This window comes from Eschrichtius robustus, chromosome 18, assembly GCF_028021215.1.
Source record: "Eschrichtius robustus isolate mEscRob2 chromosome 18, mEscRob2.pri, whole genome shotgun sequence".
Lineage (NCBI taxonomy): Eukaryota > Metazoa > Chordata > Mammalia > Artiodactyla > Eschrichtiidae > Eschrichtius > Eschrichtius robustus.
In genome coordinates, this window is record NC_090841.1 from 29,890,345 (window position 1) to 29,962,433 (window position 72,089).

Genomic DNA, 72,089 nt, shown 5'->3' on the forward strand with positions numbered 1-72,089 from the left:
TAGAACCAAGAGAGCTGATGTCCGAGGCAGGAGAAGATGGATGTCCTAGTTCAAGCATAAGGCAAATTTGACCTTCGTCTGCCATTTTGTTTTACCCATGCCTTCAACTGATTGGATGATGCCCACCTGCATTGGTAAGGATGATTTTTACTCAGTCTACCAATTCAAATGCTAATCTCTTCTGGAAACATTCTCATAACAATGTTTTACCAGCTGCATGGGTACCCTTTAGCCCAGTCAAGTTGGCACATATAATTAACCATCAACAGTCTGTGTACTTGTTAAACTTTGTTGTTAGTAAGTAAATGAGCTTATGATCATCTCTCTTGAGATGTCATTTTCATCCCCTCTTAAGCAGCAGTTCAGAATCTCTCCGATCCTCCTGCTTTTTATTACATTATAGTCACTTCTGTGGAAACCACCTGTGTAGAGTTTACAACCTCTCCTCAGACCTATACCATCGGCTTCTCACCTCCTCCCTCAACATTTCTTGGCCAACACTGTGGTCTGGGGCACTACAGGAGTTTCCCTGCCCATCCATATACAACTGATAAGTGATAAGAAACACCTGAGATTTTTTTTAAATCCTCAAATTCTTGAGTAGCCCACTACTCATAACACTGGCCAACTTATCCTTTCATTAGTTCTCCCTTTTTCCCTCCTTTGCACTCTTGTGTCCTATACTGTTGCTCTTGGGCATCATATTCCCCCAATAAAATCCTCACACCTAGATCCTTTCTTTGGTCCCACTCTCTAGGAAACCAGGGCTAAAACAGTTATGTTTCATACCTAACCTATTCAGGTTTATTACACTAACCTAGTTCTAAGGAAATTCATTCTAGTATGATATTCATTCCATATTCTATTCATTCTATATTCTAATTGATTAAAAAACATGGTTACTTCCTGAGATTTTTTCACATTACTTTTATATAGATGCAATTTTCAAAAAATGTTTTCTCATTTTTCTTCAGATTGATTGAGGTATAATTCCCATATAACATTATATATATTAGTTTCAGGTGTACAACATAAGGATTCAGTGCTTGAATCATATTGCAAAATGACCAAGTGGCACTTATTTTAATATGTCCCCTGACATGAGAAATAGGCATTCGAATGTAACATTCTACCAATGACAAAAATAGAGTAGCAGTGTTTTTTAGTAACTTTGTAATGTCTATACAAGTATGTTATTCCTGTTTACATCCTGTCAGAGAATTTTTGTAAATTTTAATTATGGGTAAGCAAGAAATTGTTCTATTTTCGGGAAAGCTATTTTTATAAAATTATTAGTCAGGAAAAGGTCACATATCTACAGTTTATTTATTTATGTATTTATATGTTTATTTAGTCATCAAATATTTATGATGTGCCTTCTATTTGCCAGAAACAGTTATCAAATATTATCAAATTTTGATGTGCAAATGTAGAATAATTATTTTCTTTAATATTATCATCTGAATAGAAAATACACTCTAAAATGAATTACTGTGTGAATAAATATAACTAATGCCTCCCCTCCCACACCTTTTTGACCACTGATTGACCAAAACATCTACACCAATATCCAATAGATGAATCCATGAATATGTGAATGGCACTTGCTCAACTGAGCAATCCCAGATTTACAAATCCCTGAAATTTGAAGGAATTTTTAAGCTTTTTAAACAAGATTGGTTCAAGAAATTCTGTAGTAATTACATACTTTGTTTAGTATTTATGTTGCCAGCAGTGAGTACTTTGGTATAACATGTGTCTAACCATTTGAATGATTATATTGAGCAACTACTATGGTCTGGTCAGTTTAAACACCAATGATTTTTTCAGTAATTTTTTTTAACATCTTTATTGGATTATAATTGCTTTACAATGGTGTGTTACTTTCTGCTTTATATCAAAGTGAATCAGTTATACATATACATATGTCCCCATATCTCTTCCCTCTTGAGTTCCCTTCCCTCCCACACTCCCTATCCCACCCCTCTAGGTGGTCACAAAGAACTGAGCTGATCTGCCTGTGCTTTGGGGCTGCTTCTCACTAGCTAGCTATTTTACGTTTGGTAGTGTATATATGTCCATGCCACTCTCTCACTTCGTCCCAGCTTACCCTTCCCCCTTCCTGTATCCTCAAGTCCATTCTCTAGTAAGTCTGTGTCTTTATTCCAGTCTTGCCCCTAGGTTCTTCATGACCTTTTTTTTTTTTTTTTAGATTCCATATATATGTGTTAGCATACTGTATTTGTTTTTCTCTTTCTGACTTACTTCACTCTGTATGACAGACTCTAGGCCCATCCACATCACCACAAATAACTCAATTTTCTTTCTTTTTATGGTTGAGAAATATTCCATTGTATATATGTGCCACATCTTCTTTATCCATTCATCTGTTGATGGACACTTAGGTTGCTTCCATGTCCTGGCTATTGTAAATAGAGCTGCAATGAACATTTTGGTACATGACTCTTTTTGAATTATGGTTTTCTCAGGGTATATGCCCAGTAGTGGGATTGCTGGGTCGTATGGTAGTTCTATTTTTAGTTTTTTAAGGAATCTCCATACTGTTCTCCATAGTGGCTGTATCAATTTATATTCCCACTAACAGTGCAAGAGGTTTCCCTTTTCTCCACACCCTCTCCAGCGTTTATGGTTTGTAGATTTTTTGATGATGGCCATTCTGACTGGTGTGAGATGATATCTCATTGTAGTTTTGATTTGCATTTCTCTAATGACTAATGATGTTGAGCATTCTTTCATGTGTCTGTTGGCAATCTCTATATCTTCTTTGGAGAAATGTCTATTTAGGTCTTCTGCCCATTTTTGGATTGGGTTTTTGATTTTTTGATATTGAGTTGCATGAACTGCTTGTAAATTTCGGAGATTAATCCTTTGTCAGTTGCTTCATTTGCAGATATTTTCTCCCATTCTGAGGGCTGTCTTTTCATCTTGTTTATGGTTTCCTTTGCTGTGCAAAAGTTTTTAAGTTTCATTAAGTCCCATTTGTTTATTTTTGTTTTTATTTCCATTTCCCTAGGAGGTGGATCAAAAAGGATCTTGCTGTGATTTATGTCATAGAGTGTTCTGCCTATGTTTTCCTCTAAGAGTTTTATACTGACTGGCCTTACATTTAGATCTTTAATCCATTTTGAGTTTATTTTTGTGTATGGTGTTAGGGAGTGTTCTAATTTCATTCTTTTACATGTAGCTGTCCGGTTTTCCCAGCACCACTTATTGAAGAGGCTGTCTTTTCTCCACTGTATATTCTTGCCTCTTTTATCAAAGCTAAGGTGACCATAAGTATGTGGGTTTATCTCTGGGCTTTCTATCCTGTTCCATTGATCTATATTTCTGCTTTTGTGCCAGTACCATACTGTCTTGATTATTGTAGCTTTGTAGTATAGTCTGAAGTCAGGGAGCCTGATTCCTCCAGCTCCATTTTTCTTTCTCAAGATTACTTTGGCTGTTCACGGTCTTTTGTGTTTCATACTAATTGTGAAATTTTTTGTTCTAGGTCTGTGAGAAATGCCAGTGGTAGTTTGATAGGCATTGCATTGAATCTGTAGATTGCTTTGTGTAGTATAGTCATTTTCAGTATTTATTTTACACTTTGAAATGGATACCTGAGCAAATTTTAGAATATATGGATTAAATTCAATTGTATGGATTAGTGTTATATGTAAGGTTTACTGATTGAATGATTTAAGTAATGTCCAGTGTAAGGCTTTTTGTTAATAAAATTAGGTTAGATTTATATGTTAAAAACTTAGGGCTCAATTTTGACATTCATAAGTTGATGGAAACTCAGGTTTCTTCCATATCTTAGCTATTGTAAATAATGCTGCTCTAAGCATTGGGGTACATATATCTTTTTGAATTAGTGTTTTCCTTTTCTTTGGATATATACTCAAAAGTAGAATTGCCAATCATATGGTAGTTGTATTTTTAGCTTTATGAGGAATCTCCATACAGTTTTCCATACTGGCTGCACCAATTTACATTCCCACCAACAGTGTACAAGGGTTCTCTTTTCTCCACAACCTCCGCAACATTTATTATTTTTAGACTATTTGATTATACCATTTTACAGGTGTAAGATTATATCCCATTGTGGTTTTAATTTGCATTTCTCTGATGATTAGTGATGTTGAGCATCTTTTCATGTGCCTATTGACCATCTGTATACTTCTTTGGAAAACTCTCTATTAAGGTTTTATATCCATTTTTAGATATTAAGTTGTCTGAGCTGTTTATGTACTTTGGATATTAAACTCTATCCATCATATCATTTGCAAATATTTTCACCCATTCAGTAGTTTGCCTTTTCATTTTGTTGATGGTTTTCTTTTCTGTGCAAGAGCTTTTACCTTTAACTAGGTCCCATTTTCTTCTTTTTTGCTTTTGTTTCCTTTGCCATAGGAGGAGACAGATCCACAAAAATATTGCTACAATTTATGTCAAATAATGTTCTGCCTATGATTTCTTCTAGGAGTTTTATGATTTCTGGTCTTGCATTTAAGTCTTAATCCATTTTGAGTTTAATTGTTTGTATGGTTTGAGAAAATGTTTTAATTTCATTTTTTCTATGTAGCTATCAAATTTTCCCAGCTCAGCTTACTGAAGAGACTGTCTTTTCTGCATTGTATATTCTTGCCTCCTTTGTCATAGATTAATTGACATAAGTGCATGTGTTTATTTCTGGGCTCTCTATCCTGTTCCATTGATCTACTGTAGCTTTATAGTTCATTCTGAAGTCAGGGACATGATATCTCCAGCTTTGTTCTTTTTTCTCAAGATTGCTTTGGCTTATCAGGTTTTGTGTGGTTCCATATAAATTTCAGGATTATTTGTCCTATTCTGTGAAAAATGTCATGGATATTTCGATAAGTATTGCATTAAAAGTGTAGATTGCTTTGGATATTATGGACATTTTAACATTATTAATTCTTCCAACCCATGAATATGGGATACTTTCCATTTCTTTGTATCCTCTTCAACTTCCTTCATCAACGTTTTATAGATTTCAGAGTATAGGTCTTTCACTTTCTTGGTTAAGTTTATTTGTAGGTATTTTACTCTTTTAAATGCAATTTTAAATGGGATTGTTTTCTTGCTTTCTCTTTCTGATAGTTCATTATTAACGTATTGAAATACAAGCAACTTCCTTATATTAACTTTGTATTCTGCAACTTTACTAAATTCATTTATTAGTCCTAATAGTTTTTTGTGGAGACTTTAGGGTTTTTTATACATAGTATCATGTCATCTGCAAATAGTGACTGTTTTACTTCTTCTCTTCCAGTTTGGATGCCTTTTTTTTCTTTTTCTTGTCTGATTGCTGCAGTTAGAAACTTCAATACTATGTTAACTAGAAGTGTTGAGGGGGACATCCTTGTCTTGTTCCTGAATTTAGAGGAAAAACTTTCAGCTTTTCAATATTGAGTATGATGTTAGCTGTGGGTTTGTCATAAATGATCTTTATTGTGTTGAGGTATGTTCCCTCTATACTAACTTTGTTGAGAGCTTTTATCATGAATGTATGTTGAATTTTGTCAAATGCTTTTTTCTGTGTCCAGTGAAATAATCATGTGATTTATTCTTCCTTGTATTAATGTGGTGTATCACAGTGATTGATTTGCAGATATTGAACCATCCTCACAATATTGGAATAAATCCCACGATCATGGCATATAATCCTTTTTATATATTGTTGAAATTGGTTTGTTGAGGATTTTTGCATAGCTATTCATCAGAACTATTGACCTGTAAATTTGTTTTTTTTTTTTTTTTTTTTTTAGTATCATTGTTGGGCTTTGGTATCAGGGTAATTGTGGTCTTGTAGAATGAATTTGAGAATGTTCCCTACTCTTTAATTTTTTGGAATAGTTTGAGAATTATAGTATAGCTTTTCTTTATATGTTTGGTAGAATTATCCTGTGAAGCCAACTAGTCCTAGACTTTTGTTTGGTTGGAGATTTTTGTTATAAATTCAATTTCACTGTTCAAATAGTCTATTTGAACCTGATTTACTCTTGGAAGAATGTATGCTTCTAGAAATTTAGCCATTTCTTCTAGGTTGTCCAATTTGTTGACATTTAACTGTTTGTAGTATTCTCTTACAATTTTGTTTTTTTCTTTTTGTATCTCTGTGGTATCAGTTGTTATGTCTCCTCTCTCATTTTTAATTTGTTTATTGGTGTTCTCTCTTTTTTTCTTAATGAGCCTGGCAAAGCTATCAATTTTGTAGATCTTTTCAAAAACCAGCTCTTCATTTCATTGATCTTTTCTATTTTTTTTTTTTTTTTTTCAGGGCTATATTTCATTTACTTCCTTTTTGATCTTTATTTTTTCCTTCCTTTTACTGACTTGGGCTTTGTTTGTTTTTTTTCTAATTACTCTAGATGGTAGGTTAGGTTGTTTGGTTGAGATTTTTCTCGTTTCTTAAGGTAAGCTTGTATTGTTATAAACTTCCCTCTTAGAACTGCTTTTGCTGTATCTCATAGATTTTGGAAAGTTGTGTTTTTATTTTTTTTTTTTTTTTTTGTCTTGAGGTATTTTCTGTTTTCCTCCTTGATTTCATCATTGACCCATTGTTTTTTTCGTTTGAAACAAATTCTTCTGTTTTCCCATTTTGCTTAACTTTCTCTGTTTTTATGAAACAAGGTGAAACACTTAACCTATTCCAGTCTTGAAGGGTTGTCTTTGTGTGGGAGTATTTTGATACAGTCTGCAAGTGTCCAGTGGCTTTGTTGTGAGAGCTGGCTCTGACATGAAAAGAAGTCATGTCTTCTGCCCGGGGTATGCTGACAGCTATCAACTTGGTAAGATGCGGAGCTGGAGATGGAGTGGCTAGAGCCAGGGTTAGGTATAAGCCAGGATTTCTCCTCTGCTCAGTGGTCTTTAATTGGGAGCAAGGTTGGGTACTAAGTTACTGGAGAAGCACCCTAAGGGTGGGTTCCAAGCTGGTCTGCTACCTTTAAGTGTGTACTCTCCACTCTTCTAACATTGGCACCTTTATTCTAGAAGGGAGCAGTGCTGGAGCACGCGGTGTGGGCCAGGGCACATGGTAGGACAGTCCCAGCACACCAGTTCCTAATTGCTCCAGATCTGCTGCCAACACAAGCACTTGTAATGGCTCCCCTTGCCCCATCTGGTTCCCATTCCAGGTCCAAGCTGGCCTCCGTTCCCCCCACAACTGTGCACTCTCCTCAGCCATGGCAGCCTTTGTTGTAATGTGGAGTTTTGCCACAGAGTAACAGGGGCCCAAGTGGGTGCTTGGCTCAGGCTGTGGCATGTGCTGGGGTGGTCATAGGAAACCAGCCAGAGTCTTGGGCAGTTTAAATCTGCTTCCTTCACCTTGTTTTGGGAGCAAGCATGAATGTGTGTGCTCTTCATGGGCAGAGTCTAAGTTTCTTTCAGCCCCAATCTCAGTCCCACTGGTTTTTCCACCAGCTTAGGGGGTTCCTTCTCTAGGTGTTAGACTCCAGAGCTAGGGCACCCAACATGTGGTCCAACCAGCTACCTCCCCAGAGAGGATTTCTGAGCCTGTGTAATTCCTCTTCACTTTCTAGGGGAACAGGTCCCATCCTGAAACCTTCTCTTCCCTTCCTACCCAAATGTGTGAATCTTTCTTACAGCCTTCACTGTATGAGTCTTTCTGCCAGTCACCGGTTTGTTTTCAGTGAGAATTGCTCCAATTGTAGAAGTATTTTTGATGTGTTCATCTGGGGGAGGTGAGCTCTGCATCCTCCTACTCTTGCCATCTTGATCTCCTGTCTATGTTATATATATTTTACCACAATAAAAAAAAAAAAAAACTTAAGGGTCAGTGTTTATATTAAAATAACATCAGACTAGAAATAATCTAACATCTGAACGTGGAATTAAAAAATAATTTTAATGGGATTTTTTTCATTGAATTTTTTTCTTTCATGAAAAAAATAAAGTTTTAAATATGGACTTTTCCCCCCATTGGAAGTTTTCTTAATGGAAAAGAATACAAATACCTTTTTTATTATTTATTTGTCTAAGAAGGATAAAATTCTAAGCAGATTTAAAAATACTAATTAAAATGATTTTACTTATTGTGATTTGTATTCTAAACTACAATGCTTACCCATTCTTTTTTGTAATCTGGATAAGCAAGACATTTTAGTATATACTAAAATATTATAAGACACTGTGATTAACAAAAATATTTTATCTAGAACACTAAGTGTATTAAACAGGGTGTAAAATTGTGAATCATATTCATATAGCATGAAATCAATTTTTCTTTCTTCAGCTTTCATGTAAGTCAATTTGTATAGCATTTATCCTTAAATAAGACTAAGTAAATGAAAAAAAAATTTTTTTCCTTAGAGTAGTTGTACAATATATTCTGATATTTTTTTTCCTTAAAGCTTCTCCTTTACTTGGATTTATAGAAACAAAGAGTCAGTATGTATTTAAATTATCCCCATTCTTTTTATACTTTTAGAGACTCTCTGATTTTGGAGAGATTTTTGCTTGAAGAATAGGGTACAAGAGTTGAGAACAGGAAATAACAGCTCTAGTTATCTGTGGTGCAGAGGTGTTAACTCATCAATTGGAAGATTGGTACCTTAGAAACATATAAAAGTCAGCAGGGTTCTATACTGATTAACTGGCATGACACTAGTTTGTCATTGTTTCATATTCAGGTTTAATACATGAGTTTACACTCCAGTATATGATTTCATAGATCTAATTTACAATGAGCATATACACTTAAATGTTTTCACTCTAAATTTATATTGTATATTTGATTTAAAAATTTGGTAAATATAAATCTTAGGAATATTGCATCTATTTCCTTAAATAGTGTTGTTTATTGTCCTGCCAGTTGGTAAACTCATTGTACTAGAGAACAAAGTTGTAATTGACACTCATTATCTTGTCTTCATTATTGGAGAACAATTTTTACGTGTTTGTTCAAAAAAGGGATGCAGACTTAGCACAGATCACCCATTTCTATTCAACAGGACCATTTGCTGAAATAAATGCTTCTCTGTTCACTGTTGCTTTCATTGAGACCATCAAGGTTTACTTTTTCTAAAGTTCCGCTGCATAAGTTGATTTTGTTACATAAGTTGTTCTGAAAACACATGTTGAAGAAAAGTTGACATTTAACCAAAAACACTTTCTTTGTAGAGTTTAGCTTCACTACCAAGACTGTTGTACACAAGTCGTGGCTATTTCTGGATCATTTTATAGATTCTGGAATGGTAGGATTGCTGCTCTTGGGAAGTAGTTTTCAAGTAGGGTTTTGCAATCAGATGTACTCCATAATGTTCCTAATATTCAGTCGATAACTGTGCATTTTTTGAATAAGACCTTTATATATTAATAGGAATAGGCAAGTTATTGGAATTGTAGAAAAACAGGTGCAGACATCTATACCAATGTTTAGGAGGAAATGCTTGCAGCATTCTAATAAAACCTCTAGGACTGTTATGAAAGTTAAGCAGTATGCTCTAAAACTGAAAGGCATTCTTAAAAGACCTAGCAAAATAATGACATATAATAAGAATTTTACAGATATTCATTCTTCTGTTTGCCTTTGTAGCAACACTATCTCCCAGAAAGTCATATGAGAAACCTCAGTTATTTTCTACTCCTATTTCTCCTCTTCCCCCTTTCTCTACCATATTCAATAAATTGCTCAATCATTTGTGTCTGTGTAAAATATCCTTGTAGCATCCTCTTCTTTCATTCTATTCTGAACACCACTGTCTTAATACATACCCTTAGCATTTAACACTTGGACCATTTTATCCTCTCCACAGTTTTCTTTGTTTTCAAATTCTTGTCCTCAATCTACTCTTTATCCTTGTAAAATAGTTAATATTATAGAATAAAACATTATCATGATCCTTCCTAGTTGAAAAAAAAAAGTTGTCTCCCTCTAGTCATTACAAAATAAAATACAATGTTCTTAGCATAACCTGAAGCATTGTATATATTTTTTTATATCTTTAGACTTGACTGATAGTTTGGAGGGATATAGAAGTCTTGGTTGGAACTAATTTTCTTTCAGAGTTTTTTTTTTTAATATAAATTTATTTATTTATTTATTTTTGGCTGTGTTGGGTCTTCATTGGTGCACGTGGGCTTTCTCTACTTGCAGCGACCGGGGGCTATTCTTCATTGTAATGCGCGGGCTTCTCATTGTGGTGGCTTCTCTTATTGTGGAGCATGGGTTCTAGGTGTGCGGGCTTCAGTAGTTGTGGCATGTGGGCTCAGTAGTTGTGGTTTGTGGGCTCTAGAGTGCAGGCTCAGTAGTTGTGGTGCACGGGCTTAGTTGCTCTGTGACATGTGGGATCTTCTGGACCAGGGCTCGAACCCGTGTCCTCCGCATTGGCAGGCAGATTCTTAACCACTGCACCATCAAGGGAGTCCCTGAAGCATTATAACTAATGTGACTAAAGACTACTTCTTGACCCACCTCTCATTCCATATCCCACGGGTAACTTAAATTCCAGTCACAACTTTTCTGCTCTTTTAATTTTCTTTCAGCTGGGAATAGCTTTTATCCCAGGGTAGAACTGTGAAATCCTAGTGTGTGGCATTCAGATCAAATTGTCCATCTTTCTAATCTTCAGCCTAGCAGTACAATTTTCCCTTTGTCTAATAGATTGATTCTATTTTTATTTTCTCATAAGATATATAGATATTTGGTTATTTAAAAACCGATGATCTAATTGATTTGCCCAGTACTTCTATAAAATAGAAATACATTTAAATTGTGTTAAATAACTATTGAATAATAGTATTATTATTATTCTAAATCAATAATGAAAACAATTTTATTAATAATAACTAATCTGTGTAATATGTCTTATAGAAGATACTTAAGCATTTTATACATTAGTTTATTCAGTCATTACAACAACACTAGGATAATATTATTGTCCTTGTTTTTCAGATGTGGAAAACTGGAAACAAAGTTTAAATACTTTATTGAAGTCTCAGATTAAGTGCCAGAGTGGTATTTGAACCTGGACATTTACACTCTAGAAACCATAGTCTCAATTACTACTGTTACTACAAGATAGGTATTTTTTTAAATTTCTTGTTCTGCCAACAACGTATATCTATTTATTTTTCATAATCGGGGACTAATACTTTATTTTATTTTTTGCATTTTTTAAGATGAGGTACCACCTTCTTTATTTTAAATTGGCCAGAATTATTGAAGAGCATTTTCTGTTATCATAAATTCTCCTTAGAATACAATTTCTTGGCTTTGTCTATAATTGAAAACTGTTTTATCATGCTACACTAAATTCCCTATTTTTGGGAGTCCTAGCACTCAAATATTTTTAATCTACTCTAGTCAGTTAAGATCTAAAGAAGTGAACACTGACATTTGCTTTGGAATAGATCTTATAACATTCAAACACTGATGAGTTTCAGAAGAGCAACATTGCCAACATTTAAATAAAGAGAATCACTCATTGCCCATATGCTAGGAGCTCAGCTGAACTGGGAGACAGAGCTGAACTGCCAGGCTTCAGAGCAGCCAATTAAAGTAACAAGCCAAAAAAGAAAGAGATAGGCCTTTAATCACTTACCGCTATAGCCTAAGCAAGAGTCTAAAAACTGAGAAAGTGCTGACTCTCCCTCCATTCCATTTTCCTGCGTAGAATGGTGGACAGTGGAGGGTCAGGTGGATCATCACAGATGTGGGAGTCATCTTGTGGTTGAGGGAGACTTAAAAGGATCAGGCAGTTTTATGGACTTTGGGGAAAAAGTGGAGTGTGAGGAGGGGGGAGCTAAGAGTGGAAAAGTACTGGTGCTGAGTAAGAGTAGGAAAATGGTATCCATGGTTTCCCTTTTCTCCCCCAAAAGGAACACTTGGGCAGAGGTGCTTAAAAAAGACCTCTGGGCAGAAAAGAAAAGAAGAAATGAAAAGAAAAAAAAAAGAGAATAAAGGAAAAGAAAAGAAAAAGACCTCTGCACAAAGCCTCAAATAAAGAGACATAGGAATGAAGGCATCAGGGCTGGGAGTGTGGGAAGCATGACCAACTAGGGGGCCCTGAGTCCTTGACTGCAATGCGCGGGTGGTGCAACAAACCTGTTGTGGGGGAGGCTGCTTTCCCCTCGAAGCCTGGCAGGCAAAGCCTTTCTAACTGCCTATAGTTAGACCTGAAAAATCACATGTAGGGTTTTACCAGGAACTGGATTCCTCATGGTAGTAAGGACAGTAATAATAGCATAAACTCATGCATTACTCATTATATTCCAGGTATTGCCTTAAGCATTTCAATTATATTAACTCCTTTAGTCCTTTTTACAACTCTTCAAATGTGTTATTGTTATTAATTCACTATTACTAATGAGGAAACTGAAAAACTATGAAGAAAAGTAACTTGCTCAATCAAGGTCACACAGCTAGCAAATAGAGGCACTTAGGGATCAGACTTGAAACTTCTACATAGTTTCCTCTAAGTGTAACCATTCAACAGAATCTATTGAACTAAGAGTAACCTGAATGGTGAAAGAAATTTTAAAAATAAACCAGTGGGTCTTCAAAGCATTGTATTTCTTTCAATCTAATCAAACTTTACAGCCATAGATACACAAGAAAAGGACACATATAGAAAGATGTATATGGTAAATTTGGGAAAGATGAATGCATAGCTTTTTATTTTTATAAGATTCTTCTAGTTAAGTGATATAATTTTCTGATACAATTCCTGATAAAATTTTCTAAATAATAGCCAAGTGTTTTCCTTGGTGAAATGTATCTCCAACCATGTTTTTGTCATATTGGGGATATTAGTTTTTTAGCTTGATCAGGACTTATTGAATGTGGCAGTATTGGGCATACTATCTGGACCAGAAATCCAGTTAAGCTGAATGGCAGATATCAAAGGCAAAGATAGCAAATATTTTACTCAGAATAGCAGATACTATAAGAAAATGGCACATGTATATGTCAATTGTCAGGCTGAATGAAGTATAAACCAAAGGATAATATAAAAAAGAAATACTATATTTTCAAGTCTGGAGGTCAGGCCAGAATTCTGGAGTAAAACATAGCAAAATGAGTAAGAAAAAGTTTCATCCTCCCCCCTCCCCCCAAGAAACATGTGGATCATAATCTAAAAAAATATACTGTGAAGATCTGGAGCTTGGAGAATATAAGTGAAGGAAACGAATTTCAGAGGCACAGCTTCCAGCCAGCTGGTTTGGAGTGTGGAGATGGCCAGAAAGAATGGCCTTGATATTGTAACAATTTCTTCAAAGATAAGAAAGAGCTTCTTACATATTCCTTATACAGAAACAAAGCTAATGGAGGACTGAGAAAATTTTCTCATAACAAAGTGAAATTACATATAGTATTTTGTAAGGTGACATTCCTTTCCTCACAAATATAACATTGGATTTTCTTCATCAATGTAAAAATATATTTATGTGTTAACTGGATTTTATTGCCTTAAGATACTTAGAGAATTATAATATGCATCTCCCAGATAAGGAAGTCAAATCAGAAAAAATATTATGTATGTGTATACACACACAGAAGCATAAATGTATCTTTCTAATTTTACATAGATTGTTGATAGTAATATCACACTTTAAACACAAGATTCTGAACATTTATTTCCGTATTTTAAGGAATGAGGTAATAATGAAATGGAAGTAACATTTATTAAGCATCTGTTATGAACTGGTCATTCTATAAGTTGCTTGGTGTATGTGTCCTTGTTTAATTCTCCCCCAAAACACAGTAAGACCTGAAACCAGCATTACTCCCTGAACTTGTTACTTCCTAAACTTAAGACCCGGTATTCACTCTAACCATGTGTTACACAATACTGAGATCAAGAAAAATTAACTTAGCTACATGCTTCAAGAAATACTTGTGGCAAATGAGACTGCAAACCAATAAACACACTACTTATGAATATTAATCTCTTTCTCATCAAGACACACTTCAAGTTGCTTGTCATACTATGGCCACCAATCTAAAATTTTTATGTCGTGAATTCTGGCCAACATCCACTACCTCCTCTCCTTGTAAGATCCTTCTTAAAAGTAACAAGTCCAGGTCCCAAAACTCTATAAAGATAATCATCTAATTTCCCAGATTGAGACCGTACTAAATTTTGGTCAAAATGGTGCTTACCCTAACTGAGTAGTGGTAATAATTTAGTTTTGCCTGATCAACATATTTTAATGATGGTGTTTGGGGAGTCCAGTATTACAACCATGAGATGATTTAATTTATTTTAATTAGGGAATCTATGGTTCAAAAAACTTTAGTGTACTTGCTTATGGTCACAGCTATAGTGAGTTGAAAAGCCTGTGTTGAAACTATGGTCTTTTCATTTTCCAATGGCCATCGCTTTTGTATAACTTGAAATTGGCTTTGTGTAGAAACATTTCAACATTTGTTTTTTCCTGATACAAGTTCTATCATTTTTCTAAGATAGAAATGTTTTTAATTTCTGAGAGTTTAACACATTTAAGCTTTGGTAATATAGATTTTTTAATGACCTTTGGATAGGTAGAACTATTAAGCTACGTATTCAGATGTAATATTTGAACAGAAGATATCTGAACCAAACAAACAAAAAAGAATTAAAAAAAAAAAAGATAGATGTATTAAACAAGAATAATGATCTCAATATTTTGATAACCATAGAAGATAACTTTGGCTTTACTGTGTGTCTTGTGCAACACTCTATTTTAAAAACATAATTTGTATCATGAAAATTAGTGTCATATTTGGACATCTGATGACATTAGCTGACCTCAGTTTTAAGGTGAGACTCAGAATAACCTTTTAACTGAAGCTTAAAGCATTCATACAAAGACTCTGAATAATTTCAATTTGTTTTTGAACACCACCTTTGCAAAAAGAACACACAAATGTTCCCAGGCTCCCTTTCTATCCCTTTGTCATGGATGAATGACTTAAAGATCACAACATCACAAGCCTCAGAAGCATCCTTTAATTGAGTGGTGGATAAAACCACTAAAAATCTTCCACTCAATTTTTATGTGAAGTATGCAGAACTTCCATTGATTTCAGGGAATAAATGCATTATTAAAATGTTAATTTTACCAAAAAGGTGACTAAGAGATGGAGCAGATTCAAATGGATACATAGGATTCTTCTCCTTTTACCTATGAAAATGTAATGTTTTCCTTGATTTTCAGATTTCAGTCAACTCAAAAGACTATTTAATATAAAAGAAATGCCACTATTCAAATATATTAATGATAAATTATATAAAATTAGACAATAATGTATTCAGCATTGTGTATCTATAAATATTAAGATTTATGTAAGTTCAATGTTTTCTATAATAAATATATATGTATGTTCATCATAATCTTCATAAAGACAGTGATTCTGGTGCTTTTTATTTGTGAGTTTGTTTTATTGTTGTTTGTACACACTTGTATGCCTAGCACTTAAACTACACTTGGAAAAAAGTAGCTGTTTAGAAAAATACATTCTAAATTGTATGAATTACTTTGAAAATATAATAAACAATTAGTGTATTTATATCAGCTAAATAAAATATTCAAGAATGATTGATTAAATATAAGTTTTTACTCTTTTACTTTCCTTTTAGGAATAAAGAAAAATTTTCATTTTGCTAGACTTTTATGAAACTCAACATTAATATAGAACTTTAATTGAGGGTCAGAATCTAAATATAAGTACTTATTTTTCTTGGTGTAATTAATATTTTAATATATTTTCTATCAGAGAAAATCAAATAAAAAACAAACATGTAATGGTCAACTTACATGTATTGCAAGAAAAATAAATGTGAAGAAGGAAAAAATACAAGAGATAAAAGTGTGCAGGAGATGTTATCATTGTTGAGTCCTGTCTAAAGAAAGTGGAATTATAGCAGACTATGAAATTTTAGAGAACAAAACTTTAATAAAGATTTTGAATCTTGTCTCTCAAGAATGTATTATAGGTCTATGTTTCTTCCTTCTGAATGTAATTTGCTTAAAAGAATAAAACATTTAGTGTGTATAGTTCAGCACTGTTATTATTTATATCAATTCTAATTTATTTTTATTCTATGAATTTGTTATTTAGATATGCAGAATGTTTTTATTGTGATTAGATAATTGATTTCATTGGAAGTAGCAATTTCACAGTATCATGTAGTAGCTGAAGATTTTGGAAAGAAAACATTTAAAATCATCTTGGGTTATATTATAAAGTACCTATAATCAGTCCTGAGAAACCTAAACATGTGCTTCCAAGAAAAAATGATAAGAAAAATTACCCACTTTCCATGGTATGGTTTAAGGTATTGAAAAACACTTGCATAATTATCCTTGAAGAAAATAAGTACAAAAAGTTTTCGGTCATATGCAGCTGCAAAAATATCAAAGTACGTATATTTGACTTTTCTAATTATTCATGTGCTCTTTATTAAACTAACTGAAAATTTACATTACTATTAGCAATTTTATGAAAAATGTTGAACTCTAAAATAAATAATTTTCCATTAGGAAACATAATTCCAATCTTTTACAACTCTATTAAACCATATAAAGAAAAAAGTTGCTGTTTTTATTGTTTCTTAATTTTTACAAATTTATTTATTGGAGAAAAAAACGTGTTTGTTTACATGTTGATACTTTTTGTTTCCAAAGGTGTTGTGTAGACCCTTAATATCCATGCTTAATGAATGAAAAATTATTTTTTCTTACCTGTGTTAATGTAATCTGTCAAGTCACATTTAAAGAATAAATAATTGTTTTACTTTCATTATTAAGGAACCATCATTGGAAAAAAGAAGAGTGGTTTTTGTATGTTGTGAGCATGTGTATGTATATGTGTGTATGTATACATATTTATATGAATGAATATATATATATATCAATTGATTTCCTCACCAAGTAGAATAACACTTGAATTTCAAATTATTTCTTCCAATATTACATAAAAATAATTTTACAAATTATAATTCTAGGATAGCTGCAACTTAATTTTCTGTCATATATAATCTCATAAATATTATTCTATCCTCTTTAAGGATATATAATAGCTTGTTTAGAGAATTGTGTTTTTAAGATGCATTTGTTTATTCAGCATTATAAATAAAACCAATAATATTACATTAAAATGATTGAATTTTTTTTTTTTTTTAATCTTTTACCTTAATATAGGCTCTCAATATTAGGGTTTTTTTTTTTGTTAAATTATATTCCTCAGAAAGTGAATAGTTTAATACATATTTTACCAGCTTGAAGGCAATCAACAGAATAATAAAATATTATAAATGTACAGTTTTCAACAAGCATATATCGCTTTTACTATTCAAATTATAATAAAAGTTACAAATATTCCCTTGATATATACAAATGAAAAGGTGTGTGCATATCTTACATAGCATGTATATGTCATACACGTGTGTACTATCTCTCTAATTTATCTCTCTACATTAGCATTATATGTATATTACACTAAAAAGAAAAAAATGTCACCTTTTAAGTATACATAATGTATTTTAAATAACCATACCCTAATTTTAAAATAAAGCATTTTACACAGTAGAAATAATACAGGTAACAGTTTCTGGATCATTTCATCAATCAATATATGAATAACCACTTAAATAAGAAAAAAAAAAAAAACTTTGTAATTTTAAGGTTGACTTCAGTAAATAATTTTGGGTTAAAAAATATTAAAATATTAACCTATATTGAATGTACACAAAGCTGTGCTCTGAAGTAAAGTCACTATCTTTTCTGTCTCTAAATAAAATATGATATTTTTAGTTCTTTATCTTTTTGCAACAACTCTCATCATATTTACACGATAGGAATGTTATACCTCTGTTATTATTTTAATTAATTATATTCTCTTTTATGCTTCTCTGTTTAGCTTTTTAAAATCTGTAAATATAAGACATAGGACCTAAATCATTTAATTATTTTCAGGATTTTCACATAAGAAAATCCGCACAGTGATGATAAGTATGCTCTAGGCTGTTTTAAGATTTCAATACATATTTGTTATTATTAATTTTAATTAAAGTAACATTTATATATACATGCTATATTTAGCTGCTTGCAATGCTGATTAAATGCTCTTTTATACCAACTGTAATGTATTCCAAATCCTCCTGTAACTATGAATGTTTTTGTCCTCATGAATTAAATCAAATTTGAATAAAATGGGAACTAATTTGTTTTTTAAAGGTTTACCATGGCGATTCTGTAGATATTATGATTATGTGAATATATACACATATATACATGTATATAGACATATATATATATATGTATATATATATATATATATATATACACATATATATATATACACATACACACATAATATCATAATGTTCAGAAGCCAGCTGGGGCTTGCTCTTCTGTAAGTAATTAAGTTTTTTTATGTCCATGTGTTTTTTTAGATTTTTAAATGTATATTTTTATTCGAAATCATTTAGGATCTATCTTGGCATTAGCTTTATCTTTATAATTGTGTCTTTTATATGGACAATTTTGTGTTTAGACTATACCTTTATATATATATATATATATATACTTTTTTATCATATACATGATGGTGATATAATGATTATGATGATGACAGTAACTACATTATATTCATTCATCTTTATGCTTCAGTCTATTTTTTCAAAACTGGTAATTATCTGTAATTTGGAAATTTGTCCTCTGATATTCATATCTATTATTTCATTCATCATTAGTTTTATTGTTACTGTCCCTATGATATCAGGAGAGCTTCTTTTGTTTGTCTATATATTGCTGATTTGAGCCTACACTGAAACAAATTTGTTCTTCAATGGAGATTTAAAATATTAATAATGTTACTAAAAATGTGTAATTTTCCTGTATATTATAAAATTTCCTTCAATTAAGTCTATATTTTCTTACACCTTTTGAATTTTTTAATATCTTTTGCTGTAGTAAGCACAGAGATATTTTTCCAAATGTATATCTTCCCGATGTATGCTAAAAAAAAGCTTTTGCATGAATCTACTTTTCCTTGGTTAGCCAAGGGAATAACCTAATGACTATATTTAATGAAATAATCAAAAGCCTACAGTTCTGTCATGAAATATAATGCGGTGACTTCTCAGTAGTTTAGATAAGCTAAAGAGGTATGTGTCTCTTCATCTTCTGCATATTGATAATAAATAAAATCTTAATTCCCAGTCGCATCCATCCTCTCTTATGAAGCAACCCAGATTTCACAGCCCACACTAGACATATTTCTTGCAGGCATCTCTCCATACTGCCTATTGAATAATCAATGTTATCATTCAAAATGACTGATGACTAATTATTGTTGAACAAATGTGAGTGGCAGCTTTCTATTTATTTCTGTGAAAAATTTAGTATAGGATAAATGCATTGCAAGAGCATACAAACTTATGACAATTATCCCCAATGCATCCTATTATGATCTCTATTTTTTTCCTGTAATCTGGAAGATGGTTGCCTGACATATGAGAATACATGATCCATAATCTTCTCCCTGACCTATATGATTTGCTTAGCAATATTGATTTCTTATTGTAGCCTCTCACACTTTGTATTAAATGAAATAAATCTCGACTTTTAAAAGTGACAGGTGTTTGGCAGTCTTACTTTTTTAGTTTTGGAAAATGTATAAAAAGAAAAAAATTAAATCATGTGTTAGGAAAAGAGAAAATAGGTGATAGTTTAGGATAGGACTATTAGTAAATAGTGAAGGTTTAGTAGAAGAAAGCAATGCTTTTGAAATATGAAACTTCTAAGGTGCCAGAGCGATCGGTTACATCCTGATAAAATGAGAAATTTTAAAAAATAATTTTCTCTGCTATATGCTATCCGACGTCTATCTTAGTCTTTAATATTATATTCCATTTCTTCTTTTTATCTCCCCTCAGCCTTACCTTTTCATAAGCCCAGTGTTGTGTTTATAGATATTCTTTCTTTTACACTTTTTTTTTTTTTTAATCTTGACGAAAGGGTGATCTCTCATCAGAGATTCTTAACAGAGAAAATACCTTGCTATCTTTTATTGTGTTAACACACCAGTGTGCTAATGGAATTCCATTTTCAGATATACTCCTGGAAGACAAATTCAAACACTTAGCTCAGAGTTCTCTTTTCAGTGTTTAATAACATGCATCCAATACTGGTGTAATGCATTGCAGGTCTTTTTCCTACCCTGACATATATCTCTGCCATGGTGAGTAATGGGGTATTGATAAAACTATAACTCCTAGAATGTATTCCTTCCAGGATATTCATTTTTTGTTTCTTTCCCAGAGTATTGTTTGGGGCCACAATTTCTAGGTTATAACAAGTATATTCCAGTTCCTTATCACAAATATACACTACAGACATACGATTTTATGCTCTGCTAATTGTCTTTACAAGAATGTAGGATGAGAGACATTTAAGATTATGGGGAAATATTTCTTAATAGTTACGTAGCTGGATGACTGAGAGAGAGGAAATTTTCAAACACTAATATAGGCAGTAATTCATCATGCTCTCCTTGTTAAATTCATGATCTTGTGTGTATAACACCCAAAACTTAAGAGAGATTTATTAATCTAGATAATTCTAATGAGTATAGAAAACCTGATAGACTTCAAATAATATTTTTTAATAATAGAGATTTTCTTATCAATTGTCTATTTTAACAGAAAATAAACTCCATTTTCAGACAACAGAGTGAAAACATAAAACTGTACAAAATATCTTACTATTTTTTAAAAGTTTTCAAGTACTACTAATGTGAAGATATGAAAAGCTCTAAGAGATGAATACTGGAGGATGTTAAGATAGAGATAAAAAGAGGAGTGATTAATGACAAAAATTGAGGAACTGGAAGCAACTAAGACAATCTTAGAAAATGATGAGGAAAGAATTGGCAATTTTTCTTTCCATTTAATCCGGGAACATCTTGCCATGTGTGTTATGTAAAGGGTAATTTTAATTTAACTTGTGTCAGTAGTAAGGCTTTCCCTAAAGCCATTCCACTGACTTATTTTCTTAGAATGATAAACAGCAAAATATTTATCTTTAATTGGGAGACTGGGATTGACATATACACACTACTATGTATAAAATAGATAACTAATAAGAACCTACTGTATAGCACAGGGAATTACTCAGTACTCTGTAATTACCTATATGGAAGAATAATCTAAAAAAGAGTAGATATATGCATGTGTATAACTGATTCACTTTACAGCAGAAACTAACACAACATTGTAAATCATCTATACTCCAATAAAAATTAATTTAAAAAAATTACATAATAAAAAAGAGCTTTTTTCCCCATTTTTAGTCCCTTTTAGAAATGCTGCTATTTAGCCACCTATTTAGTTCATCTCAATTGCCACTTTTAATTTGAAACTTTATATATATTTTGATGTTCTCTATTGTATTTGTGCATGTAGAATTCACACTAATTCAGATAGTAACATATTAGAATAAATCCTGTCCATTACAAAATATTTGAATTTGTAGGCGTTTGATGATATTAATTTTAAAAATTCAAAATATTAATGCTGAATCATATAGCTTTTCTGATCATGTAGATAAATAGCTTGAATAAAGCTACAGTTAATCTGTATTATAAAAATATCTCATACTACATAAAAAATCAATTATTTTATGTGTAATATTTACTTATATGTTGAAACAAGAGGAAAGTAAATAACAAAGATTTTCATCATGATTTTTATCTGTGAAACAAAACTTATTCCTCTTTGAGTATATCAGAAATATAAAATATTTAAATGTACATTTATATTTTTTCAGGATAATTTTTAATAAACTTGACTACAGAAAGGTTTAAAACATTTACTGTTAGTATTCTATTCAAAATTTAATTGACAACATTTAACTTCTATTTATATGATTGTAATTTTAATAGTTGTGAAGAACACATGAAATAATATTGTCATATGAGTCCTTTATCCTAATGTCAGATTATCTGCACAGTGTAAACAGTCAACAATATTTTGAAAAGTTACAAAAGGCATATTGATTCTTTCCCATTCCCCCCACCCTGGGAAGTTCAGATGGTATATTCTCCAATATCAGTAGGAAAACCTCCTGGAGAAGAGAGATTCAAAATTTTTGTTCGTTATTGTTGCTCTGTTTTCTTAGATAAATGCTTGCTGTGATCTTTTGTTGAAGTAAGACTTTTATTCAGTCAAACGGAAAAAAAACGTTTGGAGTCAGGGAGGGAAGAAGATTAAAAATGGAAGCGTCAAGGCAGTTTTCTCCAGTACACGTGTAGAAATAAAGGCTTGTCCAGCGTATCTTGTGTGCTTATTGATTATTATTTCATCTGGAGCTTATTTCCAGTTGATTTGTTCCAACTTTTTCTCTTTTCCTATGAATCACTTGTTTTAACAGTTGTCTTTCACATTTACCTGTTGAGTTTTCTGCTAGTTTATTTTTACAACTTCTTGAGATGTTCCTTATGTTCTGGCTCTTCGTGCTTTTGGTTTTACCAAGCCTCCTACAGCATTGAATTTTCTGGGAAGACTTACTTGTGCTTATGTGTACTAAGGCACATGTATGTGTGTGTGTGTGTGTGTGTGTGTGTGTGTGTGTGTGTGTGTCTAGGAAGAAATTATAGCAGTTCAATACTTGCTGAGCATAGTAAGGCATTCCTCTTTATTCTTTTCTACAACATTTAAGATGACAAATGGTACGGAATGTAACAAAAAATGTCTTTGTTTTAGCACTATGTTGCTTAAAATAACCTGTTAGAAGCCAGTGGGTACTCACAGATTTCTATTTATATAGTGCTTCTATTCCCAAACAAGTTTTATAGGCTTTATTTATTTCCTCATTGTGAAAACTATGTTAATTAGGTAAGGTTAGAAATGATAACATTATCTATGTTTGAAAGACAAGGAAACAAAGTCAGAAAGCAGTATAAAGGTATTCTGAGCATATGTGAGGAACTTAATGACAAGGTTTAGATTACAATACTTTCAAAAACTCTGGTATGGTTGTAAGCGACTGTCCTGAGTCAATAATAATAACCAATAAAAGAATAATACTAAATTTAAAAACTATTTTGGAAATATATATGATTTTTATTTTATTTAGAAGGTAATTGAGAGCTGCTCTTTTTGAAAGAAAATTCCTTAAAAAAACACATTGAAACAGAGATAATAGAAAGCAAAATAAAATACAATATATATTTTTTGTACCAAAATTTTCCAGATATTTGTGCAAAATGATCAACCACCAAATACATTACTAAATACAATTAATGATTAATTGAGTGACTATCCAGGTCTTATGTGAAATTTTTTCATAAAATATTTAACATATGTTGACTCAAAACTTGATAAATATGTACAATATATTTGTCATAGTATTAATATCTTTACAGATCACTTAAATCTATTACATTTATTCTTAATTAAATAAACTCATAGAAATGTGGACAAAAATAACAGCTAGAAATGTTTAAATTTCCTATTTGGTTCTGTTACATAGAATCTTTTTCTCTGTTGGAATTTCTTATCTTTTCATCCATTATATGCATGTTTTCACTTACCTTCCTACTTTCTTGCACATAGTTATAATAGCTGCTTTATATTCCTTTTCTGATCATTTGAATATCTGTGTCATCTTGGGATGGCCTTTGCCATTTCCCTTGAGCACATATCAATTTGCTTTGGGTGTATTTGTGTGTGTGTATTGCAAAATTTCAGATTGCAACTAAATAATATTGCAGTAGAGTTAGACTCTAGACTCTGTTACCATTCTCTGAAGAAGTATTTTTTATCTTCAAATAGCACTTCTTTTATAAAATTATTGAGATATAATTGATATATAACATTATATTAGTTTCAGGTGTAAAATATAATAATTCAATATTTGTATGTATTGGGAAATAATCAGTACAATAAATGTAGTTAATAACTGTCCCCATACATAGTTATGCATTATTTTTCTTGTGATGAGAACTTTCAAGATTTGCTCTCTTAGCAACTTTCAAATATGCAACACAGTATTATTAACTATAGTCACAATGCTGTACATTACATCCTAAGACTTATTTTATAGCTGGAAGTTTGTATCTTTTAACCCCTTCACCCATCCCTCACCTCCAGCATCTGGCAACTATCAGTCTCTTCTCTGTAACTATGAGCTGTTTTGTGAGTGTATGCGTGTGTTTTATTCCACATATAAGTGAGATTATATGGTATTTGTCTTTCTCTGTATGATTTATTTCTCTTAAATAGTAGTCTCAAGCCCATCTATATTTTTTGCAAATGACAAGATTCCATACCTTTTTATGGCTGAATAATATTCTATTATATATATATATATATATATATATATATATATATATATATACATACACACACACACATACGATATACAAATATATATCATATTTTTTAATCTATTCATCCATTAATGACACTTGTGTTACTTCCCTATCTTGGCTATTGTAAGTAATGCCAATAATGTAAACAACAAAATAAAAATAAGTTTTGTTTTACAAGGCAGTTAACCTGGTTGGAATCAAATTGCACTCTCTGTCTCTTCATGGTGGTTGGCAAGTCAAAAATCAGTTCTGGTTTTCATTTTGTTTTGTTTTGTTTTCCTTAGTTGTGAGCTATTTTTAGTTGGACCTACTCATAGGTAGTTCAGGAATCATCTGGAGACTTTGGCAGTATATGAAGAGAACTTGGGGTTCTTCTTATGTTTTTCCTCTTTTCCAGCACCACCTCCCTCATTTTTCAGTAGTTATACTTTCCCACTCTCTGTCCTCTAGTTCTTCAGGTCAGTCAGCAATACTATAGTTTTCTATTATAAATTTTGCCATCATGTGACATGCTATAACTATAGACTTCCCTCAGCCTAAAATCATAAACACAGGGAACTCACTCTGTCCTGGTCTCTTCTTCCAATTCTCCTCACTCTGACAAAATAAATGCCTGTTTTTTTCACCTTCCATGTCTTTCAAGTAGTCCTCCCATCCCCAGATATGATCTTTGTCATCAGTGGGGAGTTCAGCCTGTTAGAAGGTGACTCAGGCATAGTGAAAGTAAAATTATTCACATTTCAATTTTAAATTTCCACTAGCCTATATATATATATATATATATATATATATATATATATATATATATACACATATACATAATACTTATATATAAATATATGTATACTTATATATATATACTTTTAGGCTGAAAGATATATGCTTATAACTATGATTAATATATAAGGTACAATAGACTATAATCGGTTAACACATTTTCCAAACTAAATTCAGTAATTATGTGAAAGTATGACATCTGTTGTAAAGTTTTTATTCATATGAGAGCCTTTTTGGATTAAGCTTTTTAATACAAATAAAATATATGCCTTAGATATAGAGACTGCATTTAGAAACCATTAAGAAAATTGCATGTGAAAAAAGTCAGAGGCAAAAATTTTAACAGTATATTGGTCATGGTGATTACTCTCCTTCTCTTGATAACGATTTCAATTTTCACTGGAGAGTCATACTTTATCCATAAAGCCTATGTGGTTTAGGAGAACGGAATTCTTCCTGTACTCTAGGTCTAAGCAGTTCAGTATAATTTCATCAGTAATGTTTATTAGATCTGGAATGGGCATGTGACCCAATTCAATCAGATAAAGTTGTAAATATATGCTAGGAAATTCTAAGGTTAAAGGATCACTATTCTCCTGGCTAAATGGTGCGGTATTCAAATGTTCAGCAGGCACTGCTACAGCAATTTGCTCACTATCACAGATCATAATTTTAGGATGAAACAAGCACCCTAGGTGGCAGAGTACAATAGAGAAAGAAGCTGGATTCTTAGAGATTTAATTCAGCTTCTGACTTGTACACATGACACTTTAACTTCGCTTACCTGGAACATTCTTTGTAGAGCAGGTGTTATACCTCTTTTATTGTTTCAAAAAATTTGAGGGATTTTGTTGTTGTTGTAAATCACAATGTATCATATTTTCACTGACACAAGTTTTCTTAAAAGGTGAAGACAGTAATAATACATTCTGTTATATGGTATTTTTATGTACTTAAGTGTTTTTCTGAAATATTTAAAAAAATTATCTTGATCAGAGAAAGACAAATTATTTTTACATTTGCTTATTTGTTTTTCTTCATTACTAAAACAATTTGCATTTTTATTTCTATATTATCACATCTAATTACAATCCCTAGTACATAGAGAGTGCCATCAAAAGTTCACTGAATGAACACCTAAACTGAGGAAAGACAAAAGTCAGAGAAAACGGCCATGAGAATGCATGTTTTCTAGATGTGGTAGACTAAATCGTTGTTCACGAATATTCAGTTCCCCATTTGTGGGAGGGTTACACAACAGTGTCTCTTAAACTTACTCTTAGTTATGTGACTTGGTTTGGCCCAGAAAATGTGTAAGTGCCATCTCTCTACTCCAGGCAGACGTTTTCAGAGCTTGAGTATGCTTTGCTGTGGTATTGTTTTCTTGCTGCTGTGATCATGGAAACGTGTGTGTGGATGGAATCACTGTCAGCCTGGATCACTGAGGGACAAAAATGAGCAGAGGCCCCTTTGGCAAACTGTGGCGGGCATGTAACATGAAGGGAAAATAAGCTTGGTTTTGTTACCCAATTATATTTGGGGCTGTTTGCTACCACAGTGTTATTCTAGGCTATCATGACAGAAACGTGATAAAGAGCAGATAACTGCCCAGTGAATCTCTGGTGAAGGGTTATCTGAACAAGAAGATACGGTTATTGGAAATTTATGGACAGTGCCATTTTTATTAATTAAATGTTTAAAATATTAATAATGTGTATTCTTATAGCAAATAAACCATTTAATTGTAGAAATAAAATAGAAGCTAAATGGTTTTTATGTATTCATAATTTTTGTGTCCACCAAAATCTATTTTTTAAATAATTATTTAATTTATTCAATGATGATTATCCTGTAACATGGGTTTTCAGAGATATATTCTACAAAGTAGGGAGAAAATTCTATACCGTAATTTGTAATGAAATTGCATGTTTTAGGAAACCAAGCTTTCACACATATCTGATATTTAGGCTTCATCTACACTTCTTTTTATTCTTGGATACAAACTTAGAATCTTGACAATCTAGAAACTTGAGTCCTTTCTTTCTCAGATTCTTGCTTTAGTTACTAAAGTTAAGGATGCACAGAGAATTAACAGCTGCCAAGCTACAATAATAAAATCCTCAATTAAGTTTATGAACAATTAGGTTTTGCTTTGATACCACTATGTTTACTTAATAAAATTTTATTAATTAATCATATGTAAATGTCTGTCATCAGTTGCTGAATTACATAGCTATGCATCATACACATATGTATACATACCCCCTACATATGCACATACAGGAACTCTTGAAAACTGACTAGCCAGACTAGGTATTACAGATGTCTTCTCAAAAATCATGCTGTCTTTATGTATATGTATAACTGATCCACTTTGTTATAAAGAGGAAACTAACACACCATTGTAAAGCAATTATACTCCAATAAAGACGTTAAAAAAATAACCATGCTGTCTCTATTCAGAGCAGCTAATTTAAAATATGAGAGAAATCAAGGCTCTAGGCGTATAAAAACACACCTCCACTTACAACACAGACTACATTACAGTACAGACAAGTATATCCAATTTCACATAAGAGCTAGTACCTTAGAGATACAAATTCAACATGCAAACTGTCATAAATATCTGAGGAATTACCTGGGATCCCGTGGAAACACATGCTAAGTAACCAAGCATTACCTGTGGTAATGAGTGTTTCAAAATTCCTACTAACAGACTTTTTCGACCTTATGCCACAGATAGTGTATCTGCTACCACCCACAACTAATGTGAATGTCTTGATGTTATGCACAGGAGAGCTAATCAATATAATAGATTTTTCTGAAAAAGAACTAGTTATTAGAAAACTCAGTAAGGTTTGCATTTCAGTAAGTGTTCTGTGGTCTCAGGTGAAACTACAGGTCCACAGTAAAAATTGAGATTGACATGTACACACTGCTATATTTTAAATAGATAAACAACAAGGAACTACTGTAAAAAAAATAAATAAAATTTTTAAAAAAGAAATTGAATAAAAGTTTTCAATTAGTGTCAGAATAAAAACAAAAAAAGCAGATGGAACAGAAGAAAAGACAATTTTTATAATAATCTTTAAGTTAAAATATTAAATAAATTTGGTTTCTCATCTATTTCTCATATCATACTGCATATTTTTATAACATTATATTAGTTTCAGGTATACAACAAAGTGATTTGATATTTGTATATATTGCAGTGTGGTCACCACAAAAAGTCTAGTTAACATCCATCATCACATAGTTACAAATTTTTCATATTGCGTATTAAGTTCAAATCAATGGAATCAGTTATTTGTGGAGAAACAATTATCTTCAAGAAGTTATATAAAAGATATTTATTGGAAAGATGAGGATACTGACATTCAGCATGTTTAAAATCAACTTAGATGGTCATCTATCTAATTAGGAAGATTCAAATTCCGAAGCATTGGTTTTTATATATCCTACCCAGAGTTTTAAAATATAAATAATACTGCATTTCAGTAACTGTGGTAATTGATGATAAGAGGGAGAAAACATTTCACAAAAGTAGAGAGGTTAACTAAAAAATGTGGGTAAGAATAACATGTTAAATACTATACAACTGAAAGAATGAGATTATAAACGTCTTAAATATGTGTTCATTGGCATGCACTCGTTAAAAGAATACTATTTTATATCAAAAATACTGCTAATTCTTCTACGTCCTAGGTCTTTTGGTAAGTAATTTAACCTCTCTCACTTAATTTTTTTTTTCTTCTGTAAAAGGTAAATGAGAGTTTCTGATAAACTGAGAGCGCCTTGTGCTGAGTGAGTCTATGCATTTCAAAAATAATGATAATGGTAATGATAATGATTATGAATAAAACAGAATCATACAGTTTACAAATTTCATATTATTTAAGATTTTAAATGTTGTATAGAGATTTTGTCATTAGAATTTGATAGGAGCAAAGGTATAATCACCTAGGTTGGGTAAAGGGAAATATGGAGAAAACTAACATTCATTAACTTCTATATACCAGACAGGTCGCTAGGCATTTTACATTATATTTCTATTTAATAATGACAATGAATAAAACAATTATAAAACAATGTGTGAAACAATATGTATTCAGGAAACATGCGAAAAGGTAAGGTTGAAAAAAAAACGTTCATCATTTATGGGAGTAGTCTATTCTGAACTGGGAATTTGAATCTTTCCAAAAAATGTTTTTATCATAACAACACCAGTTAAACATAGTCATTTCAATTGACGACCAGTATCATTTAAAAATGTTTGTCATATTATTTCACATCAAAAGACATTATATGATTTGACATCTAGGTCCTAGGAAGCATTGAAAGAGGAGATTCTATATAAATAAAAGTTGAATAACAGATAACATTCTATAAAGCTATGAGTCTATTTCTGGAAGGAAATAACAAAAGAAGAAGCAAAACTAAAATGGGAATAGGGCACTCAAATTATGTCAGATGTACCTGCAGGAGGGCTACAACATATTGGAATACCATTTTCAAGACTAGTTGCTAGGCTCAGATTTAACAAAATTAAACAGGCAATAATTAAAAGTAAATAAAAGAATGAGATATTGTTACCTTTATTAATTTTTATTTTTTAAAGATTTACAGGAAGGTAAAAATAATCTTACAAATATATGTATGTCTGTATCTTTTCTACCTGTATCCTCATTGGCAGTATGGCTCTGAGGAGGTGAGGCTTACCTTTCAGGATGTCTGCCAAAGGCCACTATTTCTGCTAATACTGATGATGAATAACCTTGTGAAGTCGTCTAAATTCTACCAATAGATATGTGTTCCTTTGTTGTTTTTTTTTCCCCCCTGTGGTAACTAAATTGATGTTTTGTAATTTAAAAATGAGCTCCTCCTTTTTATCTGTTTCTTTTGGAGCTTATTTGTTTTTAGTTCACTTCACTTAATTTTTATTCTTAACCTTTTCAACAACTTTTAGATGCGGGGATCATAAAGTGACAGGGTAATTAGGAAAAGGATGAGAAGGTTTCATGACCCAAACAAGGGAACAAGTTGGCTGTATTTTATCTCCTACTTAGCTCTGTAGAAATCCTTCTAGTTCCTGCACTGCCTAGTCAATATCCCGTTTAGTCTCAGGATAACTCCTTGTTAGTAATAGCCTCTTAATAGGAGAGAATGTTAGAATGTTAGAATTACCATAAATAAATCAGCAAATTTGGTGAAGCAGGGAAAACAGAAACAGAATCTCTAATTCTATTCCAGGTTAGTAATAGACTGTCCGTGACAATCCAGACAATATGTTGGCACAAATATTGTTGTTTGTTTTTTAAGAAATTCATTCTCTATGGAAGAGGTAGAAAAAATCAGATCTTCAGCATATGTACATAGAATGTTTATAATATAAGAAAATGCTCTAGGGTAGTTCACACTTGGGAAGCAGAAAGAGGGAAAACAGTCCTCAAGGAAGGTTTCCCATTGTGTCCCAAGAGGTTTAGCTTGGATAACTTTTTAGTCCTTCCTAAGTATAAGCTCTCCAGACTGAGCAGAACTTCTCTTCATTTTATGAGGACAGATTAGCACTGGCAGTGATCATTATGAATAAAAAAGCAAAGATTTTCTGATCACTAACTTGGCTTTATTTACCCCGTGGTGTACAAGGACAGGCAGTCATTACTGGCAGTCCCAGAAAGGCAGGGACTGAAAAATGTCAGTAACTGATGATTGTAACACAGGCAGAAGCTTAGATTTTGTAAGGAGTGTTTACAATTTCAATTCAAATATTGATAACATAACTCCTGGGAGGGGTTTAAAGACAGATTCACAGGTTCTTTGATATCTGTCCTCTGAAGAGGTGGAGCTAAATTCCCTTCCCTTCGCATGTTGTCTAGGTTATGTTACTTGTTTCTAGTGAATAGAATATAGTAGAAGTGATAAGATGGCATCTCCAAGATTAGGTTATCAAAGATTTCAACTTCCCTCTTGAGTTTCTCTCTCTCTCTCTCTCTTCATAACTCACTCTGAGGGCAGCCAGCTGCTAGGTTGCAAGGGCTCTCAGGCAGCCAACACAAAGTCCACATGACAACGAACCACATATATATGAGTGAGTTTAGATGTAGATGCCTTGTTGCCTGCCAGCAAAAATGTGAATGAACTTGGGAAAGTATCCTTGAAGTAACCGCAGCAGTGACCAACAACTTGATTATAAACTTATGAGAAACCCAGTTCTAGAATGACTCAGCTGAGCTAGTCCTGGATCTCTCATAACAGAATCTGGGAAATAATAAATGTTTACTATTTTAAGAGCAAATTTGAGGTAATTTGTTATGCAGCAATAGATAACTAATACTACTTTCAGAATATTCAAGCCAAGTAAAAGAGGGATTGCCTTGTCTAAATATCAGGATTTGCCAGTTTCAGAGTTATCTAGGTTTAAGTGAGATGTTCTGGCAAGGTTAATGTTTTCTTAAAGCTACGCTAGTAGAGTGATAAGGTTATAACAACAAAGAAACTATTACTTATTGGTATTTTAATATGTGACATATATCTTGTACCTCATCTAATTAATATTTATGTGAAAGTAAAGAAATATGCTTGGACAATGTACAGAATATTATTTATAAATATATATATATATATATATATTTAAAGTATGATCTATTAAATTTAAGGAATCCACTTGTATTTTTTCTGGTCTTATAATCACAACAGAAGATTATGATTTTATCTTATCATAAACATTATTCCCTGTATCTTGTGCATCCTTATTCCAATTTCAAATTTTCCTTTATATTTGATGCCTTTAAAAGAACTATAAAAAACACTTAATTATTCTTTCTTCATATCTATCTTTTCACTAAGCGAATCTAGATCTCAGATAGAATATTGATTGATAATAAATCATAGATTATTTGATTTCATTATAGTGAAAGGACTAGTTAGTTTCTTTGAGGAGATGAATGAAAAATAAAAATGATAATGCAGTAAAATTAGTGACATGGAGTCCTGAGTGATAATTAAAATTTGATACCAAAGAAGGATTATTCGAGATAAAAATGCAAATACTGCCTTAGCCTGTATTTCAAAATAGAACATTTAAAAGAATAAACAAAACAAAATTAAAAACCAAAAAATTACCATCTTTAAACTCTATGTGTAGAGTTGTGTGCAGAGATGCTTATTATGCAGAGCAGACAAAACAGGCATACAATTTGCTTATCTCAAGATGGATTTAAGAATGGAGAGTTTCATTAAAAGAGAAGTTTTGTATCCGGTGTCCTTGAAGCATTGTGGGTGTTGATTTTCTGTTCATGGATCTTTTTTTTTTCCCATCCATTCTGTGTGTCTGTGGTTTCTTCCCACTTTTATGCTTTGTCAGTGTTGCTGAATGCTGATGAGACAATACTTGATGTAAACATCCTCAGGCTACCATTTTCAGATGATAAATTTAAGATCTGAAACCTTAAGCTCTATTTTATGAGTGCAATCTGTGTTAGGGTGCCCAATTACACATGGTAGCTGTGTGCTTCTGAGGTTTTTTTAGGGGAGAAACATCCACGTTATGCCAAATATAATGGGTTTAGGGGAAAATAATGATAAGAAGTCATGGAGAAAAATTCAAAGAGAACTTCCAAGTAATTTCTAGGAATTTTAGAAAAACAACAACAACAACAACAACAACATGCAATGTTATAATATTTTGTTTAATAGAAAATAAAAGCTTAAATGAGAGAAAGTAAATTGTTCTATGTTGAATAGAGTGAGTTACACTGGAAAATAAACAATATTAGACTGAAAATAAACAATATTAAACATTGCCATTGATTAAATGTGTCTTTGAAATGCCACCTACTTTCCAAATATCTTCAGCATTAAAACAATATCTGCCCTTGCTCAAATTTGTTTAAAGGATCAAATTATGTAATTTATAAAATACAAAATACTCTAAATTTTAAGTGACAGTGTTAACCCAGATGTCAGGTAAAGACATTCAGTTCAATAACATTAAATTTTTTTGAAGTTATAATTAAAATGTTATATGCACATAGTTTAAAGATCATACTGAACAAAAAGACTGATGATGAAAAAGGGCAGAACCCTAATCTGATACTTTTCTCCCCACTCTCCCTTATCTTCATACTTCCAAGTAACATAAGATACTGCTGTTCTGCCCTTTATTAACTTAACATTATATTCAACATCCTATATCACAGAATAGATGTTTTACATGCTTACTTCTCTGAAAACACGTCCCCTCTTTTCATTCTTTCAATGTAGTTTTATCACAATTGTTAGTTAAATCAGTGGTCAATCTGTATCTTTTTATATAATTATAGTTTCTTCTGAGCTAAAACGTCATATATTATTTTCTTTATTATATATTTCTTTAGTTTCTTCTGCAGTTAGTATTCTCCTTACATACTAGTTTTATTTATAAAATTTCTGTTGTTGTTTTAGCTATTTCACGAGATCTGCCAAATACCTGCCAATATTTTTCAAATGCTCAAATGTGTAAATTCCATTTTTCTTTTCCTGGCATCCTCTCTCTTGGAAACTTCTCATATTCTGCTTCAATTTGGACTCTGTGACCTGATGCACTGCTAATATCATGAAACTGTTCTTTAATTTTGGAATTTCTACCCACGCTCTCCTCTATTGGAACTCTTGCCCACTAGGTAGCTTGTAGTACTTTTTCTTGGTTAATTTATTGTCTGGTACAACCCAGTCTCCATTAAATTCCAAGAAAGAGTGCAAGGGAGGTGAAATTTCTAGTAATTGCTTATATAAAAAGCCTTTATTATACACATAGTTTGCTAGGTATAGTGGGCTAAATGATGGTCCCCAAAAGAAAGACATGTCTGTTTCCTAACACCCATAACCTGTGAACATGACCTTTTTTGGAAAAAGTATCTTTGCAGATGTAATTAAGTTAAGGATCTTGAGTTGAGATCATTTTGGATTTAATGGTCTCTAATTCCAGTGTGAAAGTGTGCTTATAAGACAAAGGCATAGGGAGATTTGAGATTCAGACCCAGAAGAGAGAAGACCATGTCAAAGTTGAAGCAGTGGGGTCTGAGCAAGATGGAGGAAGAGTAAGACGCGGAGATCACCTTCCTTCCCACAGATACATTAGAAATACATCTACACGTGGAACTGCTCCTACAGAACACCCACTGAATGCTGGCAGAAGACGTCAGACCTCCCAAAAGGCACGAAACTCCCCACGTACGTGGGTTGGGCAAAAGAAAAAAGAAATAACAGAGACAAAAGAATAGGGATGGGACCTGCACCAGTGGGAGGGAGCTGTGAAGGAGGAAAGGTTTCCACACACTAGGAAGCCCCTTCGCGGGTGGAGACTGCGGGTGGCAGAGGGGGTAAGCTTCGGAGCCGCTGAGGAGAGTGCAGCCACAGGGGTGCGGAGGGCAAAGCAGAGAGATTCCCTCACAGAGGCTCGGTGCCGACCAGCACTCACCAGCCTGAGAGGCTTGTCTGCTCACCCGCCGGGGCGGGCGGGGGCTGGGAGTTGAAGCTCCGGCTTCGGTCGGATTGCAGGGAGGGAGTCTGGGAAAAAGTCTGCAGCTGCAGAAGAGGCAAAAGACTTTTTCTTGCCTCTTTGTTTCGCGGTGCGCAAGGAGAGGGGATTCAGAGCCCCGCCTAAATGAGCTCCAGAGATGGGCGTGAGCCGTGGCTATCAGCGCGGACCCCAGAGACGGGCATGAGACACTAAGGCTGCTGCTGCCACCACTAAGAAGCCTGAGTGCAAGCACAGGTCACTCTCCACACCGTCCCTCCCGGGAACCTGTGCAGCCCGCCACTGCCAGGCTCCCGTGATCCAGGGACAACTTCCCGGGGAGAACGCACGGCACGCCTCAGGCTGCTGCACTGTCATGCTGGCCTCTGCTGCCGCAGGCTCATCCTGCATCCGTACCCTTCCCTCCCCCCAGCCTGAGTGAGCCAGAGCCCCCGAATCAGCTGCTCTTTTAACCCCATCCTGTGTGAGCAAAGAACAGACACCCTCAGGGCGACCTACATGCAGAGGCGGGTCCAAATCCAAAGCTGAACCCCGGGAGCTGTACAAACAAAGAAGAGGAAGGGAAATTTCTCCCAGCAGACTCAGAAGCAGTGGATTAAAGCTCCACAAACAACTTGATGTACCTGCATCTGTTGAACAACTGAATAGACAATGAATCATCCCAAATTCAGGAGGTGGACTTTGGGAGCAGGGTATATTAATTTTTCCCCTTTTCCTGTTTTTGTGAGTGTATGTGTGTATGCTTCTGGGTGAGATTTGTCTGTAGAGCTTTGCTTTCACCATTTGTCCTAGGTTTCGGTCCGTACTTTTTTTTTTTTTTACTTAAAAATATTTTTTTCTTAATAAATTTTTTCTTCATAATTTTTTCCTTATATTTTAGTTTAAAAAATTAAAAATATTTTTTTCTTAATAATTTTTTTATTTTTATTTTAAAAAAATAAAAAAAAACGTTTTTCTTAATAAATGCTTTAATAATATTTTCTCGTATTTTATTTCAAAATATGATAAAAATATTTTAATAATTTTTCTTATTTTATATTTTAAAAATTAAAAAAAAATTTTTCTTAATAATTTTTTTTCTTATTTTTATTAAAAAGAATTAATAAATTTATTTTTAAAAATTAAAAATAATTTTTTTCTTCATAAATTTTTTCTATTTAAATTTTTTCTTATTTTTTATTATAATAGCTTTATTTTATTTTATTTTATCCTCTTTCTTTCTTTATATTTTTTCTCCTTTTTATTCTGAGCTGTGTGGATGAAAGGCTCTTGTTGCTCCTGGCAGTCATCAGGGCTGTGCCTCTGAGGTGGGAGAGCCAACCTCAGGACACTGGTCCACAAGAGACCTCCCAGCTCCACGTAATACCAAATGGTGAAGATCTCTCAGAGATCTCCATCTCAGCATCAAGACCCAGCTTCACTCAATGACCAGCAAGCTACAGTGCTGGACACCCTATGCCAAACAACTAGCAAGACAGGAACACAGCACCATCCTTTAGCAGAGAGGCTACCTAAAATCATAATAAGACCACAGACACCCCAAAACACACCACCAGACGTGGACGTGCCCACCAGAAAGACAAATCCAGCCTCATCCACCAGAACACAGGCACTAGTTCCCTCCACCAGGAAGCCTACACAACCCACTGAACCAAACTTAGCCACTGGGGACAGATACCAAAAACAACGGGAACTACGAACCTGCACCCTGTGAAAAGAAGACCCCAAACACAGTAAGATAAGCAAAATGAGAAGATAGAAAAATACACAGCACATGAAGGAGCAGGGTCAAAACACACCAGACCTAACAAATGAAGAGGAAATAGGCAGTCTACCTGAAAAAGAATTCAGAATAATGATAGTAAAGATGATCGAAAATCTTGGAAATAGAATAGAAAAAATGCAAGAAACAATTAACAAGGATGAAGAAGAACTAAAGAGGAACCAAGCAATTATGAAAAACACAATAAATGAAATTAAAAATACCCTAGAAGGGATCAATAGCAGAATAACTGAGGCAGAAGAATGGGTAAGTGACCTGGAAGATAAAAGAGTGGAAAGAACTACTGCAGAGCAGAATAAAGAAAAAAGAATGAAAAGAACTGAGGACAGTCTCAGAGACCTCTGGGACAACATTAAACACACTAACAGTCAAATTATAGGGGTCCCAGTAGAAGAAGAGAAAAAGAAAGGGACTGAGAAAATATTTGAAGAGATTATAGTTGAAAATTTCCCTAATATGGGAAAGGAAATAGTTAATCAAGTCCTGGAAGCACAGAGAATCCCATACAGGATAAATCCAAGGAGAAACACACCAAGACACATATTAATCAAACTGTCAAAAATTAAATATAAAGAAAACATATTAAAAGCAACAAGGGAAAAACAACAAATAACGCACAAGGGAATACCCATAAGGTTAACAGCTGATCTTTCAGCAGAAACTCTGCAAGCCGGAAGGGAGTGGCAGGATATGCATAAAGTGATGAAGGAGAAAAACCTACAACCAAGATTACTCTACCCAGCAAGAATCTCATTCAGATTTGATGGAGAAATTAAAACTTTTACAGACAAGGAAAAGCTAAGAGAGTTCAGCACCACCAAACCAGCTTTACAACAAATGCTAAAGGAACTTCTCTAGGCAAGAAACACAAGAGAAGGAAAACACCTACAATAACAAACCCAAAACATTTAAGAAAATGGGAATAGGAACATACATAACAATAATTACCTTAAATGTAAATGGATTACATGCTCCCACCAAAAGACACAGACTGGCTGAATGGATACAAAAACAAGATTCATATATATGCTGTCTACAAGAGACCCACTTCAGACCTAGGGACACATACAAACTGAAAGTGAGGGGATGGAAAAAGATATTCCATGCAAATGGAAATCAAAAGAAAGCTGGAGTAGCAATTCTCATATCAGACAAAGGAGACTTTAAAATAAAGACTATTACAAGAGACAAAGAAGGACACTATATAATGATCAAGGGATCAATCCAAGAAAAAGGTATAACAATTGTAAATATTTATGCACCCAACATAGGAGCACCTGAATACATAAGGCAAATACTAACAGTTATAAAACGGGAAATCGACAGTAACACAGTTATAGTAGGGGAATATAACACCCCACTTTCACCAATGGACAGGTCATCCAAAATGAAAATAAATAAGGAAATACAAGCTTTAAATGATACATTAAACAAGATGGACTTAATTGATATTTATAGGACATTCCACCCTAAAACAACAGAGTACACATTTTTCTCAAGTGCTCATGGAACATTCTCCAGGATAGATCATATCTCAGGTCACAAATCAAGCCTGGGTAAATTTAAGAAAATTGAAATTGTATCAAATATCTTTTCTGACCACAACGCTATGAGACTAGATATCAATTACAGGAAAAGATCCATAAAAATACAAACACATGGAGGCTACACAATACACTAATTAATAATGAAGTGATCACTGAAAAAATCAAAGGGCAAATCAAAAAATACCTAGAAACAAATGACAATGGAGACATGATGACCCAAAACCTATGGGAGGTAGAAAAGCAGTTCTAAGAGGGAAGTTTATAGCAATACAAGCCTACATCAAGAAACAGGAAACATCTCGATTAAATAACCTAACCTTGCACCTAAAGCAATTAGAGAAAGAAGAACAAAAAAAAAAAAAAAAAAACCAAAGCTAGCAGAAGGAAAGAAATCATAAAGAACAGAACAGAAATAAATGAAAAAAAAAAAAAAAAATGAAGGAGACAATAGCAAAGATCAATAAAACTAAAAGCTGGTTGTTTGAGAAGTTAAACAAAATTGATAAACCATTAGCCAGACTCATCAAGAGAAAAATGGAGAAGACTCAAATCAATAGAATTAGAAATGAAAAGGGAGAAGTAACCACTGACACTGCAGAAATACAAACGATCATCAGAGATTACTACAAGCAACTCTATGCCAATAAAATGGACAACCTGGAAGAAATGAACAAATTCTTAGAAATACAGAATCTGCTGAGACTGAACCAGGAAGAAATAGAAAATATGAACAGACCAATCACAAGCATTGAAATTGAAACTGTGATTAAAAATCTTCCAACAAACAAAAGTCCAAGACCAGATGGCTTCACAGGCGAATTCTATCAAACATTTAGAGAAGAGCTAACACCTATCCTTCTCAAACTCTTCCAAAATATTGCAGAGGGAGGAACACTCCCCAACTCATTCTACGAGGCCACCATCACCCTGATACCAAAACCAGACAAAGATGTCACAAAGAAAGAAAACTACAGGCCAATATCACTGATGAACATAGATGCAAACATCCTCAACAAAATACTAGCAAACAGAATCCAACAGCACATTAAAAGGATCATACACCATGATCAAGTGGGGTTTATGCCAGGAATGCAAGGATTCTTCAATATACGCAAATTAATCAACGTGATACATCATATTAACAAATTGAAGGAAAAAAACCATATGATCATCTCAATAGATGCAGAGAAAGCTTTTGACATAATTCAACACACATTTATGATAAAAGCCCTGCAGAAAGTAGGCATAGCGGGAACTTTCCTCAACATAATAAAGGCCATATATGACAAACCCACAGCCAACATTGTCCTCAATGGTGAAAAACTGAAACCATTTCCACTAAGATCAGGAAGAAGACAAGGTTGCCCACTCTCACCACTATTATTCAACGTAGTTTTGGAAGTATTAGCCACAGCAATCAGAGAAGAAAAAGAAATACAAGAATCTAAATCAGAAAAGAAGAAGTAAAGCTGTCACTGTTTGCAGATGACATGATACTATACATAGAGAATCCTAAAACTGCCACCAGAAAACTACTAGAGCTAATCAATGAATTTGGTAAAGTAGCAGGATAAAAATTAATGCACAGAAATCTCTTGCATTCCTATACACTAATGATGAAAAATCTGAAAGTGAAATTAATAAAACACTCCCGTTTACCATTGCAACAAAAAGAATAAAATATCTAGAAATAAACCTACCTAAGGAGACAAAAGACCTGTATGCAGAAAATTATAGGACACTGATGAAAGAAATTAAAGATGATACAAATAGATGGAGAGATATACCATGTTTTTGGATTGGAAGAATCAACATTGTGAAAATGACTCTACTACCCAAAGCAATCTACAGATTCAATGCAATCCCTATCAAACTACCACTGGCATTTTTCACAGAACTAGAACAAAAATTTCACTATTTGTATGGAAACACAAAAGACTCCGAATAGCCAAAACAATCTTGAGAATGAAAAATGGAGCTGGAGGAATCAGGCTCCCTGACTTCAGACTATATTACAAAGCTACAGTAAGCAAGACAGTTTGTTACTGGCACAAAAACAGAAACATAGATCAATGGAACAGGATAGAAAACCCAGAGATAAACCCATCCATATATGGTCACCTTATCTTTGATAAAGGAGGCAAGCACATACAGTGGAGAAATGACAGCCTCTTCAACAAGTGGTGCAGGGAAAACTGGACAGGTACATGTAAAATTATGAAAATAGAACACTCCCTAACACCATACACAAAAATAAACTCAAAATGGATTAAAGACCTAAATGTAAGGCCAGACACTATCAAACTCTTAGAGGAAAACATAGGAAGAACACTCTATGACATAAATCACAGCAAGATCCTTTTTGACCCAGCTCCTAGAGGAATGGAAATAAGAACACAAATAAACAAATGGGACCTAATGAAACTTAAAAGCTTTTGCACAGCAAAGGAAACCATAAACAAGACCAAAAGACAACCCTCAGAATGGGAGAAAATATTTGCAAATGAAGCAAGTGACAAAGGATTAATCTCCAAGATTTACAAGCTGCTCATGAAGCTCAATAACATAAAAACAAAAAACCCAATCCAAAAATGGGCAAAAGGCCTAAATAGACATTTCTCCAAAGAAGATATAGAGATTGCCAACAGACACATGAAAGAATGCTCAACATCATTAATCATTAGAGAAATGCAAATCAAAACTACAATGAGATATCATCTCACACCGGTCAGAATGGCCATCATCAAAAAATCTACAAACAATAAATGCTGGAGAGGGTGTGGACAAAAGGGAACACTCTTGCATTGTTGGTGGGAATGTAAATTGATACAGCCACTATGGAGAACATTATGGAGGTTCCTTAAAAAACTAAAAATAGAACTACCATATGACACAGCAATCCCACTCCTGGGCATATACCCTGAGAAAATCATAATTCAAAAAGAGTCATGTACCAAAATGTTCATTGCAGCTCTATTTACAATAGCCAGCACATGGAAGCAACCTAAGTATCCATCATCGGATGAATGGATAAAGAAGATGTGGCACATATATACAATGGAATATTACTCAGCCATAAAAAGAAACGAAATGGAGGTGTTTGTATTGAAGTGGATGGAGTTAGAGTCTTTCATACAGAGTGAAGTATGTCAGAAAGAGAAAAAACAAATACAGTATGCTAACACATATATATGGAATCTAAGGAAAAAAAAAAAAAAGTTCATGAAGAACCTAGTGGCAAGACGGGAATAAAGACACAGACCTACTAGAGAATGGACTTGAGGATATGGGGAGAGGTAGGGGTAACATATGACAGGGTAAGAGAGTGGCATGGACATATATACACTACCAAACGTAAAATAGATAGCTAGTGGTAAGCAGCCGCATACCACAGGGTGATCAGCTCGGTGGTTTGTGACCACCTAGAGGGTTGGGATAGGGAGGGTGGGAAGGATGGAGATGCAAGAGGGAAGAGATATGGGAACATATGTGTATGTATAACTGATTCACTTTGTTATAAAGCAGAACTAGCACACCATCGTAAAGCAATTATACTCCAATAAAGATGTTAAAAAAAAAAAAAAAAAAAAGATTGAAGCAGATTGGAGCCATGAAGTCCCAAACCAGGAATGTCTGGATCCACTATAAATGGAAGAGTCAAGGAAAGTGTCCACCCTAGAGCCACAGGAGGAAGTGTATTCAGGACACCTTGATTTTGAACTTCTGGCTTCCACAATTGTGAGAGAATACATTTCTGTTGTTTTAAACTATCAAATTTGTACAACCCTAGGAAACTAATAAAGGTGGGTAAAGAATTTTATGTAGAAAATATTTTCATCCAGTATTGTATTTTAAATTATTTCATAACTCTGATTTTCAACAATTTTCATGTAATAACTTTTCACTTATTTCTCTCTAAAAGCTTAAGATATTTGCTAAATACCTTATGTTTAGAGATTTTATACTGATACCTTGGTATCATCATCATTATCATCTTCATCATTATACATTGAGATTGGCACTCATTGTATCCTTTCAACTAGTAGACTCATGTTCTTCAGTTCTGTGAAGTTTTTGTTTGTTTATTTTAATACAAAAATATTCACTAGATTTTTTCTGCTCTTTTTCTTCTATCATTATTATTAATTGATTCCTAATTGTTTCATTGCTTCCCTCATTTTTTTCCTTAAGAAGTTCTGAGTTTTGTTCATCAAATGTGATATTTTAAAATTCTTACCATTTTTTAAGAATATTTTAAGACTACCTTCTTGTTCTATATTTTTAATAGCTCCCAATTCTTTGTTCTAAATGATCACTTTCTATTACTTTCTGAAATATGAAGCATAGATTCTAGCAGTCATTTCTCTTATTTCCTTCTACTTTTGTTTCATCAGAGTTCTACTTTTCTGTTATTTATGTTGGTCTCTATTTACTATTGGAAGATTCCCTCACATGTCCTCTGTTGGCTTTTCAGTCATATTTACTTGGAAGTTCTATGCTTTGTTAACAGCTGCACCATTTTACCAATCTATAAATGAAGATCAGTTAGTGACTTACATAAGTGCTATCCACATATATTAATAGTTAGAGGTCCTTTCCCTAAGCCATCTCAGTTTTTCCCAGGAATAAACCTCCAAAATCCTACAATTGTTGGTCTGAGTAAAAGCCAAGCCAAAAGAGGAAGTGTGGTTACCCGTTTCTCTGGGTGATTATTTCCCCCAGTATTTCAATTCTATACTTCACACCCACTTTTGCTTCCCCCAGAGAAATTAAGCTGAAAAATGTTCCAGAAAATATGTCTATTCCTGAAATGCAGTTGGGGAAATTGCAGGTTTAAAGCTGGAGGGGGCAAAACTTATAAGCCTAACCAATACAAAAGCTGATTTTTTCTGTTTTCCTGTTCTACCTGATACCTTATGCCTTGAACTTCTGAGACTTTGCAAGTATCTGCTGGTCAAATCCACTTGGTTTTCCTTTGGGATCTGCTCTATAAGAACCAAGGTCCAATTCATATTTTCTCTCATTCATAGTCTTCTCTGATAAGTCTTCAGCACTCTTGTATCCTGTCAAAAGTCAACTTGTTTCTCATTCATTGTGGAATCCTCAAAGCCCAGCACACTTTTTGAAGCATAGCAGATTACGTATAAATGCACAATGAACTGTTAAAATATAATATTTTATAGTCCATAAGTCTTTAAACTAGAAAAAAAGTATGATCATGGCAGAAATTATAAGGTTTATTATTAATTAATTTTCATTTTTAATTTAATAATAGATGATGCTATGAGTAATATGACATCAATTGAAAGAAAATGTATTTTAATAATAATATTGAAGAAATAAACTTAACTAAACTTCAAAAGAAAGAAATATTGTATATTATCAAGATTCAAGATGAATAAATGGATTTAAAATTTGGGAAATGATAGGAAGCTGTATCATTATGCAAGTATAAATTCAATTTCCAAATAAACAACCTCTGTGAATAGGTTAAAATCTGAGCGAAATTCAACCAAGTCTTAAATAATATGGTTAAATCTACACAAAAATATATTTAAAATGAATATAAATTTATTATGATCAATAATGAAAGCCATGTTTGCTGGTAAATTAGCAGATACTAGACTTGAAAAATAAATAATAAAGGAATTATGGAAAACAACAATAAATTAGCACAAAAAGTATGTACTGAATCTTGCTTTAATGAATGTAGATATCATGAATGTTTTAGTATGAAGAAAATTATCAATCAAAAAATTATTTGTTTTTGAAAAGAGATATAGAATTAGAGATAAATCTACATTGTAAAAAAAAAAAAATTGGAGGTTCTCTCAGAAAAGGTAGAGTTGAGTAAAATACACTACTATAATTAAAGAAAAAGATTGTAATAGAAAAATATCTGAGGATTTTTCTATTAAAGTAATCATACTTCAAAAATTCATAATTTTTAAATAACTCCAGGCTACTTCAACCACAGAATGATTGCAGAGTAGCCGATGATGTCAAAGATATGGAATATATCTATCTAAGAATAGCAAATAAAATATTTTGTAAAGTGTCATGGAATAGTAATAAAATATTCAAATTGACTTGGATAAAAGCAGAGCCTTGTGAATATAAAACTGACTGAAGTATAACAAACAAAATGTCACTGTATTTAATGGAGTGCCACAGGGATCAGTGTGAGGGCTGATCTTATTTAACAGCTTAATTAATGATCTGGAAGATGGAGAAAACAGTATGTTAATGAAATATGTAGCTGATATCAAATTGGAAGTTTTGTCAACACCAATTAACATAGAAAAATTTTTTTAAAAGGGAAGATTAACATAGAAAAATTATTTTAAAAGGGAAGTTAAAGAGGTTAGACTTATCAAGAAGAAAAAATAAATTGTATGTTTAATTTGTTAGAAATAGAATTACCAAAAAACTTTGAGGGGAAAAAACACTGAATAATGTTTGCATCTAAAATGTTGGGAACAAAATGTAAATATAAGATAATTTTACAAACGAACTACCCTACATAGTAAATAGAATTTGCACATTTTTAGAGTGCAAATATTCTAAAATGTGTAATGCTTTTTTTTTCTTTTTTAATGCAAGGTTGGTCTGCAAATTTCGACATTAGATTAGAGAAAACAATATAACTAAAGTGAGTTTAATAGTAACAATGATGCTGAAGTGCTGAAGTTTTATGGGATTTATGTGTGCATAATTGAAAACAATGAATTGGGAAAAAACAGATTACACGATTCAGTTTAATATAGTCATTACAATGTGATTTGAAGTTGCAAAATAAGTATATTTCCATAAGTGAGTGGTTTGGTATCCATATCAGTAAGTTGACTTGATAAGGATCCTAATATTTAAATTTGCCAGAATAGAGTTTTTAACAACTGAAGTTGTACAATTAAATGAGGTATTATAGAAAGATTAAAGACTTCGAATTAAGAGAGTTGTATTTCGATATGGAAGTCTGCTTACCTTTACAAAGAATCATCATCTTTTTTTTTTTTTTTAACATCTTTATTGAAGTATAATTGCTTCACAATGGTGTGTTAGTTTCTGCTTTATAACGAAGTGAATCAGCTACAGATATACACATGTTCCCATATCTCCTCCCTCCCGCATCTCCCTCCCTCCCACCCTCCCCATCCCACCCCCCCAGGCGGTCACAAAGCACCATGCTGATCTCCCTGTGCTATGCGGCTTCTTCCCACTAGCTATCTATTTTACATTTGGTAGTGTATATATGTCCATGACACTCTCTCATCCTGTCACATCTCACCCCTCCCCCTCCCCATATCCTCAAGTCCATTCTTTAGTAGGTCTGTGACTTTATTCCCATCTTGCCACTAGGTTCTTCATGACCATTTTTTTTTTTTTCCTTAGATTCCATATATATGTGTTAGCATACTGTAATTGTTTTTCTCTTTCTGACTTACTTCACTCTGTATGACAGACTCTAACTCCACCCACCTCATTAAAAATACCTCCATTTCATTTCTTTTTATGGCTGAGTAATATTCCATTGTATATATGTGCCACACCTTCTTTATCCATTCATCCGATGATGGACACTTAGGTTGCTTCCATGTCCTGGCTATTGTAAATAGAGCTGCAATGAACATTTTGGTACATGACTCTTTTTGAATTATGATTTTCTCAGGGTATATGCCCAGTAGTGGGATTGCTGGGTCGTATGGTAGTTCTCTTTGTAGTTTTTAAGGAACCTCCATATTGATCTCCATAGTGGCTGAACAATTTACATTCCCACCAACAGTGCAAGAGTGTTCCCTTTTGTCCACACCCTCTCCAGCATTTATTGTTTGTAGATTTTTTGATGATGGCCATTCTGACCGGTGTGAGATGATATCTCATTGTAGTTTTGATTTGCATTTCTCTAAAGATTAATGATGTTGACCATTCTTTCATGTGTCTGTTGGCCATCTGTATATCTTCTTTGGAGAAATGTCTATTTAGGTCTTATGCCCATTTTTGGATTGGGTTTTTGTTTTTTTGTTATTGAGCTGCATGAGCAGCTTGTAAATCTTGGAGATTAATCCTTTGTCACTTGCTTCATTTGCAAATATTTTCTCCCATTCTGAGGGTTGTCTTTTGGTCTTGTTTATGGTTTCCTTTGCTGTGCAAAAGCTTTTAAGTTTCATTAGGTCCCATTTGTTTATTTGTGTTCTTATTTCCATTCCTCTAGGAGCTGGGTCAAAAAGGATCTTGCTGTGATTTATGTCATAGAGTGTTCTTCCTATGTTTTACTCTAAGAGTTTGATAGTGTCTGGACTTACATTTAGGTCTTTAATCCATTTTGAGTTTATTTTTGTGTATGGTGTCAGGGAGTGTTCTAATTTCATACTTTTACATGTACCTGTCCAATTTTCCCAGCATCACTTATTGAAGAGGCTGTCTTTTCTCCACTATATATGCTTGCCTCCTTTATCAAAGATAAGGTGACCATATGTGCGTGGGATTATCTCTGGGCTTTCTATCCTGTTCCATTGATCTATATTTCTGTTTTTGTGCCAGTACCAAACTGTCTTGATTACTGTAGCTTTGTAATATAGTCTGAAGTCAGGGAGCCTGATTCCCCCAGCTCCATTTTTCGTTCTCAAGATTGCTTTGGCTATTCGGGGTCTTTTGTGTCTCCATACAAATAGTGAAATTTTTTGTTCTAGTTCTGTGAAAAATGCCAGTGGTAGTTTGATAAGGATTGCATTGAATCTGTAGATTGCTTTTGGTAGTAGAGTCATTTTCACAATGTTGATTCTTCCAATCCAAGAACATGGTATATCTCTCCATCTATTTGTATCACCTTTAATTTCTTTCATCAGTGCCCTATAATTTTCTGCATACAGGTCTTTTGTCTCCTTAGGTAGGTTTATTCCTAGATATTTTATTCTTTTTGTTGCAATGGTAAACGGGAGTGTTTTCTTAATTTCACTTTCAGATTTTTCACCATTAGTATATAGGAATGCAAGAGACTTCTGTGCAATAATTTTGTATCCTGCTACTTTACCAAATTCATTGCTTAGCTCTAGTAGTTTTCTGGTGGCAGTTTTAGGATTCACTATGTAAAGTATCATGTCATCTGCAAACAGTGACAGCTTTACTTCTTCTTTTCCGATTTAGATTTTTTATTTCTTTTTCTTCTCTGATTGCTGTGGCTAACACTTCCAAAACTATGTTGAATAATAGTGGTGAGAGTGGGCATCCTTGTCTTGTTCCTGATCTTAGTGGAAATGGTTTCAGTTTTTCACCATTGAGGACAATGTTGGCTGTGGGTTTGTCATATATGACCTTTATTATGTTGAGGAAAGTTCCCTCTATGCCTACTTTCTGCAGGGTTTTACCATAAATGGGTGTTGAATTTTGTCAAAAGATTTCTCTGCATCTATTGAGATGATCATATGTTTTTTTTCCTTCAATTTCTTAATATGCTGTATCACGTTGATTGATTTGCGTATATTGAAGAATCCTTGCATTCCTGGAAAACCCCCACTTGATAATGGTGTATAGTCCTTTTAATGTGCTGTTGGATTCTGTTTGCTAGTATTTTGTTGAGGATGTTTGCATCTATGTTCATCAGTGATATTGGCCTGTAGTTTTCTTTCTTTGTGACATCTTTGTCTGGTTTTGGTATCAGGGTGATGGTGGCCTCGTAGAATGAGTTGGGGAGTGTTCTTCCCTCTGCAGTATTTTGGAAGAGTTTGAGAAGGATGAGTGTTAGCTCTTCTCTAAATGTTTGATAGAATTCGCCTGTGAAGCCATCTGGTCCTGGACTTTTGTTTGTTGGAAGATTTTTAATCACAGTTTCAATTTCAGTGCTTGTGATTGGTCTGTTCATATTTTCTATTTCTTCCTGGTTCAGTCTCAGCAGTTTGTGAATTTCTAAGAATCTGTCCATTTCTTCCAAGTTGTCCATTTTATTGGCATAGAGTTGCTTGTAGTAATCTCTCATGATCGTTTGTATTTCTGCAGTGTCAGTGGTTACTTCTCCTTTTTCATTTCTAATTCTATTGATTTGAGTCTTCTCCCTTTTTCTCTTGATGAGTCTGGCTAATGGTTTATCAATTTTGTTTATCTTCTCAAAGAACCAGCTTTTAGTTTCATTGATTTTTGCTATAGTTTCCTTTATTTCTTTTTCATTTATTTCTGATCTGATCTTTATGATTTCTTTCCTTCTGCTAGCCTTGGGGTTTTTTTGCTCTTCTTTCTCTAATTGCTTTAGGTGCAAGGTTAGGTTGTTTATTCGAGATGTTTCCTGTTTCTTGATGTAGGCTTGTATTGCTATAAACTTCCCTCTTAGCACTGCTTTTGCTGCATCCCATAGGTTTTGGGTCGTCGTGTCTCCATTGTCATTTGTTTCTAGGTATTTTTTTATTTCCCCTTTGATTTCTTCAGTGATCACTTCATTATTAAGTAGTGTATTGTGTAGCCTCCATGTGTTTGTATTTTTTACAGATCATTTCCTGTAATTGATATCTAGTCTCAAAGCGTTGTGGTTGGAAAAGATACTTGATACGATTTCAATTTTCTTAAATTTACCAAGGCTTGATTTGTGACCCAAGATATGATCTATCCTGGAGAATGTTCCATGAGCAGTTGAGAAAAATGTGTATTCTGTTGTTTTTGGGTGGAATGGCCTATAAATATCAGTTAAGTCCATCTTGTTTAATGTATTATTTAAAGCTTGTGTTTCCTTATTTATTTTCATTTTGGATGATCTGTCCATTGGTGAAAGTAGGGTGTTAAAGTCCCTTACCTTGATTGTGTTACTGTCGATTTCCCCTTTTATGGCTGTTAGTATTTGCCTTATGTACTGAGGTGCTCCTATGTTGGGTGCATAAATATTTACAATTGTTATATCTTCTTCTTGGATCGATCCCTTGATCATTATATAGTGTCCTTCTTTGTCTCTTGTAATAGTCTTTATTTTAAAGTCTATTTTGTGTGATATGAGAATTGCTACTCCAGCTTCCTTTTGATTTCCATTTGCATGGAATGTCTTTTTCCATCCCCTCACTTTCAGTCTGTATTTGTCTCTCGGTCTGAAGTGGGTCTCTTGTAAACAGTATATATATGGGTCTTGCTTTCGTATCCATTCAGCCAGTCTGTGTCTTTTGGTGGGAGCATGTAATCCATTTACATTTAAGGTAATTATTGTTATGTATGTTCCTATTCCCATTTTCTTAAATATTTTATGTTTGTTATTGTAGGTGTTTTCCTTCTCTTGTGTTTCTTGCCTTGAGAAGTTCCTTTAGCATTTGTTGTAAAGCTGGTTTGGTGGTGCTGAACTCTCTCAGCTTTTGCTTGTCTGTAAAGGTTTTAACTTCTCCATCAAATCTGAATGAGATCCTTGTTGGGTAGAGTAACCTTGGTTGTAGGTTTTTCTCCTTCATGACTTTAAGTATATCCTGCCACTCCCTTCTGGCTTGCAGAGTTTCTGCTGAAAGATCAGCTGTTAACCTTATGGGATTCCCTTTTGTGTTATGTGTTGTTTTTCCCTTGCTGCTTTTAATATGTTTTCTTTGTATTTAATTTTTTATAGTTTGATTAATAAGTGTCTTGTTGTGTTTCTCCTTGGATTTATCCTGTATGGGACTCTCTGTGCTTCCAGGACTTGATTAACTATTTCCTTTCCCATATTAGTGAAATTTTCAACTATAATATCTTCAAATATTTTCTCAGTCCCTTTCTTTTTCTCTTCTTCTTCTGGGACCACTATAATTTGAATGTTGGTGCATTTAATGTTGTCCCAGAGGTCTCTTAGACTGTCCTCAGTTCTTTTCATTCTTTTTTCTTTATTCTGCTCTGCAGTAGTTATTTCCACTATTTTATCTTCCAGGTCACTTATCCGTTCTTCTGCCTCAGTTATTCTGCTATTGATCCCGTCTAGATTATTTTAAATTTCATTTATTGTGTTTTTCATCATTGCTTTGTTCCTCTTTAGTTCTTCTACGTCCTTGTTAAATGTTTCTTGCATTTTTTCTATTCTATTTCCAAGATTTTCGATCATCTTTACTATCATTATTCCGAATTCTTTTTCAGGTAGACTGCCTATTTCCTCTTCATTTGTTAGGTCTGGTGTGTTTTGACCCTGCTCCTTCACCTGCTGTGTGGTTTTTTGTCTTCTAATTTGCTTATCTTACTGTGTTTGGGGTCTCCTTTTCACAGGCTGCAGGTTCGTAGCTCCCGTTGTTTTTGGTATCTGTCCCCAGTAGCTAAGGTTGGTTCAGTGGGTTGTGTAGGCTTCCTGGTGGAGGTGACTAGTGCCTGTGTTTTGGTGGATGAGGTTGGATCTTGTCTTTCTGGTGTGCACGTCCACGTCTGGTGGTGTGTTTTGGGGTGTCTGTGGCCTTATTATGATTTTAGGCAGCCTCTCTGCTAATGGATGGGGCTGTGTTCCTGTCTTGCTAGTTGTTTGGCATAGGGTGTCCAGCACTCTAGCTTGCTGGTCGTTGAGTGAATCTGGGTCTTGATGTTGAGATGGAGACCTCTGAGAGACTTTCGCCATTTGGTATTACGTGGCGCTGGGAGGTCTCTTGTGGACCAGTGTCCTGAAGTTGGCTCTCCCACCTCAGGGGCACAGCCCTGATTCCTGGCTGGAGCACCAAGAACCTTTCGTCCCCACGGCTCAGAATAAAAGTGAGAAAAAAATAGAAAGAAAGAAAGAGGATAAAATGAAATAAATTAAAATAAAACTATTATAATAAAAAATAAGAAAAAAGTATTAAGAATAAATGTATTCAGAAAATTTTTTTTTAGTTTTTAAAAATGGATTTATTATTTTTTTATAATAAAAAATAAGAAAAAACATTATTAAGAAAAAATTTATTAAGAAAAAAATTTTTCATTTTTTAAAATAAAAAATATGAAAAAACTTATTAATTTTTTTTTAATTTCTAAAAATAGAAAATAAGGAAAAAACTATTAAGAAAACATTTATTAGGAAAAACATTTTTTTTTTTTTTGAGTAAAGAAAAAAAAAAAAAAATCACGGACGGGCCTAACCCTAGGAGTAATGGTGAAAGCCAAGCTATAGAGACAAAATCTCACCCAGAAGCATACACCTATACACTCACAAAAAAAGGAAAAGGGGGAAAATTAATATATCCTGCTCCCAAACTCCACCTCTTGAATTTGGGTTGATTCGTTGTCTATTCAGGTATTCAACAGATGCAGGCACATCAAGTTGTTTGTGGAGCTTTAATCCGCTGCTTCTGAGGCTGCTGGGAGAGATTTCCCTTTCTCTTCTTTGTCTGTACAGCTCCTGGGGTTCAGCTTTGGATTTGGACCCGCCTCTGCATGTAAGTCGCCTGAGGGCGTCTTTTCCCTGCCCAGACAGGACGGGGTTAAAGGAGCAGCTGCTTCAGGGGCTCTGGCTCACTCAGGCCGGGGGTGGGGGGGGGGGGGAGGGAGGTGCACGGATGCGTGAAGAGCCTGCGGCGGCAGAGGCCGGCATGACGTTGCACCAGCCTGAGGCGCGCCGTGCGTTCTCCAGGAGAAGTTGTGCCTGGGTCTCGGGACCCTGGCAGTGGCGAGCTGCACAGGCTCCCGGGAGGGGTGGTGTGGAGAGTGACCTGTGCTTGCACACAGGCTTCTTGGTGGCGGCAGCAGCAGCCTTAGCGTCTCCTGCTGGTCTCTGGGGTCCGCACTGTTAGCCGCGGCTTGCGCCCGCCTCTGGGGTTCATTTAGGCGGTGCTCCGAATCCCCTCTCCTTGCGCGCCGCGAAACAAAGAGGCAAGAAAAAGTCTCTTGCCTCTTCGGCAGCTGCAGACTATTTCCTGGACTCCCTCCCGGCTAGCACCGAAGCCCGAGCCTCAGCTCCCAGCCCCGCCCGCCCTGGCGGGTGAGCAGACAAGCCTCTCAGGCTGGTGAGTGCTGGTCGGCACCGATCCTCTGTGCGGGAATCTCTCCGCTTTGCCCTCCGCACCCCTGTGGTTGCACTCTCCTCCGTGGCTCCGAAGCTTCCCCCCTCTGCCACCCACAGTCTCTGCCCACGAAGGGGCTTCGTAGTGTGTGGAAACCTTTCCTCCTTCACAGCTCCCTCCCACTGGTGCAGGTCCCATCCCTATTCTTTTGTCTCTGTTATTTATTTTTTCTTTTGTCCTACCCAAGTACGTGGGGAGTTTCTTGCCTTTTGGGAGGTCTGACGTCTTCCGCCAGCGTCCAGTGGGTGTTCTGTAGGAGCAGTTCCACGTGTAGATGTATTTCTACTGTATCTGTGGGAAGGAAGGTGATCTCTGCGTCTTACTCTTCCACCATCTTGCCCCGAACCCATCATCATCTTCCTCTGTAAATAGGATAAATACCCAACTTTGCAGAATTATTGTAGGAATTATGAGACACACATTTTTTAAGTACCAAACGTCATGCCTGTCATATTGTAGATGCTTAATAAATGCTGATTCATTGTTTCAAATTTGTCCCTTGCAGCAGTGTCAATGACCTTTATGGACTGGAAACTGATAACAAAATTACTTGTGTAAGCTAGGTGCAACTTAACCAAAACTTAAATAAGTCTTGAGATATTACTGATGCATGTGATCCACAGAAGCTTTCACCTCTGTGGCTAAAAGTTAACTGTTTCCACCCATTAATAAATATATCTCTGCTACTTGTGGAGGCAGAATATAATGATATAAGGCATACAACAAAAAGAAGAATAGTTCTCCTTTCAGAGAGGAAATGGAGGCAATTCTACAACTTCATCAGCTACAATCATATTTCAGAATAATATCATTGGAAGAAGTGTCTCTCAAGAATATTCCACTCAGGTAGAAAAAAAAATGAATGTATATCTGTTTATTCAACAGATAATCATTGAGTATTGATAATCATCAATACTCAGGCATTGCTTCAGACACTGGAAACTGCAAGGAAATAAAAAGCCAAACGCAAAACAACCCCTGTCATCCTAGAATTTATATTTCAGAGGAAGAAAACAGACAATTAAATAAACAGATATAATATGTCAGGCTCTATGTGCTATAAAAAGGTATAATGTTTGGAGGATACTCAAGATGATAGTTGGCAGAGACCTGGAGTAAATAAGTAACTCTGCAATCATTTAGAGAGTGCCATCCCAGGCAGAGACAAGAGGCAAGACCAGGACCGAGAGATGGACAACGAGTAGTATTTTCTATAACTGGTAAAAAGGCCAGTGCCCTAGAGCTCATGGAAATGGGAGGAGAGTTACCAGATATGAGGTAGGAGAGCCTTTGATAAAACTGATGACAATTAGCTATTAATGATAGTTATTTCTTACTGTTGATGATTAGATATCATTTTGAAAACAATGGAAAGCCATTGGAAGGTAGTAAATGGAAGAGTGAAATTGTTTACTCAATTTTCTTTAATTGAAGACCTCAGCTGCCCTGTGGTGAATAATTACAGAAGTGAAAGTTCTAGCACAGGGACCATTTATGAGTCAACCCCAATAATACAGGTGTCAGACAATGATGAAGGTGGGGAGGAGCAATCAAACCTTGTAAACATTTTTGAAAATAAAACTCAAATAATTTACTTGTTTAAATTTAGCCTAAACAAATAAGGAACAGAGGGGTTTTTTTTAAGAATTAAGTAAGAAAAGGAGCAGGTCTGTTGCTTACAGAAAAGCAGAAATCAGGACTTTGGTTTTGGATACATTGATTTTTTAAGTTACCCAACTGGATAAGCAGAGTAGGAAGTAAGATACACAACTCTGGAATCCAGGGCAGAGCAGGGCCAAGTAGATTTTCAAGTCATCAACACATAGAGAACATCTGAGGCCTCCAGCCTGATTGAGCCTGGATAGATGAGAGAAGAAGTCTGTCCTGGGGACCCTCCAGGGTATGCCCGTCAGGATGTGAGGAGGCACTAGGAAAGGGAATCAAAGAAGTGAGAAAGTTTGACTCTCTGAAAATATATTTTCATTATAAATTATTGTGAGAATTTCTGTTGTCTGGTAAAAAGTGGAGGAAGAAATGATCAAATTTTGGGTTTTAAGATAGAATTTGAGGAATGGAAGTACAGAGAGCAATTATACTACATTTTTTTAAAGACTGATAGCATATTTATTTATTTATTTATTTATTTATTTATTTATTTATTGAAGTATAGTTGCTGTAAATATTATATAAGTTACAGGTGTATAATATAGTGATTCACAATTTTTAAAGGTTATACTCCTTTTACAGTTATTATAAAATATTGGCTATATTCCCTGTGCTGTACAATATATCCTTGTAGCTTATCTTATACATAATAGTTTGAACCTCTTAGTCCTCTACCCCTATACTACTGCTCCCCTCTTCTCTCTCCCCACTGGCAACCACCAGTTTGTTCTCTATATCTGTGAGTCTGCTTCTTTTTTGTTATATTCAGTAGTCTGTTGTATTTTTCAGATTCCACAAAAAAGTGATATCATACAGTATTTGTCTTTCTTTGTCTGACTTATTTCACTTAGCATACTGCTTTCCAAGTCTATCTGTGTTGCCGCAAATGGCATTATTTCATTCTTTTTTATGGCTGAGTAGTTTTCCATTGTGTATATATACCACATCTTTATCCATTCATCTGTTGATAGGCATTTAGGTAGCTACCATATCTTGGCTATTGTAAATAATACTGTTATGAACATTGGGGTACATGCATCTTTTTTAATTAGTGTTTTAAAAACACTAATAATAAACTTTTAAATGTTTTTGTGCTAAAAGGGAAAAGGGAGGTAGGGGAGTCGCTGGAGGGTACACAGAGTCAAGAGAACTTTACAATATGCTGTGACATTACAGAGTGTTGTATGATAAACAGAATGATTCCTTAAAGAGGGACTATTTGATAACTTAGGTGAGAGAAGATATAACTTTTGGATTGGATATGTTATATATGAGGGAGACAGGATTCAGGGAGATATAGGGGTAGAAAGTAGGAGATATAGCTAAAAAGTTCAAATATGTGTGTAGATATGGGGGTGAGAACATGTAGATATTATTATCAGAAAGTTAAAATGTGGCAGAGAGTTGGAGGTTTGAAGAGGGAGGAGGTGTAAAATCTCATTTGAATAAGAATAATCTAAGGAAATGAGATGCAATTGTCTGCCATAACAACCCTTTATTTGGTGACACAAATTTAAGTTCCAATCAGCATGGCTTTGTCATTTTTCTACAATCTTGTTTAGCTGCCTATGCAGATTCAGAGAGAGCTGGATTTAACCAGGAATGCATGAAGGGTGATAGGAGGGTCTGAAATTACAGACATATTCATAACAGTTTTTGTATTGGAATACAAGTTGGAATTCTAAGCAACTTAAAAGAGAGGCATAATGACAAAATATAATGAGGCCTCTGTACTCTTAGTAAATCATATTTTTGTTACTGTGTAGGTACATACGTGTTCAGTAACAAATGTATAGTAAATATCTTCAGTGTAATTAAGAGTTGAAGCATTTTGGGTAAGGCTTTATAACAATATCCCATAAATTATAATACTGCACATGTGCATGTTATTAGGAAAAACAACCAGAGTTCCCACAGGTGGTTTTTAAGCATCACTACCAAATATCCCAACCTGGTCTGCTCCAGACACATAGGAGTTAATTTACTGCTAAGAAAATAAATGGAGCAGCTCTAAAATGCAGATGCCCAAGCATCACTGCTATCTGGAATTTCTTTAATATTCTTATATCCCTTGCTGTCAAATAAACCACATTTCACATAGTTATTTGAGATTATGTTAATCTTTCATAACCTAGGGGATGGGCTTGAGGAACAGAACAATAAAAGCTGGCTGGTTCAATGTGTTGGAGTTTCTTATGTGGTCAAATAATTTTGGAATTGAAGAATGAGAGGGGATGGTTAGAAAGACAAGTGGCTTTGGAGGAAGAGAGGAAGACAATGTTTGAAACTGAAGGGGCACATTCACTGGTAATGACAATTCTACAATATAACAATAGCATCAGATGGCAAAGAGGTGAAAGAGACTATTGGATGTGAAAAGTTCAAGAATGGAGAGGTATTAAATACAGAATGGAAACTGGATGTGAAAATTCCATGAGCAGATAAAGCCATTTAAGCCATGTAAACAAAACTAAGTCTAGCTTATTTCATGAACATAAGTGAACCTTAGGTTATTTCTTATAAATGCCTCCAATAACCATAAAAGAAATTTAAGTCATCTTCCTAAAATGGTGTAAGATAGTTACTTTTAAACAATCCCCTGTCATCTGGAAACCTCCATTGTAATAACCAATCACTGTAAAGGTTAAACAACTTCCTCATTTTCACTTTATAAGCCATCCTGTAATGTCAGGTCCCTGAGTCTCATATCAGTTTTGAATGTGAAAGCTCCCAGTTCGTGAACTTGTTATATGCACAAGAAACTCTTACTAAATATTATTTATTGATTTCATGGTTTTAATTTTGTTATTTCTGGATTTTTGACAGAGGTTAGGTTATAGTAAGGATCAGTTACAAAGATATTGAAGTCACCAACATTTTGATAGCAGCTTTTTTGAGAGTAATAATGAACCATATTTTAGAATAATTAGAAGGAATGATCTAGTATTTCTTTTTATGACTATAGCAAAGAAGGATGACAAGGGGTAAAATCTAATAACATTGTTTCAATTCGGGGAGTGAGGATTGAGTATAGAAAATCATTTAGAAATGGCAAAGACTAGCAGGGAGATCATCTATGATATAAGGAAGGCTGCAGAGAAAACAGACACCATTGGAAAGGACTCTAGAGAAAAGAATGCTCTAAGGGAAAAGAAGATTTTTAGTCAGAAAAAGATATTGAAGAAACTGTTCAGAAAGGAATTTGAGAATATAGAGAATTTTGCTGCCGGTGGTCCATAAATTACAAACGATTCAGGGAAGACTTTGAGGAGTTGAGATGGTGAGTGATATGGGAGTTGCAGGGAATGCACAAACCTTATGATGAAGGGGAATTTTTTGGAATTCTTGGGCTTCTTATGATGACTGGAATAAAAAAAGACTTAAAGGTATGATGGGATTAGACTTTTGGTCTGTTCTGTGTATGTGTTTATGTACTATATTTATAAGGAATTTCTGATATCACGGGTTAGATTCTTTGGGACGCCAACTCTGAGAATGAGATCAGAGTGTACAACATTTCATCCCTAAGGGTCAAAACCTGTGGAAGTGAGGGGAAGGAAACAGGTTTGGACAAAAAGAGAAGCTTGGCTGCAGTGTAGGTCTACCAAATGCTGTACAAATGTACAGCTGTATGAACCCTCAATATTATCTAGAGGTGGGGGGAGGGGCCAGGCCGTTATATCTGACCCTCTCTTGGTGAGTCATTGAGTGTGAGGCTGCCCTGGGAAGGGGGTGTGAATTGGGCTAGGCTAAGCTATCCCTGGAGAAGGCTGACAGCTGAGGGCCATGGGCTGGCAGAATGTCCAGCAGCTGAGGGAAAAAATTCTTTCTCCAGAAGGGAAATCTGGGTGGGGCAGCATAGCATCCGGTTCAGCTTATTTCACTGGGTAATTCCCTACCCGTCCTTCTCGGTGTGATGAAAAAAAAGAGAAAGGAAAATGGAAAACTGAATACTTGCAAATTGTGACACCAGGTTAATAAATGGCAAAACTAGATTCAACCTGAATTCCTGTTGGTTTTGAGGTTTGCATGAGAGAGAAGTATCTTCACTGATAAGTGTGTTGTAGAACTACTTGTTACCACGTTATTGGGAAAAACATTAGGTGACAACAATTAAAAATACAACTCGTCTAAAACTACAATTGTATATTTATGTTTTCACCAAAATTAGAAAAAAATTATGTGAATGTAACTTTGATTTTAGTATTAACACAACTCTGTCCCCTATTATACCTTTACATAGTTTTTCTTTATTACGTTTTTATTTTGCCTTTATCTGACTCATATAAAGTTATTCATTTATTGGAGCTTCTATCTGTTGGCACCAATAACTATTTTTTTCAATGCTAAAAATGCAGTTTAAAATATCTTTAAGGTTGATAATTGTTAATGACTTCCAGATGTTAATTTATGGTGAAAATATGGTCCAAATGCTACTTTGTATTTGCACATCAGAATTCATATATTTAACAAAAGGAAAAGAAAATGTTGAATATCCTGAGCATTGGATCATTCTGCAGGTTGCAACAGACATTAGACTGCTGTGTGTTTATATACACTTGTGTTTGCATTGCATGTGTTTCCTGAAGAAGTAGAACATAAAATTTAAAGCGATGAATCACAATTGTTTAATTGTTCTAAAATACAGAAAATTATACTTATTAATTTTCTCTTTGCTCTTCAATGAAAATAGCATTTAAAATTAAAATTGCTTTCTGAAAATATTCCAGAAAAAATAACATCAAATTTAGCTTCAAATTTTCTATGGAAGGTGTTAATATAAAGCAAAATGAAATTTTCATTTGCAGTGAAATATTCATCTATCTGAATGAACTTTTCAGCGAAACAACTACCCATTAATCAGCGTTGTTTCTGAACATCTGTCCAAGTTGGCTTGTTATACATTAGAGTTTTATCCCTGCCTACAATTGAGGTTGCAAGCCCATCTTGTGGCTATGTTCCAGATGCTCGTTTTCTGGCCTCGGCCTCCCATGCTCCCTTTGCTTTAATTTCACCTAATCAAGGTTGGTTCTGTATTCCCTATCTGGATTTCCCTGCTTGTCTCAAGCCCTTTGGATCAACACAACTGTTAAGGTTTTGTCTTCTTTTGGTTTACCCCAGATGCAAATCCCTCCTCTGTGCGCACAGTTGGCCCTGTCAGTTTGGACAATATTTTTTCATTTGTTATACAGATACTTATTACTAGCAGTGACAGATGTAGACAAAATTATTTCCCTCAGGTTATGGGAATGATGGTGTGACAATAAACCTTCTGATGGGAAATCCTTCTCAGGTAAGTTTTAAGCCCATGGGTCCTGACTCTGAACAGCAAAATTAAAAGTAGAAAGGCTTTTCCCTTTTTCAAAAAATGTTTCTTATGTACTGATTTTTCTGAGATGATCTATAATTGAAAATAACACCATTGGCAATACTTTGGGTATTGTCACTGTTGCCTTTGCTTGGGAAACATTTTTATTAATAGGAATTAGGACTTATTTAATAGTTCAAAATCATGATCAAGGATTTTAAAGGTTCTCTTTAGATCTCTAAATTTTCTATATGTGGGAATAATGCTGTAATACTCTTTGAAAGGCTAGGGAAGACATTCCTGAGGCTAGAATAAAAATAGCTAATCTAAACTGGGAAGTGCTGTGGGTAAAATACCAGTTCCATTCAAAGAAGTTCTGGACAAAGACCTCATAGAATAAACCCAGATTCCACCTTTTATCAGTTAAAACTCCCAAGCTATGCTGTTACATTTAAAGAAGTGAGCTACCTCTCTGGTCTTAGGTCAACTCATCCGTAAAATGAGAACATTAATATCTAGGTTATGGTTATGAAATGTTATAAAAATATATGATATAGTAGATAATAAATTTATCTTGTCGCTTGATTCATAAGGGATGTGGGATATATTTTAATGTTTATCCCTTTCATGTAATAGCTGAGCAACCCCAATGAATAATTTATAAAATGCCAAAATATTGAAAGTTAGAGAGGTAAAAACACTCAGAATACAAAGAAAGGCATTGTAATTGAGGATAAATCTAATTAAATGGCTAAGTAAAAGTGCTTAAGAATATGAGGCAAACCATGAGGAGCAAGTAATGGCTAGACAAGGGGAGGGAAGTATAAAAACAGGGGAAAGTCAAAGAAAATGGGAGAACACAAATTTAAACATTCAACTCTTACTAGAATTCTAAATAAAGACATAGCTTTTTCTTAGTATTCAGCCCTCTAAGTTTCTCAATAAAATATTTTGATAGTTAACAGAAAAGTACAGAAGTTTAAAAGTCATTGTATTATCTAAAAAGTAAAATCTATTAATACCATTGCTATCTAAAGTTTAAAAAAATCGTCTAGAAATCCAGTTTCCTATTAACACAGACAGACATAGATTATTTTCTTTTTTATGATTCACATTTATTTTGTATACCTGTCAAATGTGTTCCTTTAACCATAGGCCCCTTCTGCTGCACCAAGTGACTTTCCACTTGGAGGTAATGTCTGCAGATGCTCGAGTTGTCAGGACTACTATGAAAAGGTATTTTCAGGGTGTCATTCGCTGGCATTAACTTATGTTGTGATATTTTCTGCATGTTGATCTCACAACTTGCTTGATATGCATAACGCTTTGGTCTGTCTTCAAAATTTGTTGCTTAAGAATGCCCTTGTCTCCTGTCCTCTCACTTCATGCAGTGTTGGGATGGTAGGTGCATTATTCTTGTTGATAGGTTGCTGAATCTCTTGATAGGTGCTATGAATTTGTATGCTCATTTTGGAATACAGTCTAGTCCTTCCCAACTGTCAGTGACTAAGCTCACTGACACACATTATCGAGAGCAAATGCTGTATTTAAATGTGTATGTTTATTTGAATTAGAGAAATTGCTCCATTTTTTGTTACTTTAACTGGACACATTGCTGCCCTAGACAAAATTTCTTACTCAAAAGTATAAAAGAATAGATTACTGGGAGGCAAGTTCCTGTATCTAAAAAATGTTTTGCATAATATTTGGTTATCCCATTGATGTGTGTGGCATCAAATCACTTAGCAATTGTCAGAATTTTCTTTTGTTTTTTAGATAGTTACTTATTAATAGTTTATACTATATCATGTTTTTTTCTTCATTTTATTCTAGTATATTTTCTTCTTCTAAAATTTTACTATCACACACCCTGGGTTTTCTTTAATGCTATGGGATTTTTTCCATTTGGTTCAATTGTTTATATTCTACTTGCCTGTTTTCTAAAGGTGAATAATACCTGTAGGTAATGTAATGAGGTAAATCAGTGAGAGAATGAATGAATGAATGAATGAATGATTAAATTAATTCTTGAATGACTACATCCAGACCTATGATGTTCATCATAAAATTGCTAAGTCAGAAGTTAACCCCTTGAGTAGATAAGCTCTATATGCGTTTTTATAAGGACTTGAGCCAATACGAATTAATTTCATGGTTTTACCATCATTTTAATAAACAAGATTCTGAAATGACTAGTATAAATAACTTCAGATGAAGCTTTGAACTGCAGGCAACATTTGTTCTCTCCTTCTGAAGTTCAGCAGGCATCCTTTTGACTGTGAAGTCTCTACCCTCTTAAGGAGAAATGCAGCTTGAATTCATGTAGCAGCTAATGTTGGGCACCACCAATTTAATTTGTTTAACCACTTAAGTCTTGCTGAATAAACCTAATACATGGGATCAGTCACTTATCAGCGGGAAAGGATACAATATGAACACACGTGTAGCACTATCAGCCCTTAGGTAATAGTCTGAGTTACGCACTCTGCCCTGCCCACTGGGTGGCAGAACCAGTGAAGCATTCTGCCATTGAATTTCCTGGCAGCTAAAATCATTCACATACTACTCAGGACAATTAGCCTTGAGGATTTCTTCTGCTACTTTTCCTTAAATGAATGCATCCTTTTCTTTTTAAGATGGTTTTTCTCCCAGATTTTTAAAGGCACTCATTTTACTTTTTCCATTGTCCTTAAAAGAAAATAACAAGATGATGCTTGTTGACCCCTAGAGGAATGTTAAATAGGGTCTTTTCATTGGTATTTAATTCCTACTTGTCAACAAATGCAAATATAGGATAATACATTTGATTTTAAGACTAGAAAATTACTGAAACCACTGAATTTTCAAAACATTTGTTCAACTCTTTCTCACAATACACCAATTTTGGAAAATACGGCAGATTTTTTATGTTCTCTAAAGCATTTCATTAAGTGTTTTATGGCTAATTCGGGTAGTCTGAATGAGAAATAAAAAGTTGATCAACTTCAGAACAGTTATCAGGTATAAATTCTAACAGAGAGAGCCTAACACTGTGATTAATTAAGAAAGATTGGCTTATATCTGATCAAAGGAATTCTTCATTCTAGAATTGTTAAACCTTTTGTTACCAAATATATATCATTTTAAATATGAATATGCAATAATTAACATAGCTGAGAACTTGAGGGAAATCATGAACTCTTAATTTTCACTAAAGTATACATTTTGTCAATCCTGGCTGTGACAAATTGTCTATGGATAATTTTGTCAACTAATTGGAAATAAAGCTTGGGATGATAAGCATTATGACTTCCTCTTTCAGCTTATCATAGAGAGAGAATATTGACTGCAGTTAGATAGAAAGGTTTTGTCTTGAATATGGCTGCACAGTTCTCCCAGTTTTTTCTTACTTTCTTGTACAAACAGACTAAATAATTCATAATGAAGTGTTGGAATTTCTCACTTGAAATTGAGATAGATTCTGGATGATTTTCCAAAATCCATGTATTTACCAATCATGTGTGGCTCTTCTGAGAGGAAGCATTTAATTTCTTGATTTTTTTCACCTCCCTTTCCCTGATACTTCAACTGGAAAGGTCATACGTTACAGTCAATTTAGTTACAGTATGTTGGAGCCTCCATCAGCCTGGATCACTGACTCATTGCTAAGAAAGCTGTGGCCCTGGACATTTTCCAAGCCCACAACAGACTTTAAGCCACTAAGAGATAAACATTTAAAAAAAAAATACGACTAAATTTTTGGACTTTTGTATATGTGTTTCTGCAACATACCTTATCTATTCTGACTGATAAACTACCTATCAACTCTCTCTCTTTTTTTTATTTTTATTTTTTTGGCCTCGCTGAGAGGCTTGCAGGATCTTAGTTTCTTAACCAGGGATCCAACCCAGGCCCATAGCAGTGAAAGTACCAAGTCCTAACTACTGGACCACCAGGGAATTCCCTCAACTCTCTTTGTATATGAAGGTTTTTATTCTATAGGGATAAAAGCAAAACAAATATGACATTGTTTTCACAATAATTGGGAATTTTATTAGGAAATTCCACCCTCCCCCTAATTTTACCAGGATATGTTTCAAACAGAAAAATATGGCGCCGGTTATTAAAAATTATTGACAGCTGTATATACTACCAATATTCAAGCACATGAGACATCCTCTGAATGTCATTGCTGATAATATTAACTTCCTCTCAATATGGCAGAAAGTAGTAGTGCTTGATAAGCTATCCGTTGCAATTTAACTTGCACGAACAAGTCGATTTTTTAACACTAATTCTGATGTATTTGTTTGAAAAATACCTTTTATCAAATCAAGTCAATTCTCAGTGATTCCTCTTTAGATGACTTTAATCTTCTCATTCATTCATTCAGTATTCATCAATATTTTATTGAGATCCTCTTATGTATCAGGATGTGTTTGTAACTCAAAATACAACAATGCAAAAGATTGACAGTCTCAAATTTCTTGTGCTTGTGTGGAAAGTTTGCCTTTACATACCAGAGCTGTGCCAAAGCATTAGAACTTATTGCAAGCACCTAGAGAAGGAATGACCACCTTGAGAACCCACGAGTTTAGGCGGTAAGAAGTCATTCACCTGGCCCTTAAAATAATGGTGTTTCTATTCGCTGCTTCTGTACACACAGATCTGAAGCATTTTAGAAGCTTCAGCCATCTATTATTGGGAAAGTTTTGTAATCAGGATGTTGCTTTGGAAAGCTTTCAATACTCATTCATTTTCTACCCTAGGTAAAACAGAAATTACACATTAAGAACTCATTATGCTTTCAAGGGACTGCGTTACAGTATATATTCAGTCATTTCCTGACATTCTCTTCCTTGAATTTTATTCTGTCATAGTATTAAATTGTTTGTAGTATCCTTTTCCATTTGTCTGTATTCAGGTTATCATCACTTGTTCTATACTTCTTCTTAGGCTTTTATCATCTTAACTTTTGAATCTCATCTCTATGTGCTCTCTCACTAGAAGTTTTGCTTAAACAGATAGGAAGAGCTAGTATCCTTTGCTATGTTGCTATTGACCCCTGAGTATACCTTTATCACAACACTAATATATATATGAACTTATTTATTTACCTGCTTATTATGTCTTCTTAGATTATAATAACTTTAGAAAAATCATTTTATTAAAACTATCTTCCTGTTTTCAATAATGAGAATGCCTAGGCATAACTGTCAATCAATAAACATTTTTGAGCCATTGCTTGATAAAGTCCTTGTTCTATTAAAGGTAAAATATTATCTGGGTACAACAAATTCCAAGGCCATAATTGTCATTCATATATAGAAACTTTAATATAACCAAAATACACTCTTACCAAGTTCTGTTATCCTTTGAAAGATGCTGTAGTTGGGAGTGGAAAGGATGCCTATTGCAATAATCAGATCTAGTCTTTAGTGTCTATGTTTAGTAACCAATCTTTAGAAATTATGAAAAAACACTACTTGGATTTAAAAATCTTGGCAGGATTACATCTGTTTATGGTGTACTTTTTGGTCATATATTGCAAGAAAGACTTAACTGGTGAAAATGTTAATTTGGGGAATTAAATTTAGGTTGTGATGAAATGACAGCAGTAATAGGGAAGATTCATCATAGTATAGGTTATTACTTTAGATGGATAATAATGGATAGAATGGGAAAGCTTTATAAAACCTTAAGGGACAGAGGTAATTCACAGGGACTGGTATAAGAAACAGCCACCAGAACAGAAAATCCTGGAACCTGTAAAGTATGACATCCCTCAGCAGGTAGTAAATGCAGAAATATGTATTTAAGAGATGTGGAATTTAAAACAATAAAATTTATTTAATAAGTTAATAGATAATTATGAAAGGGTGTTACATTGTGCATGTGTGCGCACACGCGCGCGCGCACACACACACACACACACTACCTTGTGAGTATTTCAAGGTGGACATCAACCAATCAGCCAAATGTCTCTTGCTTTGAGAGTAAGGGAGAATACTGGGCAGTATGGACTAAGAATGTCATTAGATCTGTAATTTCTTATGCCATCGCATTATTTATTAATTTTAGGATGTGGGGTAAGAATTTATGTAGTGACTTAGTATGTTTTTATGGCAAAAATGTAAACTAATTTTTTACTTAAATTTATTGTTAGTCTGTCTTTTCATTTAATTCAAAGGATACAATAGTACCAACACCGAAATATGAGAGCTAAAGGAGAGGTAAGTCAAACAATGGGTATAAAATTTCAGTTATGCAAGATGAATAAGATCTAGAGAGCTGCTGTACAACACAGTGTATATTGTTAACAATATTGTATTGTGTGCTTAACATGAGATCTGCCCTCTCAACAGAATTTTAAGCATTTGTCTTCATCCCTTCAGGCTGCTATAACAAAATTACATAGACAGTATGACTTAAACAACAAACATTTATTTCTCACAGTTCTGGAGGCTGGGAAGTCAAGACAAGGCACCAGCAGATTCTGTGTATAATGAGAGTCTGCTTCCTAGTTCATAGATGCTGTCTTCTTACTACGTTCTTATATGGTAGAAGGGGTAAGGGAGCTCTCTGGGGTCTCTTTTATAAGGGTACTAATCCCATTCATGAAGCCTCCAACCTCATGACCTAATCATCTCCCAAAAGCCCTACCATCACCTTAGAAATTATTATCTCAACATATGAATTTTGAGGAGACACAAACATTCATATAGCAGTGTTCTTAATGACAATAAAATTTAAAAATCTACCCATGTATTTAAAATTTGACATAACTCTTTTTCCTGCAGATTTCTAGATATTTGAAACATTATTTGGAACAATTATATTGTTTTGTTAATTTTTAACCATTCCATACATAAACTTAATAATATGTAGTAATGTTAAAATATGAATCCTGTGGTATAATTATATATTCACCAGTCATAAAAACAAGAGTGCTTTATTTTCACTTTGTTTGAAAACATATATATGTGTATATATATACATATATATGTGATCCTTTTTATTTTTCATCAGAAATTATATTACTATGATGATATAACTTTTTTAGTCATTGATTTATATTGGGCATATCATAAGATTGAAGGGAAAATTATTACAAAAATTATTTCTATTTGAAATATGCAAAATAACTCTAATTTTTCTCATTTTACTCAAAAATAAAAACTCAGTTTAGGTAAACAAATTTTAAAATCTGCTTAATTTTGCAATATTGAACAAAAACATTCTAAGCAACATGATAACGATATAGTATTTTAATGTTTTGAATACAATAACGCCTCCTATTTTAAGTATTTACAGCGATAAATGCTTACCTTATGTCTTTTATATTCACATATATGATGTTATACTTTCATAAGGCTATAAACTTTATTATTCTAGAAATAATTTTTATTTTGAGTAAGTTTATTAATAGTAAATAAAAATTACACCAATGAATAATTCAAAGAAAACATCTTAATGGAGCTATTAGGAAATAATATTTGGAATTGCATTTTTTCACATGAATGTATTATAGTAGAAATGCTGTAATATTTCATATCACAAGATTCCTATGAAATTTTGAAACTTGGAAAATCTTCTGAATTACAGATTCTGTGTTGCATATTTGTAATCAAACTTTTTAAATTGATGCTATTAAGATATGTCAGCTTGACACAGTCTTTAAGCCAGTATCATATATATATAAATATAAATTTTGAACTATCGACAAAATTATTCCATTGACGTACATAAAACTATCAGCCCTGAAATGTTTTTGTATACCCCCAAAAGATATCAAGGAACATAAAGTAGGGATTGGTAAAGAAGGCATTGTTTCCATCAGTTAATTATCTCACATTTGAGAGTGTATTTTTCTTTGACTTCCATTACTTTATCAGATTTCTCTTGTTCCTTTGTTACTCTTGCTAGGAGTTTCTTTTGGATGAACTATTCTCTAAACACTTAAAAACATTTACCATTCCTCATGCAGGGTTGTTCCACTTCATATATTATCCCTCTGGAAGATATCACACATTTTCAGAGTTTTAATTACTATATCTATAAGATTGAAACCCTTACTTATAACCTCATACATGGCTATTACCATGAGCTGAAGTTTCCTATCTCTTGCAGGACACTTCTATTTGAATATTTTATTCTCAAGTCAAAAGCATATGAAATCTAAGTTAAAATTTTCATCCCAAGCCCACATCTCCTTCTCTTTTAATATTCTGTTAACAGCTGTGCAAAATCTCCTCAAGGGTATTGTAGGATCTTGAAACATCATAGAGTTAAATCCTCCACTGCTTTTAATTTCTTCTTTAAGCAGTCAACAAATTCTTTCACTGTTTTTTTTCTTTTTAATGCTTCTTGAACAGTTCTCATGCCACTAACTAAACTAACAATTTTAATATACTATTTTACTTTGCAAAAAACCATTAATAAGTATCTAATGCTTATATAATAAAGCTAAATTTATGAAGTGTAATTTGAACCTAATAGGATAATGATAGGTAATTTTCTCCCTCAGAGAGTAGGTGAGAACCCCAAATCTGTGGTGAACACTTTTTATGAAAGTGACAGGTCAACATAGTCCAAAATCTAAATCATTGATAAGGAAAACATTCAGTTATAAGAGATGTAGATATTGAAAACTGAAAGTTTAATTTGCATCAATATATAAATTTTAGTTATTATGTATATGAAGCACACTTTATTTATTGTTTAGTTTATTCCAAATATAATTTTATTAAGAATGAATTATATGCCAAACACTCTTCTAAGTACTGGTAATATTATAAAACTGTGAAAACATAAAATCTTGTCCTCATACAGATTACATATTTCAAATTTCTAGAAATCAGGCACATTTTTAAAAATTCATAAAGACAAACATTAAATTCATTTTCAAGCTTCTATAATATGAGGACTTTTTAAGTTCTAGTTCATAATTACAATAAGAAAATACCAGGACCGGTAGTAAGTACACACATAACCACATGCACATACATACGTGTATGTATGTATTTACTTGTGTGTGTGTATTTACTTCTTTATATGGTTAAAATTTTATATCATTTAAATTTATATTATTTTAATTTTATAATTTTACATTTTGAAGCGAGTGAATTTCTATAGCAATGAAATTGTTTCCTAAATTATACACATTTATGTGTTACAATCATCCTGAAAGTTTGTTCTTTTATAAAGCTGAATAATATTGAGATAATGTTTTCAGTTTAATTCCTTATGTGGATGATGAAGGTTTACACAGAGAAAATTTTCTTTTTAAGGGCAAAGAATATACAAATACCTGTATATCATTGATTATAAAGAGGTAGGCCAAGAGATTCTGCTTAACTTGGTGGACTTCAGAGGATTAAAACTATTGGGAAAGTAATTGTTCTAATGATAGTGGATCATTGCTTTCTTCTAATTGTTGAATAAAATACATGAAAGGAATACTGGTAAGTAAAACTTTTTCAAATTCAGAATATAGAACTATAAAATATGTAAAATGAATTTTAAGATACTTTTAAGAATCTTAATCTTAATCTTAAATCTTAAAATTTTAAGATAATCATGTCAGATACAAACACATTATAATAAATATATATATATATATATATATATATATATATATATATATCCTAATGACAGAAATTGTAACTTAATTTTCCTAACATCCATGTGCACAATACTTTTCACTATAAATGCACACATCAAAACTAAATAATAGAATGCTAAAGATAAATAGTACATGTGCATGTATGAATATTTTACTAGAGCCTCCATTTTGTATTAGACCAATTGCATTTAAAAAATAAAAGCAGCATATTATTTTATAATCCCTTAATTTATGATAGCCATAGCCTAGTCAATTTTAGGTAGTACTAAATAAAAAATAATGAAACACATTTCTAATAAATCTATAATAAAGAAGAGAGAAGAGAATTCTCATCTCGCTATTTATTGGTCAAATTTGTAAATTGATTCTGAACAATAATCACCTTCACAAGAAATAAACTAAAAACATATTTTGTAATAGATTTTGTAGAAGAATATTCTTTTTATTTTTAAAAAGGACAATTTTTTTACAGCAGTTTTAGGTTCACAGTCAACTTGGGAAGAAGGTACAGAAATTTACCATACATACATAGCCTCCCTCACTATCAACATCCCCCACTAGAGTGCTACCTTTGTTAAAATTGATGCACCTACATTGACACATCATAATCACGAACAATCCATAGTTTACACTAGGGCTCCCTCTTGGTGTTACACACTCTGTGGCTTTGGAAAGATGTATAATGACATGTATCTATCATTTTAGTATCATATAGTGTGTTTTTCTGACCTAAGAATTCTCTGTGCTCTGCCTATTTATACCTCCCTTCCCCACAACCCTTGTCAACCACTGATCACAGTTTTGCCTTTTCCAGAATGTCATACAGTTGGAAGCATACACTATGTAATCTTTTCAGATTGGCTTCTTTCACTTAGTAGAATGTATTTAGGTTTTCTCACATGTTTTCAAGGCTTAAGAGCTTATTTGTTTTTAGTGCTGAATAATATTCCAATTTCTAGATGTATCATAGTTTATTCATCCATCCACCTACTGAAGGGCATCTTGGTTACTTCCAAGTTTTGGTAATTATGAATAAAGATGCTATAAACATCTACATGTAGGTTTTTGTGTGAACGTAAGTTTTCAATTCCTTTGGGTAAATGCCAAGGTGCTCAATGCCTGGATCATATGGTAGGAAGATGTTTTGCTTTGTAAGAAATTGCCAAATGTTTTCTAAAGTGCCTGTGCCATTTTGTATTCCTATAAACATTGAATGAGAGTTTCTGTTGCTCTACATCCTTATAAGAATTTGGTATTGTCAGTGTTCTGGATTTTACCCATTCTAATAGTTGTGTAGTAGTATCTTATTGTTTTAATTTGCATTTCCCTGATGACATATGATGGGGAAAAACTTTTCATATGCTTATTTGCCAGCTGTATATCTTCTTTGGAGAGGAGTCTGTTAAGGTCTCTGGTCCATTCTTTTAATTTGTTTAATTTAGACAAACAATGGAAACTAAATTCCTTTAAATAATTATAATACTTAAAGTGAGAATAAATTAAAATGTTGGCCATTGAGAATTCAGACACCACCTAAAGAGTAGATAGGAGCACAAAGAGAAGATAACATTTGCCACAACAAATACATTTAATATCTTGGGAATGAAGTAAAGTTTCTAAAATGTCATTTAAGTTTGTTAAAGTAACTAGTGCATATTTTCTTATGTGTTGAACAGTTTGATGCAGATTTATTACCCTAGCTTCTGGGAGTACTCTCAGCAGATAAACTTCAGCAGCTATCTACCCTTTCAGTGTTTGCCTTGGTTGAAAAGCATTATCTGACCCAAGGTGCATCCTTCCAGGGTGACTCATATCTATTGAATTCGTATCCATGTGGGACTGGACTCTGAGCGTGCTTGATCAATGGTTACTTTTTGGTCCCTGAATGTATAATTGGGATAGAGGTACTGGTAGTTGATGTCACACCCGCACTGGGTCCTTGGTTTATCTGGTAAGGGCTACCATACTGAGGAAAGCCAAATAGAAGCCTCTTAAAATGTCCCTCTCATGAAAGCCAAGGTGGTAAAGCAAAAATCAATATCACTTTCTTGAGAGGGGGGTGATGCACAAATGAGGATCATCCTTAAGTATATGAAGAATGCAAGACTAGTGGTCCTTGTCATATATTCATTTAATTCATCAGTAAATGAAGGACTATTGTCTCAGATACTGGTAGACTTGTTAAAAAAGCCTTTAGCCATCAGTCTCTGTAGGTTTTGCCTAAATTCTAGGAGTGGGACTCCTGTAGAACATAATCTAAAACATTTTTGGATAAGAAAATGCTGAGAACAGGGGTGCGCGTGTGTGTGTGTGTGTGTGTGTGTGTGTATTCATATATATATATATGAAACCTTAATCTAGTGTTGAAGGTACAAATTTATCCAAGTATATAAATATTTCTTTAATTATTTTAATAAAAATTGCATGGTATATATTAATGAAGTACAACTGTTTTAATAAATACGAACTCAAGCCAATGTGTCTGAAAAGCAGGTGTATTACTTTACCACCTGCCAATGACAGTGAAAAGAGTGGAAAATATATTGGAAAAATATGTTTTAACATGTTAAAACCTAAAATAACATCACTGCTGCTATTAACTTGTACCTGGTAAACCAGGAAATCATAAGCAGGATGGTAAAAAATACAGGCTTACCTGGTTTAATTACTCTTTGCAGATATTGAGTGTTTTTTTTACGAATTGAATGTTTATGGCAACCCTGCAAGAGCGAATCTATGGGCGCCATTTTTGCAATAGCATCTGCTCACTTTGTGTGTCTGTGTCGTATTTTGGTAATTCTCACACTATTTCAAACTTTCTTCATTATTATTATATTTGCTATGGTGATCTGTGAACAGTGATCTTTGATGTTGCTACTATAACTTGATGAAGGCTTAGATGTGGTTAGGATTTTTCAACAATAAGAATTTTTAAATTAAGGTATGTACATTTTTTTAGACAATGCTATTGTACACTTAATAGACTGTAGTATAGTGTATACATAATGTTTACATGCACTGGGAAACCGAAAAACATTTGTGTGACTCACTTTATTATGATATTCACTTTATTGGGATGGTCTGGAACTGAACCTGTAGTATCTCTGAGGTATGCCTGTGTCATATTTGACTAGATAATTGGCACATTAAGGATGTACCATATTTATAAATTGACAAATATGAGAGACTGTCATAGATCCCATTTGTGGCACATCAAATAAAACAAATCCAGACTTAGATAAGGAAAAACTTTAGTCAAAAGGATCATTGTCATAAGGGGAGATGAGGAGGCTATTGCAGTAGGGTGAATGTCCTAACCATAAGATCTGCAAATGTCTCAAAGGGCAGGTAGAAAAGGGCTTATCTTTTCTTGGGACAAGCAAACAAGGCTAGAAAGAACCAGGTGTTGTGGAATAGCTGGTGTTATTGGACAGTTGATCAGGAAATATCTTTTCCTGAGATCAGCTGACTTTCAGGAGGACCTTTAAGTGGAAGCTGTTATATCCTCTATTGTTCAAGGATGGGCCAAAATTCTGGGGCACGGGGAGGAAAGAAGCTTAATGACAGTTCTAAATCAGATATTTTGTCCA